The sequence below is a fragment of the Cibotium barometz genome, chromosome 47, assembly GCF_041138505.1.
Source record: "Cibotium barometz isolate CiBa-2024 chromosome 47, ASM4113850v1, whole genome shotgun sequence".
In the NCBI taxonomy this organism is placed as follows: domain Eukaryota; kingdom Viridiplantae; phylum Streptophyta; class Polypodiopsida; order Cyatheales; family Cibotiaceae; genus Cibotium; species Cibotium barometz.
The window spans coordinates 45042726-45114814 of NC_141092.1; the positions used below are offsets into that span (position 1 = coordinate 45042726).

At 42.6% G+C, this 72089-nt stretch overlaps 1 protein-coding gene and 1 pseudogene across 4 annotated transcripts; one reads left to right on the plus strand and one right to left on the minus strand.

Annotated features, from left to right (window-relative positions):
• Positions 1-5924: 5924 nt before the first annotated feature.
• On the minus strand, positions 5925-22160 carry LOC147611740 (uncharacterized; annotated as a pseudogene).
• Positions 22161-30613: 8453 nt separating this feature from the next.
• Positions 30614-53519, plus strand: LOC147611741 (uncharacterized). 4 transcript variants are annotated; one of them, XM_086784785.1, is made up of 6 exons: positions 30614-30835; positions 30920-31201; positions 31414-31848; positions 32116-32670; positions 32822-32884; positions 52979-53519. In XM_086784785.1, exons 1-5 carry the CDS (start codon positions 30755-30757, stop codon positions 32852-32854), a joined length of 1386 nt encoding a protein of 461 aa, XP_086640911.1. In that variant the 5' UTR covers positions 30614-30754; the 3' UTR covers positions 32855-32884; positions 52979-53519. The 4 variants fall into 4 exon arrangements, with proteins under 4 accessions (XP_086640911.1, XP_086640909.1, XP_086640910.1 ...); XM_086784783.1 differs by having other exon boundaries at positions 30615-31201; XM_086784784.1 differs by lacking the exon at positions 32822-32884 and having other exon boundaries at positions 30615-30835.
• Positions 53520-72089: the final 18570 nt, after the last annotated feature.

A 72089-nucleotide genomic window follows, 5' to 3' on the forward strand; every position in this document is an offset into this window, starting at 1 on the left:
TTATTTAATTCTTGCATGGGGCCGCATCTCGAAAAGGAAAAGGTCCACACAGTGGGCCAAAAAGATTAGATCTAGAACTTTTGAGCTCATAACAATTGATAGCATGAAGCTATGATGATACAGATTTCGGCTCAAGCCTTATTTTGGAAGTTTACCCAAAACCTATAGTTTATTTTGTCTTAGTTCAAAATATTAATAAAATGAACCACGTGTTATGTATGCTTCATTTGGTGGGAGTAGTTATTCACATATATGCATTTAGTCAATCTTTGGTTCGATGTGGTGATGTCCTAGATTACGAATTTACAACCGTAATCATAAACAAACATGCATCACCATCATCATCTTGATTTATAGATTTTCTAGTTGTGATCGTGTTATTTGCGCCTTCAATGTTTATTTCTACTTTCTTAGAATTGCTTTCTTGCTTTCGCAACCTCTGTGCTTAATTTCCATTTGTGGTTGTGTTATTACTTTAAGCTTTCACTTTTTATTTTTACTTTCTTATAATTTCTCTCTTGCTTTTGCAACCTCTGTGTTCCCACAACCATTTTATTCTTTGAGTTTTCCTTGTCTTCCTGCTCCTCGCGGGGGGGGGGGGGGGGGGGCACTATATAAACTCGTATACATCTCATGCATTGAAGGCCTAAATATAAAATCCTTTATCTGTGAATTTCCCATGATTAGAATGCATCATTTTCCTATACAAACTGTAACCTTTGTGATTGATATGCACCCTTTTGTAAATATGTTTTTTATAAAAAACATGAATTAAAAAAGTCATGTTGAACTCAAGTGATAGTTCACATATTTTCCAAGTGAACCCCCGAGTCATGCTCTCATTGTGGTTGAATTCGAGAAACTCTTTGCTATCCTGGATGTGAATACCAATTCCACTAGGCTATGGCTCGAAAGGGTTGTTTATCTGTGATTGTCTAAACATTACCTGTTATAATAGTTATTTAATATGTTCACCACAAGACAACATACATATTCATACGTACAGAGTTCACATATTTTTGGGGATAATATGCTTTGGGCCATACTTAGAGAGTTGGTGATGTTCACCACAAGACAACATACATATCCAAGAGGGTGTTTGGCATTTACCTTCTGGTGGATGCAGGGATGGGAATGCTTGGGCAACAGTTCCGTGCTGTAAAAACCTTAACCCCGGATTTGGTAAGACAAAAATAGCCCCATATTTGCATTTCTTGTATCAAGGGGTGCCAAATCTCCATGTCCCCTGTCACTACTGCGACCAAAAAATAGGAAATATCTCGAACGATCTGGCACTTCAGCAAACCATCAAAGCCCTTCAACAAGATTTGAAGGATGCTGAGGCAATTCAGGATAATATGTAAGAAGATGTACATTAACTCTGGGCTAAGCACTCACAATATATTTAGCATCTTTTTCTGTTTCATGAACCAATTGGTGGAGAGGGGGTTATCTAGGTAGGAGAGGGAGCCTGTGTGTACACACACACACACACATAGAGAGAGCATGCCATTGTACAGAGTAAAAGAGCTTGCTGATGAAAACCTCGCTCTCAAAATGTCAAATCACCCAAGTGGAGAAAAGTTAAGCAAAAATGATTGAAAATTAAAACACTATGATGCTGAAAAGGTTCTTGAAACTTCTTAGAAAGATAACTCAATCTAGTGAAGATCTCCATGATTCTATAGAGAAGCTTGATGAATTGGAAGAATTCATGCAAGAGTATCTCTAGAAGCATAATCAAATTTATTCAGATGTTTACTGAGATGCACGTGATAGAAGCACAAATCCAAATGACATAATTGGATTGGGCTTTACAGGTATATCACATCAAGAAATTTTACCATATGAATATATTATTTCTTACCCGTAATTTCCATCTCACACCTCAATGGATTCAACTTTTGTATGTGGATTGGACAACCCTCTAGGTTGCCACTAGGTGTGTAGTTTAGGAAATAACCCTTAATAGTTATATTGGACAACCCACTAGGTGTGTAGTTTAGGAAATAACCCTTAATAGTTATATTAGACAACCCACTGGGTTTTGCCAATCGGTGGGTGTGTAGTTTAGAAAAGAACTCTTCGTAGTTATATTTCAATTTATACTTTAAGTTACCTTAGTCATAGTACTTTCAATTTATCTTTAGATATCAACAATTATATAAAATTGAATGGGTATTAGCTTTTTGTATCCTAACATATGTAACTATGTAAGTGCAAAGTGTGATCTAATATAGACATTCAAAGACAATGTAGCTCAATATTCAATGATCTGCATCTTCGTCTTTTTTTAAAGCATGATTATTTATCAGTGATTAAACATTGCCTATTAACAATTATTTAGTAGGTTAACCTCATCGTGTCGAGCATCCAACCTCACTGTATTGGGCTTGTTCGATCCATGGCAAAATAGCCTTCTAAGCATGTTGCATCCCATTATTTTATATACATGAGTCACATGCGTGCGCACATGCGCACACACACTCAATAATTGTACTCTAAATAATGGGTGATGTTACAAAATCACAAATTGTTTATACCTTCACAAGCTACAACACTTTAGTACGAGCTCACTTGAGAGGCTATAGAAACAATATTACGTGTTTCTCCCACTGACTCAATTATAATATATTAAACATCCATACACACCCTCTCTATAAGTAAAATATATAGGTCATATATGTTTACCTATACACATTCTCTTCAAGTGTTGGGCAAGATTGAGTTCTTTTACTAAATAAATCATTCAAACTCATATGAATTTGGAGGCAACAACATTAGATGGTCACCATCATATAAGTATGCATGTACAATTGAGTGACTACAAGCTTCAAATTACCACTTAGAATTGTCTTCATTTTAACATTAACAATTGCCTTCAAATTACCACTTAGAATTGTCTTCATTTTAACATTAACAATTGCCTTCAAATTACCACTTAGAATTGCCTTCATTTTAACATTAACAATTGCCTTCAAATTACCACTTAGAATTGCCTTCATTTTAACAATGTTCACCATCATATAAGTATGCATGTACAATTGAGTGACTACAAGCTTCAAATTACCACTTCAAACTAGCTTCATTTTAACATTAACAATAAACTATTTTTTAACTCTTCTTTTCCAAGGTTATTTCCACCGTTAATTATGCTTAATAGGCCACATCATCACCAAATTTGGGGACTTATTGAATATGCAAAATTTCCCATCATGCTATCTATCATTGGAAAGGTCTCGAAGAGTAGAGTCCAAATGTCTAAACTCCGCTCACTTTTGAGTTGATTTGTAAAAAAAAATTACTATAAGCACATTTTTGTAGAGAGAGAATGTGTGCAAATCCTTAAAGGGCCCAATTTGAGTCCAAATTACCCCTAAAGCCTCATAGAGTTCAAGACATGACAATGAGTTTGGGGGTCCATACAAGTGTGTCGTATCCTTATCTACATCCATATTGTATTAAGAATGAAATACATTCTTAATATAGTAAGTAGTACCATAAAATGACTACCTCACGTGAATGCTTTTACTAGCTCATGTGATACATCTTACACTATAGCCATACTAGAAACTTATTTACATTTTATACTATAACCACACTTGAATATAATAAGAATGCAATAATATAGTACCCTCTCACACAAATGCTTTAACTAGCTCATGTGATACATTTGACACTATAGCCAGACTAGAGCTAACTAGTGATTAAATAACATAAGTGTATTTATCATGAACTCGGGTTATAGAGTATTAAACTCTTATCAATTATGATTAGCTTAATTAGCCTTGGATTAACTTAGATTAAGAGGATTAGCCTAGGTTTAGAGAGAGAAGAGAGAGTAAAAGACGTGTATTCTTCATGATTATCAAAAAGTACCAAAAATATGGTATATGTGACCTATATACATGACCCCATTTCACACTATCATAAGTGTTTTCCATGGGCATGGTCAATTGGCCTTGGGCCCATTGTTCATATGAGACCATTCCACTTTGTTGTTACAAACCATCCCCACCCAAAAGGTTTCATCCTCGAAACCATTGATATGTACAATTACAATTCTCAGGAGTATATGTCAATGGACTCATGTCAACTTGAAGCTCATGCTCACACCATGTATGGGAGATCAAAATCACATGTATATGGTTGTAAACTGCTCAATAAGCCCTTAAAACAAGCCATAACTTCTTCGCCATAATTGCATAAGAACCTTGGGTAGCTTCCAATCATTATGTATCCAATTTCCAAGGGTATAGGGTTGTCCACAATGAATTTATAGTAATTTCCAGCAAGTTAATTCACTGTTCATGACCCTCATTGGACTTCCAAAATGCATCCAACAACCCTTCAAATCCTTCCAATGTAGAGGTGGGTTGCCAAGAAGCTTCTTCCTTAGGTAGCCCTCGCCATTTGACCAAATACTCCACTAATGTATGGTTGCAAAGGACTCTTTCTCTTGTACCCAAAATCGCTTCTGCTGGCACATACTCAATCATTCCCTCCTCATTCACTAGAGGCAATTCATCTTGCACAAATACCTCCGGCCCAAGGTAAGCCTTGAGATGTGATACATAAAATACATCATGAATTTTTGAGGTTGATGGAAGTGCCAATTGATAAGCAAATTCACCAACATGCCTCACCACCTTGTATGGTCCATAGTAGCCGATGAGCTAACTTGGTATTTGTTGTGCCCTTGAGAGAACCATATCTTGTCTTGGGAATCCTCAAGAATACCCAATCACCTTCCATGAACTCCAATGACTTCCGACGAGGATTAGCATAATGCCTCATCCTTTCTTGAGCTTATGGATAATAGAGTGAAGACTTTTTGTGCACTATCATAAAGCCTTTCATGAGGTGATTAATCACCTCGTTAACAAAGTGTGGTCACACTTAAGCGACACCTTGTTGACAAAGTGTGATCCCTGGTCACTAACAATCTCTAAAGGGTATCCAAATCTAGAAATGACCTCCTTATATAGAAATTTAGCAATGGTACAAGCATCGGCCTTCCTAGTAACCCTACTTTTTGTGAAGTAATCTATGGCTACTAGGTTGTAATCCATCTTGTAGTGCAAGGTGCTTATTAACAAGGTAAAACAAGATGTGGTGATGATCCACGAAGAATATAAATTTGTTGGCTCTAAAAGATAGTGTATGTACATTTTTTTCACGGCATAAACCACGGCCAACCCTTCTCTCTATATGGTGGTATGATTTATTTCTACATCATTAAGCTTCCTACTACTGGAAAAACAAATAGGGTAGTCCAATTTGTGCTCCCCTGGTTATACTAGCACACACCCAATGGTGAAATTTGGGGACCTCTGCAAAAATTATGAAAATCAAAAGCTTGTTAATATTAGAGCCTAACATAGAAAAACAGTCACTGGAACTGTGATAAAGATTCTGATTTGTCTCTATCTAGATTTCCAAGAGCTTTTGAGAAATTGTTGATGCTAATCTTTTGCTTCTTTTGATGTGTTACAATGTGGCCTCGCCTCTTTCCTTGTTTAGGATTTTTTTTTTTACGTAAAGATTAATAAATAACGTTCTCGCAGATACTTAGGCTAATTAACTTACCGACAAATAATTAATTGTTTGACAATAGACAAATTCAGTGATGCAACGAACATACGTCAATATATATCATCAACAAATATATGTACATGTGTCTAGAGTGTGTGGTGATCAATCCTCACATATACAAAACAGATCCCTAAGTATGATCACTACATGAGCCATCACTATACGAGTCACTAGTATCGGACTCGTGATCACCATCACCATCACCATTGCCACCACCCGTGCCCCCACCCGCCGCAACACCACCATCACCAGCGCCACCACCCGCGCCCCCACCCGCGCCCCCACCCGCGATCATGCCACCGCTCCTCTCAGCCTCTCGGCGTCGCCCCTCAAGCCACCTCTGTCATGTCGTCCTTGCCATATTGCTCTTGCATTAGTTACTGAAATCAAATAAGAACATATTACAGTTAACATGAAAATAAACTACAAAACAAAACACTGATACCCACAAGTGGATTTGGCTTGTCAACAAGTGTCGCCTGCAAAGCGCGATAGCCGTAGTATGTGGCGTACTCCATCTCCTACGTCGTAGGTGCACGACCATAGTCTTTGGTCTGCATTAAGATAGAACCAAAGACTTATTGATTTCTTCATTCAATAATATTACCTTTGAAAGTTAAAATTTGAACGATCTCTATACTCACAAATGTGGCCATAAATCCATCTCATCCCATCCGGCCTAGTCTAGATGTGTGACCAGCTTGCAGTCTCTTTCGTGCTGCCGTCTATGTAAATTTGATTAAACAAAATAACATAGATTAGAGAATAGTTAGAATTAATCTAACAAAGTTCATATTAATTCTAATATATGTTAGCAAAGGCACACACCTTCTGTGCTGAGGAAAAGTGATGCGTAGGCGTCTCTCCTTGCGGAAGTATTGCCATGTCTCCATGCACATATCAGCCCTCCTCTTGTTTGTCTCCACCATACAGTAGCGTCTATTTATTTTTCATATCACAATAAGCATTAGAAATACCATAGAACTTGTTAGATTTCAATGTTTTGTTTCTTTTATTGATTTTTTAACTTCGATCATTTAATAAATGACTCATGTTTTTATGGTACTTGAAAATCAGATTCAGACCAATCAGAGGGTACACCGCCACCTCCTACTGGTGGTGGTTGGGGTGCACAGAGTTCCAATATTGCACATGAACCCATTTACGATGATTTCGACTACGATGAGTCTATTATATGCTGGTGCGCTCGTTGTTGTGGCACATATCGGAGGCCACAATGGGAGTGCTTTGAGCGACATCGACCTATGGTATGTGACTATTCTCCCTTAGTTTTATTATTGGTTATTTTACAAATCAAAGGCTCATATATAATGCAACCATATTATATATGTAGGTATATTCACTTTTGACGAGGATGACTTCACTATTAGTGGTGCACATGTCCCTCGCACACGGCACGGATAGGTCATTTGTCATTTGTTTGCAGCTCGAGGTTTCTCGACATCCTCTACCTCCTGCTTTGGAGGCTGAGACGGGTGGAGATCATCCGCCGTTGCCTACTCATTTTCATTCTCTAGTACTACAGACGTATTATCGAAGACGATACAGAGGATGGCAGAGAGGATCACTTCCTTTAGATGGAGTGGTTTTTAGCTTCTGGGGCAATCGCTACATGATTGCTCCATCTACCATCAGTGGAGCAGGACGAGGCCTCTTATTGCACAGGATTTGCATGTGCCCCTCGTTCTGGCATCAGCTTACTCTCGCTACATTATTCAGAGCATGAGTACTTATGGGTTATGTCTCAATGCAGTCTCTCTTTCTGATAGAGGGATTACACATGCAGAAGGACAAAGACTCTATGTTGACGGAAGACCTTACTCTCAAGGAAACATAGCAGGTTTAATCAATAGTAGTCGAGGGATGAGTTCAAGAACCAATTGCACATTTGTGGAGTGTGAGAATAGTCATGAACCAAGACATATGAGTAGGGATGTAGAAAGATACATAGTTGTCAATGCTATTAGATCATTACGTGCTGGTGATGAATTGCTGATCAATTATGGATGGCGTAGAACTCCATGAGCACCCTTAACAGATGAGGGTTGAGAGCTTCATTGTATACAATTCCTAATGTTATTTTGACCTCTTGTACCCTAATTCTACACTTTAATTTGCACCACGTTCTCTATTATCTCTAATTTAATTTGATAATCGTCTTTTATTGTCTCTAACTATTTTGTATCTGTGATAATTATTAAATTCCATGCACGTCTCTCTTTTCTTTTATATAGAAGCATGCTATTGATACAATCTTCTCTGCCTTCAAATATGTAGATTCCGGATTGTGACATCGACAATATCACAAATCAATGTTCACATGACGTATCTCACATGTCAATAGAGTGCATGAGGATCCTACACAGGAGTGATCCTAATGCATATGCAAGACTAAAGAAACAATATTCTCAGGACTTTAATGGGCGTGATGATATCTTTGATTAAGGATTGGTATCAAAATAATAGTGCGAGCGATATTCCTAATAATAACGAGAAGTATCTTCAAGAAGAAGCTCTAAAGCGTATCTACGCAGGAAGCCAACTGACACGACTCAATGCAGGCTTACTTATTCTTAATCTTCAAAACCGTTTTAGATGGAGTAATCTATCCATTTCAGCACTTTTGAAGTATGTAACAATCTAACATATTTTTTTGTTACATTCTAAACATGGCTGCTTCTTATTGATCATATTTTTAATGAACTTGCAGGCTACTCTCTCAAAAGTTCTTACCGACAAGCAATTCCCTTCCTGCATCACATGATGAGGTGAAGAAGATGATTAAGTAGTTTTGGACTTTGACTATTCTTCTATACATGCATGTCCCAACGATTGTATTTTATATAAAGGTCAGTACGAGGACGGTGTGACGTGTCCAAAATATCAAACGCTTGGTTATAAAGAGGAGAAAGGTAAGGTCCCTAGAAAGGTATTGAGACATTTTTCCCTGGCTCCACGTATAAAACATATGTTCCAAAGTCCCGAATTAGCTAAGCTTATGACATGGGGAGCGGAGCACAAGAGCAAAGATGGAGTAATGCAAATTCCATCAAATAGTCCTACATTTGAGCATATTGATTTGCGATGGCCAGATTTTGCAAAAGAACCACACAATTTAAAGATGGGTGTAGCATTAGATGGCGTGAATCCATTTTCAATGAGATCAAGTAAATGGTCTACATAGCCAGTGGTAGTTATTAACTATAATCTACCCCGTATCTCAGCATTAAGAAAGAGCATTTAATGCTCTCACTCTTAATTCTGAGAAAACGACAAGTTAAAGATCTAAATGTTTATTTGGCCCCTCTCATCGACGATCTTCAAGATTTGTGGAGAGGGATTGATGTCATGGATGTGTCCAGAAGCATCGATCAAAGACAGTTCATTGTTCGTGGAATTTTAGCATGGACTATCCACGACTTTCCAGGATATGGTTTTTGCTTAGGTAAATGGTTTAAATATATATATTATCTCATACGTTTGTACGATGTTCATTGCGCTAATCATCTTTGTTATGTTTTCCATGCAGGGATATGTACCAAGGGTTATAAAGCTTGTCCAATTTGTGGTGATTGGTTGAGATCGACTTATAGCAAAAACCTCAACAAAAATATATATCTTCGACATAGATGATTTTTATCTAAAGATCATTATCTACGAGACAAAAGGCAAGCCATACATTTTAATAGAAAGGTAGAAGAAGGGAGATGTCCAATACCAATGACACCGAAGGATTAGGATCTAAAGTGAACTGTTGGACCCGCTCTATCGATCCGGAGTCGGAGATCATAAGCGACGATGATGATGACGCTATAAAGAAGCGAGCGAGAGGAAGACATGCTCTAGCTCAAAGTCCTTTGATATGGTATACTTTGGAATATTGGAAGGATTTGAGGATATGTCATCTTCTTGATCCTATGCACATATTCAAGAACGTTGGTCATTCGTTATGGCAACACCTCGTTGGCTTGAAAGACACAGTGGCAGCAAGAAATGACTTAAAGGATCAAAACTCAAAGCCCAATCTATGGCCACTTTATGATGAAACTCAACGTGAGACAACCTACGAGCCTGCCCCATGGGTGCTTAAGATAGAAGAGTTGGAGACTATCAACAGGAAGATTCAGTCGATTCGTATGCCTACAGGATATGGAGCATCTTGTCGAAACATGTTCACTCTAGATGACAAGAGCTTGTCTGGTTTAAAAACACATGATTGGCACAATTTTGTGAAGGTAAATCTATCCAGATCTTTGTACGTATTTATTTTCTTGCATGTTTTGTTGATCGGATTAATCATGTATGCAGCATGTTCTACCCCTTGTTATTGATGGATTACTACAAGAAGAGTCTGAGATGTAATATATCACCTTGGATCGCTTGCAAAGCGGTCATTAATTTTTAGTATAAAATTTTATTTGATATCTTCTTAATTCACAAAAATATCTCTAATATCTTCTTTCTTTTACTGATAGATGGATTACATCTAAAGAGATTGCCAAAGGGTCAATTCCACAAAAGAAGCGTGAATGTATAGAGCTTCTTTGTTTAATGGAAAAGGAATTTCCAACCTCCTTTTTTGATATCCAGGTTCATCTTCTAATCCATCTAGTGGACGAGATAGAGCTCGCTCTGGTGTTGTGAGCACTCGATGGATGTTTTGGGTTGAGAGATTTATGGGAGTATTAAAAGGTTATGTACGTAAAAAAGCAAGACCAGAGGGTTCTATGGTGGTGGAGGGATGGATGCTTGAAGAATGCATGTATTACGTTTGTGAATACCTTGAGAAAACCGATTCTGAAGCTCCATGCGTATGGACAAATGAGTCGTCTTCTACCATGTCAGACGAGGTATTGTCCGGTAAGGGAGTCCCTTTTCGACTTAAGGTCCAAGATAAATTGGATATTTCTACTTTCATTGTCTGTAATAGCGAATGCATGCAACAATTTGTTGATGAGTACGAGAAGGAACTTCCAAGCAAACGAGTTGGCAGACGTAAAAAGAGGAGATCCAGATGTCAAACCAATGTAAATAAGGACGGGGATGTACCTACTTTCATGGATTGGTTATACACCCGTATGCAACGAGCGATTAGTGATCATGAGCCAATCTCAACGGAACAAAGAGAGTTTATGATCGGGTGTGAAAGACAGGTAACTTGTTGGGTTTTGAAAACTCTGAACTAAACAAATGAATCTCATTTTTATTTATAATTTATTTATTGGTCTAGGCTCGAATGTATACCAACATGTGGGCTTATGGACAACATCTTCGGATAAAATCTATTGACGACTTACGTCTAACTCAAGATTCTTGCGTTGTTGCCTCTTTCAAGCAATTATCACGTGCAAGTTCAAGAGACACAAATCTTATCGACAGTGAACTTGGTTACGTGGGAACCATAGTCGGCATTTATGAAGTATCGTATCGTATCTTCAAGCAAGTAAATGACATCTCTCTTCATGCAACAATGACATGTAGATTTCTTGAAGCTATACATAATTCTAAAGTTTTGATTCGTGTATTTTGACAGGTGGTTTTGAAGGTGGATTGCCACAATGAAAAGAGAACCATCCAGATTTTGGTCCGTCGGGACTCCTCGAAGTTATTGCGTGCAACAAAAGAGCCTTACATTCTGCCAACTCATGTTGAGTAAGCATTCTTTTACAGGTGCTCATCCATGGTGGTAAGTTGTGCATGTCCAACCTAGAGGTCGACACTTGTTTGATAGCGCTGACTCTGAGAAAGCAGATCAGGATGAATTGATTACGTCCTCGAATCTAGACACATCAATGTCAGAGGTGTGTAGAATTCTTCTTTTCAATCATGATGACATTGTAGATGATAAGAACGATAACAATCCAGACTCTGACACTACAGACACCAAAGAGGAAGAAACAATGGATGTCGAGCCTACGGAGGAAATGAACATCAACATAGATTTAACGATGGAGGAGTTCGAAGAAGTCAACAAGGATAATGAAGATGAAATTTTAATGACGGCTAATCTCAGAGATGACGATGAGGACTATTTGTTAGATATTCGTAAAGCCACTATACGGGCGTTACCACGAGAGGGGACGGCCTCTGGCTCACCACCCAGCCATAGAGGAAGAATGAGGATTGCCCCTCATCCCCCCCAGGCTATATAGTGTGTGGCCTGCCGTCCACACTAGCCTGGCCGCCCATGACTCCGCATGGGCGTCCTCTCCCACTGAACCCCGGACATGGCCATCCGGTTTGCCGTCGGTCACAGGCATTACAGTCTAGGTGACATTACCCCCCCTTAAGAAGAGTTTTTGTCCTCGAAAACAAACTGGGGAAACCTTTTGGAAATTGCACTACAGCGTTCCCAGGTAGCTACCTCCTCATCCCTATCTATCCATTTAACAAGTACCTCCTGGTACACTTTATGTCGGGTTTGTCTGTCACAATACTGTAGAATCTTTTCAGGTTCATGTGGTATCTTTGGTGGCTCTATCAAGTCCACCAAAATCTCTGGAGAAACTGCGTTCTCTAACCCGTGAACTGATTTCTTCAGTTTACTGACATGGAAGACAGGATGGACTTGAGAACTCTCCGGTAACTCAAGTTTATATGCTACGTCCCCAATCTTCTTAAGGATTTTAAAAGGACCACAATATCTCGGAGAAAGTTTATCACACTTTCCCGTTTTCATGGTTTCTGACTGCGCAGGAACCTTGAAGAATACAGTCACCTTCTGCAAAGGTCACCTTTCTACGTCCTTTATCCGCATAAGCTTTAGCGCGATCCTGAGCGCTACGAATGCTCTCACGTGCGGCTCTGAGCATATCATTCATATCTTCAAGGAAATCCTTGACAGATTGAATCTTCTCCTTTTCTAGGCCTACAGCCATCGGAGATCTCGGCTCGAATCCATACATTAACATGAATGGTGTAAATCCAGTCGTTGAGTGTTTGGAGCTGTTATAGGCAAACTCCAATAAGGGCAAGTACTCTTCCCAATTAGATTGCTTCTTACTAACATAAGAACGCAACATATCCTCTAGAATTTGGTTAACTCTTTCAGTTTGACCATCAGACTCCGGATGATCTGCCGTACTCATACTCAAAGTAGTATCCAACTTTTTGAAGACTTCCCTCCAAAAATGACTGTTGAACTTTCTATCTCTATCCAACACTATATCTGCGGGCAAGCCATATAGTTTGTAGAGATGTTCAATAAAGAGTTTTGCCAACTCTGGCGTTTTTACCATTTTCTTGGTGGCAATAAACTTTGCCATTTTAGTTAACCTGTTCACTACCACCCACAGCGAGTCATTCCCTCGACTCGTTTGGGTAAACCGGTATTGAAATCCATGGAAATTTTTTCCCATTTCCCTTGAGGAATGCTTAAAGGATGGAGCAAGCCCCCAACCTTTAGCCTTTTATGCTTATTGACCTGACACATATTGCATTACAGCACATAAGTCTGGACGTCCTTGAACAAACTAGGCCAATAAAATTGTCGTTTGACTAGTGCATAGGTCTTTTGTATCCCGGGATGACTAGCACTTGGACTATCATGACTTTCTCTAAGAATGCATGCTCGAAAGTCACCAATAGTTGGTACACACACCCTACCCTTGTAGAGTAAGTACCCATCGTCAATGGAGTAGTTAGCATGCTTCTCCCCCCGACGAAGTTTAGCATCATCCTTTGAAACCGTGTCGGAAAACAAAGGTGATGAAGGGCCTACGTCTGAGCTCTCCGGCTCAAAACTATACCACGAAGACTCGGCTAGCCTCTCCGGACTAACTCTCGCTTCGCTACCCACCGCACCTACGGCCAGTCTCTCCGGACTAGCATTACTTGCTGACGAGGAAGGTGGGCGCGGCTGTGACAAAGTGCGTATGCGTACAGCACGCCAAACCTCTGTAAAGACAGGATCATGCTCACACAAGCCACGGAGTGATTCCAAGAACTCATTCTTGAAAACCATAAAGCTTAACTCATTAATTTGTGGCATGCGGCTAAGCGCATCCGCCACAACATTATATTTACCCCTTTGGTAGCGAATCTGAAGGTCAAACTCCTGTAGGAGCTCCGCCCACCGAGCTTTCCGACCTTTCAACTTGTTTTGACTCGAAAGCCATGTCAGGCTTTCATGATCCGTACGTACTTCAAAAGTGGCACCATATAAATAGTGTCTCCACTTTTAAGTGCATGTACGATGGCCAGTAACTCCCGCTCGTAAGCCGAGTTACGCTGAGCCCTATCTAATTTCTTGCTCTCAAATGCAACAGGGCATCCCCTTTGCAAAAGCACGGCTCCAATGGCCTCACCACTAACGTCTGTCTCCAAGACAAACGGCTCAGTAGGGTCAACTATAGTCAAAACAGGTGCAGCTGCTATGGCTACCATAAGTTTTTCGAAGCTTCTTTTGTTGGTCTCCCTCCCAACATATATTCTTTGTTTTTGTGCGCAATTGATCCGTCAACAACGGGACTGCGATCTTCGCGTAGTCCTTTACATACTGTCGGTAAAACCCCGACATGCCAAGAAAAAATCTGAAGTTATCGAGATTTTTTGGGGCTAGCCACTTGAGAATAGCTTCCACTTTCTCAGGTTCCATCCGCGTACCATGGGCGGATATAATGTGGCCCAAATAGTGAATTTCTCTTCAAAAAATTCACATTTGCTCTCCGCAAATAGCTTGTGTTGTCGCAATAACTGGAACACTAATCGCAAATGTGCCAAGTGTTCTTTACACAAGAATATCATCTAGGAAAACTACTACGAATTTTCCTAAGTATGGACGTAACACACTGTCCATCAGCGTTGTTAGGTATTTTTTGGTAATATTTTCTTGGCATGTGTACACACTCATGCATGGCATTTACAAATAAAGGGTGTCCATCTCCAAGGGCTAAAGGGGGTATAAGGCCACATGTGGACGGATCTAACAAAAATATGCAATGTGTACAGTTAGTTGTTGGTTTACCTTGATAAATGGGAAATAAAAGGGGTGTGAGATGAGAATCAGTTTCACAAGGTAGGTTTTAGCACTATCATATGTGGACAAGGTTGTTGACAAATAATGTGAGCATGCAGAGCACTATTTTTTTAAAGCTGGACAGGGACCCGTTAGAGGAGGTCAGCTACAGTATCGGTCCTTGGCATTTCATGGGAAACAAAGGTATTTGTGGTCCACAAGATGTTATTAAAATGGTGCAAAGTCTTCCTTGAATGCAAGAGTCACCATGGGATTTAATACAAGGCTTGCTAAAGATAGAAGGTGGCCTTGGATTGCTTCAAAGGATTCTTCAACTAGCCTCAATTTTCAAAGGAGCGCCGCGTGGAGGTGGGGGTGAGCTCTCTCGCAACCTGACATGCCTTGGAGTATTATGAATAGTATAATGTTTTTTTTTGGTTGAACGGGCAGCGCACGCCATGTGTATAAGAGGAGGTGCGAAGTTGTAGTTTTCGGAGAGTGTGTGATAGTGAGAGCTCGATTCTCTGATGCTCTCAGATAGCCTGCGTAGCTGTAGTTTCAGTTGTGTGGGAGAGCTCGCCATTCTAACGCTCAGAGAGCCTGCGCAGCCATGTGTGTATAAGAGATAGCCTGCGTAGCAGCGTAGCCAGTGTGTTAGGGAGAGCTCGCAGCTCTAATGCTCTCAGAGAGCTGCGCAGCCCATATGTATAAGTGTGATAGGGAGAGCTCGCAGCTCTAATGCTTCAGAGAGCCTGCATAGCCAGTGTGAGTAAGGGGAGAAGCGCAGACATGTATACAAGAGAAGCTGCGCAGTACTTTGTATGGTTGTGTGTAGGAGGGGAGGAGAAGCTGCAACACCACTTGTATGAATGAAGAGAAGGTGCCACGCATAAAGAATGCGGCTCTCTGTCATGATGACAGCCCATGCAATGTAAGTGACGGCTGGCCAGTTTTTTTTGTTCTCTTTTTTGTGAAATAACTCATATATATATGAGGAATCACCAATTTGTGGCTTTGGAAAACCCATGTATATGATAACCAGCTCTCTGATTTTGTGGAAAGCTCATGTGTATGAGAAAGACAGCCCTCTGGTTTTGCTTGAGAGAATATGTATGTATGGTGGTACGCTTCTTCAACAGACAGAGTGAAGACCATAAAGTGATTGTGTCTCCTAGTCACACACTGCTTGCCAGGTTGGGAGAATTGAAGTTCCTTACTGATGTTGTCTTTTCTTGGGAAACTGAAGTTTTGCAGAAAGCTCATACTTGATGGAATGTAACCTTGTTTATGTCAAGTGGTTCCCTCACCATTTCTCTGTGGTGATCATTTTGCTTATGGCTGTGAGCCTATTTCATAATAAGGGTGCACCCCTATATGCATATGAATCAATTGAGTAAAGGGTGGCAGATGTTGATGTGCCCATCTCCCCTTGCATGTCTTGATCAAATGTATGTAGGCTTCCTCCAGTTGCTTAGAAAATTGAATGAGGGTAGAGACAAAGTTCATGCTTAAGATGTTAAATGTTGTGTCAGCTCACTGAGTAGTTGACTGGTGCCCTTTTTTCTTGATGTTGGTGTGTAATCCGAACTGTGGAAAGGCATTGCTATAGAGGTGTTCCGTGTCTCTCCGCCTCCCTTCACAGCGTCATAAAAGTCGCTGGAGCATTGGTTAGCCCAAACGGCATAACCAAAAACTCAAAGTGACCGAATCGTGTCCTGAATGCTGTCTTCGCAACATCCTCGACCTTAATTCTAACCTGATGATACCCAGATCTCAGGTCTATCTTAGAGAAATATTTCGACCCATAGAGTTGATCAAACAACTCGTCCATACGTGGCATAGGGTACTTATTCTTAATCGTGACTTGATTAAGAGCCCGATAATCTATGCACATGCACATAGAACCGTCTTTCTTCTTTACCAGAAGAATCGGTGATGTGCAAGGACTCGAACTAGGGCGAATAAACCCTTTCTCTAAGTATTCGGTCAACTGCTTTTCCACCTCCTATGCCTCGGAGTGGCTCAACCTATAAGCAGGCTTGCTTATTGGTTTGGACCGAGGCATAACTTCGATGCCATGGTCTACTTCCCTTGATGGTGGTAAACCATCTGGAAGCTCTGTAGGAAAGACATCTTGAAATTCCTGCAATAAACTTTTCAAAGCATCTACGTACTTTGTTTTTAGTCTCTTTTGCCTTGGACTTTGTTGTTTCATCATCACATGCATGCCAAACAGGGTTTTCAGAAAACAGTGGGTCTCTTCCAAGGCTTTGTTTTCCATGTTTATCTACGCAAACATTACTTTCAGTTTTAGCTACGGAAACAGAATTTACAAGAGGGTAACAAGCGTATACTTGTGCTACCTGGCCGCTGCGGATCGCGTGGCATAACTCGAGCGATGATATAAGTGGTGAAAAGGGGACACTACGGTCTCCCTGTAGGGTGATGATATTACCCCCAGGACTCAAACTGTAATGTGTTGTGTAAATAACTCCGAACTAGGCTAGGACCGAGGCTATACAGCCACTCCCTGCCTAAGTAAACATCTGCTCTAGCCAAATGCATGACCTGGAAGTCAAGCACGGCCTCATAGTCCTGCATGATCAAAGGGACTCCCAAGACCACGGTATTCCATACCTTTTTATAACCATTGGCCAAACCAACGGTATACTCATGATCACTTGCAGTCTCTTTTAATTTCAACTTCTTGACCAATGAATAGTTCAAAAAGTTATGGACAGCCCCATCGTCTATAAAGACAGTGACTCTACGGCCACCTATGGTGCCATACATGCGCACCATGTCATGCGGACCAGGCTGCCACATAGCTGGTGTCACTGAACAAGCGTGACGCTCGTCACAATGACTCACTGTAACCTCTCTGAACTCTCCGGCACTGAGAGGTAGTGTCTGCACCGTGTGCAACTGCCTAGAGGATTTACCATCGCCTTAGGCGCCTTGCCCCACCACTAGTGCTTGCTTTTAGCTTTGGGCAATCAGCCTTGTTGTGCCCCACTTCATTGCAATGGAAGCAACGATTTTCCTTTTGTGCTTGCAAGTACTGCTCCTTTTTGTGGGTTTCAGAACTTTGTTTTTTCTTGAAGGGTCTTGGTTTTTTAGACCAACGACCTCCTGACTTCCCTCCGTCCTCTCCCCTGTTTTTTCACTAACGGAAACCCTTTCTTTTAAACTCGACCCCTTTTTTTCTTTATCCACTGATCTCCCTGCCCCATCTCGCGCACCACGGCGCTTGATGTCATCATAGATTTGCGCATACTTGATGGCCTAAGAGAGGTCCTTAGGCTGCAAGGGCTCTACATACTCAAGATAATCATTTGTTAGGCCTCGTTTGAAGCCCCTCAATGTTTGGAATGCATCGATTCTCTTCAACTTGAGTATGAGCTCTCTGTAGTCATGGGTGAGGGTCTCGTGTTCTATCGAACACTTGTCCCATGCATCCCAACTTCTCTCTTCTCCTAGCAAAAACTCCTTTCGAAACATTGTTTCGAAAGCTGCCCAAGTGGTAGGGCGAGTGGTAAGACTCATCCACCACTTGTATGCCTTGCCAGACAATAAGAAACTAGCTTCTACGGGCTGCACATGACTAGGCTGCTTACGCAGCTCATGAATGTCCGACCATTTCGCTAAGAACATATTAACAGAATCCTTGTTACGCTCTCGTTCCTCGCCGCCAAAACAAGGCAACTTAAAATCTTTAAGTAATTCGGAGGCTGCCTCTACGGCCTCGGAGGCACTGCGGCCTGTCCTCCCGGGACCACGAGTGAGGCTGTGCTCACACGTGTCGCAGGCGGGCATCTATCACGAGGAAGAGGAGAAGATGTCGAAATAGCGGACAACACGTCTAGGCGTGTGAAGATGCCCTGCAGCATCGTGACAACGTCATCCTGGACCCTCTGTAAGGTTGTCAATTACGTGTTAACATATCTAAACATCCCACTAGAGCGCTGCGTCTCCGTGAGGATGTCGGCAGGGTCAGTAAGGTACTGGTCAAAGTCGTGGTCTGCCAAGAGGTCATCGTCCCCCTCGGCGACGTCAGTGTCCATATAATCCAGCTCATCGACCGGAGCGGGGTCAGCCAAGTCGGCGGCCTCTACGGGCATGCCAAGGTCAAGGGCAAGGTCACGAGACATGGAAGGCGCCTGCGGGTCGTCACGAGACGTGCCCGGAGAGCGCCCCTCCGAACGGGAGATGGCCTGGCGTCTACGGCCAGCCAACTCGGTCGGGGTAGGCCCGCGACCGAAGAGAGAAGTCCTGAAAAACCTACCGGACTAGTGGGTGGGGACACACTGGGAGACGGGCAGACATTTTATTTACTTGCAATGTAAACAATGCAATAAACTAGAACCACGAAGGTTGACGGCACGAGCAAGTAGTAAACTGAAAAACAAACACACTTGAAAAAACAAGGTAAGAACGTGTTTGTACAAGTTTAGTTACTTGACGCTACGGTCGAGGAGACGGCTTTTGTTTTGCAAACAATTTACAAGGCACAATGGCCTTCGACCACTTGCTCTAGGCACTACGGCCTAGGAATTTCCAGTCGCTATACGGCCGTATGTTTTCTCCTCTAGTAGGTGCACACGTGCAGTGCACACGTGCTGGATGAAATTTCCTCTAGGCGCTATGGCCATAGAAGTGTTCACTAGGCACAATGGCCATAGAACGGCTCTCTCTCGAAGGACTCGGCACTATGGCCGTGGGATTTGTCTTTCTCTTAACACGCGGCACTACGGCCGTGTGCGGTGGGTCTCTTTCGTGGAAAACATACACTACGACCACACGACACGACGGCCGTGTTGGGTTTGTTTCGTGGGGTGTACCGTTGTTTTGTGTTTTTTTTAAATAATAATAATAACGGGCCGGGCCGGCCCTTGCCGCTTCGGGCGTGGCCGCCCGCTCGTGGGGAGTGTCCACAACGCCGCCTGGCCGCCCACTGGCATGGCCGCCCGCCGCCGCTGGGTTGGCCGCCGGCCTGTTGGCCAACCCGCTGGGCTGGCCGCCCGCCGCCGCTGGCATGGTCGCCTGGGCTGGCCGCCTAAGGCTGGGCTAGCCGCCGTGGGGCTCTTCGCCCCCCCCACTTGACGGCACTGCACGCCACAAACCCATTACTTACTGCAGCGTTGCCACAACCGAGCAAGTCGCCCCCCTCTCAAACGAAAAAAAAATGCTTCGCACACAAGCTTTGCCGTAGGGCTGGTCTTCGCCCATTAGCGACAGGCCTAGGCTGGTCTTCGTCCCCCCACGCAGAGTCATTATTAGCGACGGGCCTGGGCTGGTCTTCGCCCCCCCACCCCCACTCACAGTACAGAGGCGACTTCTCTCTACATTGAGATTAAAATGGCGCAGAAACAAACTTCAATTTCGAAAGGAAACAAACGAAATAGCTTACCTGCGTTTTTGCTTGTGTGACGGGGAGAGAGAGAGAGAGAGAGAGAGAGAGAGAGAGAGTTCTTTCCTTCCATTCTGTCTTTGCCGCCTCCCTCCACACACTCCATTGGAGATGAGGATAAGGAGATGAATGGTTGAAAACCATTGAGTGGGCTCCGGTCACCTCCGGTCACGCGTGGACTCTGACGACCCCATCGAACCACGCTCTGATACCAGTGTTAGATATCCGTAAAGCCACTACGGGCGTTACAACAAGAGGGGACGGACCACCCAGCCCCATAGAGGAAGAATGAGGATTGCCCCTCATCCCCCAGGCTATATAGTGTGTGGCCTGCCGTCCACACTAGCCTGGCCGCCCATGACTCCGCATGGGCGTCCTCTCCCCCAGGCTATATAGTGTGTGGCCTTCCGTCCACACTAGCCTGGCCGCCCATGACTCCGCATGGGCGTCCTCCGTCGGTCACAGGCATTACAGCCTACGTGACACTATTAGTCTACGTGTCAACTCACGGATCAACCTATGTTCGGTAAGATTTAATCTCAAAACAATTCATTGTGAAGTCATGATTTTTATTCTTTTGAAAACTTACAAACAAGGGTGGGTGGTGGGAGTCTCGTGGTGATAGCCTCATATGGCTAGTGTCGAGGTTCGATTCCCCTCAGTGTACAGGGTAATTTCAGCTTCAAGTTCACTGAAAGAAAGTTCGTATCGGGATTCGATTCCCCTCCTCTACCAAGGCTTCTATCTCGCGTTTCAACCCCAGTATCAGCATCTCAACCTTCAGTACCCGCAATCAAGCATTGTTCCTTGGATCGACTTGGCCTAGCAGTAGACCATCGAAGCCAGCAATCTTCTAGCATTTCATGGCAGTAGTTCTAGCAGCACCCTCAGTGAGTACCCGCAGTGAGTACCCGCAGTACTCTTAGTCGCAGCACCCCCCATGCTGCCCATTTGCTGCTCCAACTCTGCTCTCTCTCTCTCTCTCTCTCTATGACACTATGGTCACCCCAGCTTTGATGTATGGTCACCCTAGCTTTGATGTATGCGGCAACAGTATGGGCCCCATGCTTGTCAGCCGCCTCATGAACGCAGATTGAGAGACCACAGATATGTATGATCTCACGCTTGTTCCGCAGCAAACCATCAGTACCGTTGTTCTACCTGACATTGGTATCAGAGCTCTCTGGTGGTAACTTTTTGGTCTCATAGGTCATTTTGGCCTTTTGAAGATGTAAATATAGCATTTCATTTTGTTTCATTTCTCTCTCTCTCTACTTTTACTGTGCATTGTCGCGTCGATGACTCATGAGCTTGCACATTTGCTTCAGCAACCACTTCCGACTCCATCCTATCCCAAACTTCATCTCCAGTGTGTTGATGACATATTTCTTGTCATCCTCAAGTTGATCGCTGCATTACAAAATAAAGTCAGTCTCAGTAAGTCTTACTGCCATGGTATGTGAACTCGCTGTAGATAAGACATGCAAAGGTCTCTCATCCGACGTCTGAAGGCGATGCCGGCTCCGACCTGAAGGATACCCCCGTCAGGCGTGATGTCACATGTGACACCCAAAGTGCCAGTGCACGTGTGCAACGGCACTAGTGGGGGCACTGGTGGTGTGCTACTCTGCCGTGACGCCTACATGTAATACAAACATACGATATATTGAGATGTGAGTTCTTAAAAAGTACTTGATATTTAATCCATAATCGCCATAAAAGATATACCTACGGGACGAACGGCCACTAGCCTGTGAATTAGGTGTCACCTGAGTACCAGGAGGTACATCAGGAGTAAGCTGTTGACTCTCGTGATGTGATGTACTTGGGATAGGAGTCCTAAGCAAACAAAGACATCAAAAGGATATATATATTAAGAATTCTATATGTAAAAAAAGGATGACATTACTATTTTATCAATCGAGAAGCTTACCGATGCGCTGTAGTGTGTGCATGAGAAGAAGTCTCCACTCCTGCATGTGGCTGGGAGGATGTGCCCTCTCCAGGTCGTACGGGCATACTGAATCTCACAAGAATCTCGATGGTGCCATCTAAACCCGCATCATCCATCTCCACATAATCTGCCATGGCCTCTGACAGTGTATCTCCAGAAAGTCCAGTGCCTCATAGCAAAGTCTTGATGATCGCCAGCTTCACTTTAGAGGTGTGGTCACTCATCGTATCTATATATTTAAAACAACTATATGTCAGACTAGAGATACATTGTTAGAGGAGAGCTCAATCTATCTAATCAGAAACATTGACTAAATAACTCCAAGCAAGATGTGTCCACATCTCGAAGTTTCTGTACAAGGGGATGTCACGTGCATCCCGCACTTGGATGCCACGTAGACATTTCTGTACAGAAGGTGCAGGACTTGGGATGGTGAACTGGTCCCATGTGAGCCTAGTCCGGGATGCAGCATTCATTAGGATTTTTGGAGCATTTTATGCTAATTTTGCTCAGTCGTGGGAATATGCTGCTAGCTGCCTGCTCTTATGCTGGCCGACTCCCCCTGAAGGGTAGTATAAATAGTAGAGGTCCACAATCCCATCATTCATCTCATTTTTCACCAAGTGCTCAAGCAAACCAAGGGGCCAAGACAGCCAAGGGCTTGCTAACGCAAAGAGGTGAAGGATTTAGGTCAAGGGCAGGATTTTCCAGCCAAGAAAGGTCAAGTTTTATGTATTTGTTTTCAAATTTACATCATTTATTGAAGCAGGTGGGCAAGCGATGCCCAAAGTTGTCTTTCAGGAGCTTCGGACCATTCCCCATCCGAAAAAAGATTAATGAGGTGTCTATGCAGTTAAAGCTACCTCCAAGTTGGACTATGCACGATGTATTTCATGTCAATTGGTTAAAGCCATATGCAGGTCAACCCCCTTCAGAGCTCAAAGACGAAGCGGAACCAGACATTGTGGATGAAGCAGAAGTAATGGTTCCAGAACAGATCCTTCTGCACCGTTTCAAGCATCGCTCAGGCCGAAGACTACACCAGCTCCTCACGAAGTTTCAGGACCGAGGAACTCATGAAGCGGTATGGCTTGACAAAGAATTTTTTGAAGACTATCTGGCGTTATTGACGGATTATCTAGAGGCTATGCAGCTTCCGTCAAGTTAAGCAGAAGGGGATGTCACGTGCATCCCGCACTTGGATGCCACGTAGACATTTCTGTACAGAAGGTGCAGGACGACCTGGGATGGTTAACTGGTCCCATGTGAGCCCAGTCCGGGACGAGTCAGCCAAGGATTCATCTCAGCCGTCCGAGGTCAGGTGTGCATTGTCCTGCACATGAGTCCAAGGTCAGATGTGCACTGTCCTGCACATGAAACAGTGCCAGTCCGCGCTGTGAGTCTCCCTCTAGAATGATGTCAGTGGTTCTGTGTATCAGGTATGGTACCGGATGCCAGATCACTGAGTAGAGTATATTTAGGATAAGGGGCCAACCCATAGGGCTACCCCGGAGCTTAGTATGGGCATGGGAATGGTGTGAAACCATCCCCATGTGGGCCAATAAGGCCTAGCCTGGGACCCACCAGCCATGGAAGGGCTGTGGGACAGCCCTAAGGCAAGAATAAGGCCATTTTCAAGAGGTTACAGCCTTCATAGGGCTATAGGGCAAGTATGGGGTAGCCCATACAGGCTGCCCAGTCCATGGATTGTGGGCAAAGGCTATGCCCAGCCTTCTAGAAGTAAGCGCCAGCCTCCCCAGCTTGCTAGGGAATTTACGCAGCATTTATTAGGATTTATTGAGCATTTTATGCTGATTTTGCTCAGTCCTCGTGGGAATATGCTGCTGGCCGCCTGCTCTTATGTTGGCCGACTCCCCCCCCTGAAGGGTAGTATAAATAGTAGAGGTCCACAATCCCATCATTCATCTCATTTTTCACCAAGTGCTCAAGCAAACCAAGGAGCCAAGACAGCCAAGGGCTTGCTAATGCAAAGGGGTGAAGGATTCAGGTCAAGGGCAGGATTTTCCAGCCAAGAAAGGTCAAGTTTTCTGTATTTGTTTTCAGATTTACATCATTCTAATAAAGCAAATACACCATCCGTGGTGGGGGCCCTACAGAGGGTAATTGGGAGGGTAATTGGGACCCAATACTGTGTCCTCTCCATCTCCCCCTTCTCTCTCTATTTTCTGCACATCTCCTTTCAGTTTGTGCGTTAATTTTCGCAAAAAGAGTGCTGATTTCTGAGTTTTGAAGTATCGATCCTTCTCCGAAGCTTCCGCATACTACAGAGGCATTAAAAATTAATCGGTGCATGAGGAACGTCAAGGGAATCAAAGATAAAAAGAATAACATTGCTTTTTGGGGCTTAGTCAAAGAGTGGGGTCTATCCATTTTGGCTATTCAAGTGCATAATTTATACGGGTCTAAAATTTTGAGGAAAGATGAATTTAAGGATTGGGTAGTGATGTTGTATGGGGGTGTGAATGGAGGGTATAGTGGAGTTATGACTATTGTTAAAAGCAGTTTGAAACCTAACATCATAGCTATGGTAGAATTTTGGTTGTAGAAATACTTCTAGAAGGGGAGAGAGTTTGGGTAATAAATGCTTATGGGGCTCATAATCATAAAGTCAGAAGTGGGATGTGGGAATGGATAGTTAACCTAAATATTCAGGGTCATTGCATCCTTATGGGGTATTTTAACATGGTTGAGAAACATAGGGATAGGTGTGGGGGTAGAATTGTTTTGATGGGATAGTAGAAGATCAAGTGGGAGGGTCTGAGAGGGAGAATGGGTTTAAGGGATGGGTGGGATATGGGTGGGTTAATAGCCAAAAAATGGGTAGAGTTTTTGAGTTAATATCCCTCAGTCTCAAAGATGATTACTCAAAAATGAAGCCAAATTTCTACAACAAATTAGCAATAGATTGGATAGGGCTAGATGGATGGAGAGAAATATTAAGATAGAGGAATGCTGGGATGCCCTTTTAAAGATGGGAAGAGAGAAATCACCTGGGTGGGATGGTTTATCTGTAGAATCCTTCATTGCCTTCTGACCATCCTTAAAGGAATTTGTTTTGAAAATCTGTAGGACAAGCAATTTGGATAAGGACTTGAAGGAAAGGTTGGTGAAAATCATTCCCAAACAAAATGTTTATGATAGATTTAATCACTAGAGGGTAACTGTTATATACAAAATTCTGGCCAAAACCATTGCCATCAGGTTCACTCTTGCACTTTAAGTCATCATATCTAACAACATGGCTTTATCAAGGGAAGGTATATATATGACAATATATATACTGTTATGTTGGGGATATATTTGCCTAGTGTTAGATTCAGGCTTGGTTTGTCTTACATGGAAGGATAACTTGTTATACATGTCTGGGGGGATGAAGTGCAAAAGGGATGGATCTCTACAGTTGTTGATCGGTCTTATTGATGGGACTAAACTGGATAGTGGATCAACTAAGACTCTGTACAAAGCATTGAGAAAGAGTGAGGAGTATGTTATTTATTGTAATAAAATCTGGAGAGTGAGGAGTATGTTAAACTTGAAAACAAGAGGGAAGTGATCAGAAATGAGAATAGACTTATCAAGAGAGCAATCAAAAACAAAAGACAAATTAGACAGAGAGAAATTGAAGCCCTTTTTCGAGGGGATGTTGTCAAGCTAGAAGATACACCTCGAACCTATAACCTCTTGGTTAGGGTGGGTCATTATGAGCTGAGCCACTCTTTAAGTGAAATGTACATCAAATTTTATAAACCTTCAAACAATGAATAAGGAGAGTATAACCTTAAGCATATAGAAAGTGACAGTCAAACTTAAAGATACTCAGCAAACTATTTTAAAACCTATAAGAGTATTAATACGAAATCCTTATATATGTCTAGATTGTATGTGCTCCAAAATGCATAAAATGAAGGAGAGATCAACCGAACACAACCTTTGAATCGACACCCTAGACTCATATGATGTAGAGAAAAAATGCCTTGCAAATATATGTAGCCCCTAAGTTATTTAAGACTTCAATTGACCAAGATGGAATGAAAATGATGTCCAAACAAAACACAAATTGTAACCTTGTCAAGTATAAATTTTTTAGCCGTCGTTTAAGCGATGCATATCAGTATGCAAACGTCGCCAAAACAGTCATTTTAGATATTTGCTTAAACGACGACTCCAAAAAATGTCGTATTAGTGACGAAAATTTTTTTAAAAATTTTTAGACGTTGCATAAGCGATAATACGTCGCTTAAGCGACGTATTCATCACATCGTATAAGCGACGCTAGATAATTTAAACCCCCTCGCTAGACCCCCCAATGGCTTGTAGTGTGGCTCCATCTTTTTCCATGATTAGTATGGTACTTCTCTTTATCTCTTGTTGGTTTTATCCTAGCATATCTAGTTTAATGGGTTTATTGCCCATCTTTCTTTGAGTAGCTTTGAGCTCTTTCTAGCACTTTAGCACCTACCATGAGTTTCCCCAATTATAACACATAATCAACAACTTTGACTTTCTACTTTTCTTTTAGTTTTGAGTGTTTCTTACTCAAAATAGAGATCCAAAAATGTAAAAACTATTAAAGAATTATAAACTTAATTAATACCTATAAAACCTTTCCCAACTACCTACTTGCAATCATAATATCTTCAAAATAGAGTGGAATTAGCCGCATTTTATCTCTTACATTTTTGTAGATAATAAGAAAACCTAATACTTTTCTTTATACATCATCCTAAAATTATGATGATATCAAAAGTTATAACTAAATCAAAACAACCCCACACTATTTTAATACAATTTTGTATATTTACTTTTTATTACAACTCTGAAAAACTAGTCACACATTTGCCTACTACATACTTTTGTATACACTTTTTATTTTAATATAATTTTCTATACTTACTTTCTATTACAACTCTCGAGAACTAGTCACTAGTTTACATAGTTTTGTACACTTACTTTTTAATTTAATACAGTTTTGTATACTTACTTTTTCTCAAACTAGTCACTAGTCTACTACATAACATTATGCGAAATGAATATGATGACCTCTTTTGAGAGTCATATTGAACTCTTTTCTTGCTAATAATTCACTCACACGCTTATATCTTCTCCATTTTTGTTTCCTTCATCTTCTCCTGTTTCCTTAGTAGAAACTTAAACTTTCTCCCATAAAAAAGAAATCACGGGATGGCAAGGTGTATGGGAGAGAAAGAATAAAAATCGGATGGACTAAGCAAATATCATGATTAAGTATAATCTCCCCAGGATTCCTTTTGAAAGGAATTAACCGATTGTTTGGAAGAAGCACCTTATAGTTCACATTTGAGGCATTAACTCGCCTTATGATAATAAGAGCATGGAGGAATTAAAGAAGTACCAACAACAAAGTGATAACCTTTCAAATCTAGGAATTAAAAACTTACACATTAAGAATATTCCTTTAAAAGCAGTCTATAACTAGGGTCTACAAATAGGGAGGGGAGAAAACAGGTTATGAAACTTGCACCCTTATTGTACCATCTACCATAGTGTGTTTATAAGTCTTAAATTTGGATTCTCCTTTCAAAGTTTAGAGTTAAAACTTTTTAAGTTGGTGAAGTTTGAAAGATCTTAGTTGTAAAAACCTTCATTTCTAGCAATTACCCAAGGTTTTTCACCATTTTAGGGAAATATTTTTTTTAAAAGCACATTGCATAAGTTGAAAACAAATTATGGATATGCATATTCTAGAAATTATATAATAATTTTAATATAATTAAAAAGGTAAAATAAATTATTACATTTAATAAAATTTTAAAAGGTGAATACAATTCAAGTGTTAAACTAGGACAAAAGTAACTATTTATTAAAACTAGAAACAAAGAATGAGAAGAAATTAGATTTGTAAATTAACCTTAGAGTGGGCCAAAAAATAAAATTAATGCAAATATGAGTGTGTGTGTGTGTGTGTTTGTGTGTGAGAGAGAGAGAGAGAGAGAGAGAGAGAGAGAGAGAGAGAGAGAGAGAGAGAGAGAGAGAGAGAGAGAGAGAGAGAGAGAGAGAGAGAGAGAGAGAGAGACTTTTATCCGTGATAACCCTTCCACTTGGCACCATCAGATCACTAAGGTCGACTTTTGTCCCTAATAATTGGTAGGTCTTGTAGTCTCAAGCATGATACATATCTTTATGGGATATGATTTGATGATTACTTGAAGCTCGCTACTAGTAGTGATGATGTTGAAGTAACTGTTACCAATTTATCATGGCCATTGAAAGGAAAGAACTGTACATAAGTTTAATTGCTGTATTCACTCGTAGGAGTGCGTATTCAAAACCAATTGTAATTTTTTATTTGGAACTTCTCATAAATCCATTTGTTTATTGAACCCAAAAAAATTATATAAGAGGACACATTTGAAAGTCAAGCACTTAATGTGACATTTTTTACTTTTGGCTGACATGATGTAGGGAATGGTTTAATTTGATGGTCAAGTATTAAGAACTTGTACATGTAAAAAAATGATAATCTATTGAGGATGGGCCATGGGGTGGCTTTAGTGAGGTAGGTACAATTAGGCAAAAAGAGAGAATGATGCCGAGGTGATGTGATGTGTTTCAAATGGTTGTCATATTGTCCTCTCTAGTCAAGGAGCACTTTCTCACTCATAATGTGTTTGAAATGGTTGTCATAATGTCCTCTCTAGTCAAGGAGAACTTGCTCATAATGTGAGTGCCTTAAGCTACAAGTGGCCTACAAATGGATGGTTGACTTGTTTTCCACCTTTCACATCTCCTTCTTCATGTTTTTTTTTTCATGGTATCTATTATGTAGAAGTGCACAAATAAAATCTCATTACGTATTCCTTAAAGTTATTAAAGTTTCAAAATTCATCCATTAATGGATTATTTATGCAAATACAACATTTTAGTATTGTAACTAAGATAACCCAAACCTCACATCAAATTACTTTGGTGTAATAATTCATTATGACTTCTGACATCTCATTCTTTAGATTCCCACAATAATGATAACATGCTATCATAGTCAAAAGCTCATTATGCATTGAAAAAGTTTCCACCCAAAAAAATTATCAAATAATGCTCTCTACTTACATGAATAGACTCCTATCCCATATCATTTTTTGATTCTCACATGCCCCAATATCAAGCATGGAAATGTTTTATGACATGCTATGAAACCTTAAGCCACAATGACTAGATACCAATGCCAAAAAGCTTAATATTATGGAAGAGACCAATGACTTATCAATCTTTATGATAGAGTATTTTATTCTTTCAAAATCTAGATGTAAATGAGTGAAACATAGTTTCACACATTGAGGAAGTAAAGACAAAGCCTTATACAAGGACTTGCTTCAAGTGAGGTCATGCATAATATAGCTTGTTTCTTTAAGTTGCAAATTCATGTGGAATGTAGCTTAAATGCTATGATGGTAAGAGTGGTTTGGAGCTTTAGTAATGCATATTAAATGTTGTGTTGGTAGAGAACTTTTAGACACTAAGAGAACTTTTATAAGGGCTTCTTAAATAACTTAAAAGGGAGATTTTTTTATGATGAGCCCTTATCTTTCACATATATTTGCAAGTTTAGCTTTGCTTTGAAGAAGGTAGCTATGGTTATTGCTCCATGTTGAGGGTGCCACTAAAAACACTTATTTTAGCCTTTTAAAACTTAGAGGTATTCCTTATAGTAGAGAGAACACCTCTTCACCTTTGTGTTCCAAAATATTTACATGGCGTTTTTGTATTCCATGAGATCAATCTTTTGACAAGAGAATGTGCCTACCATACTACCAAGTTTGCACGAAGACTTTAAGCTGCTTGAAATTTTGGCATACGTCGAAGTGATTTGGTCAAGTGTTGAGTGGTTTTCATGTAAGCACGTAGGATGGAAGTTTTTTTTGGGTGGGACGTGGATGGGGTTATTATATTGTGTCCCTCAAAACCTTTTCCTTACCTCTTTCAAGTATGACCATTTGGATGGAGACATCTTTTCTCCTTGTTTATATGGTTATGGTACTTCAATTATAATAGCCCTTCTTCTTGAAAAGAGGCTATTGCTTCAGTGTTGCAATGCCACTTGCCTAAAAACGAAAATAGTTTTGAATTCAAATATTTTGAGACAAAGAAGGAAAGATGGAAGTAGATACAAGAGTTGGAAAAGCTTATGGTCATGCTTGCGAAAGGAGGTTTACAAGCTAGTGCAGGTCTCGGGAGGTATTTCTTGCATACCTCCACGTTTTCTTCCTAAGTTTTAACCACTTTCATCATGTATTTTGAAGCCTACCTAGGTAATGGGAACCTGGGCTGATCTCTAATCTCTGACACGCTACCTTGCGCGATGAAAATAAAAAATCTATAATTTTTGGAATGTCCACCACCACAAAACAAAAAATCTATAATTTTTGGAATGGCCACCACCACAAATTACATTTTTGGTGTATTTTTTGACGTGCAAGTGTGCAGAGCTCAAAAGCTATGAGTATAACAAAGCTTGTGTCCCTTTTCAAATGGAATATAAAAAAAAAGCTGGGGTTGTTTTAAATTTAAATGTTTGAAAGGTTGGTTATGTGGAGGGAAAGGTGCGCTTTCATGCGCGGAAAGGGGGATAAAGATAGTTACAATGATAATGACGGAGGTTCTTTTAAGATAATCTCGTCGCCTTCCTTTCCTGCTTTGCTTTTCTCTGCCGGCCTGTCCTTCACAGAGCTTTCATTGCCATCGCCAGACCTTCAAATTCGATGTCCAAGACTAAGCCTGCAGGCCTCTGAGGAAATGTTAGGCCCTGGCAACTTCTGCAACCATGCCCCGCCATGACTCTCAGCGATCGCAAGCTCATCATCGGCGATGGCGCCAGCGTAAAACTGCCACAGTTGCGATCGCGGTCTCTGTCCTGACTTTAACAGTTTGCGCATGGCTTGCCCTGGTCTTCTCCTCGCGAAACCCTAACTGTTGGCACGCCATACAGGAGTGGCAGGGCGGCCCTGTGGCCTTCCCATGGGAACAGGATTCGCTGCCGCCTGCGCCCTTGCAGTGGGCCTGGCCGCGCGGAGGCAATGGCAGCAGCAGCTCTGCAGCGGCGGACCTGTCCCTGCGCAACATTGTGTTCGGCATCGCAGGATCCGCGCAGCTATGGCCCAAGCGCAAGGAGTATGTGAAGTTGTGGTGGAGGCCAGATGAGATGCTAGGGTTTGTTTGGCTGGAAGAGAAGGCAGAGGTTGCAGAAGAGGAGTCTGAGCTTCTCCCACAGGTTTTTATATATTTTCTCACATATTTAACATAAAAAAGTGGGAAAAAGTGAAACTCCAACAAATTGCTAGAGCTTAGTATATATAATTTAAATCAGAAGCATGAAAGGATAAAGTAATGAATTATAAGATGGTATCAATGTCTCTGAGTACAGGGGAAGGCCCCTGCAAACAAAGCTTATCATGGCTACATCAATCTGGTATATGTGCACAGGTTCTTATCTCAGAAGACATCAGCAGATTCAGGTATACTCACTCAACAGGCCACCCTTCAGGAGTTCGCATCGCTCGCATCATCCAAGAGATTTTCAAGCTCGGCATACCCAACGTGCGTTGGTTTGTTCTAGGAGATGATGACACAGTCTTCTCGCCAGATAATCTCCTGCGTGTGCTAAAAAAATATGATTACAATGAAATGTACTATATAGGAAACCCTTCCGAGAGCCATTCCTCGAATACATATTTTAGCCATGGCATGGCATTTGGTGGTGGAGGCATTGCCATCAGTTATCCGCTGGCAGAGACCCTCTCTAAGATGCTTGATGAATGCTTGGAGAGGTATCCTTCGCTCTTTGGGAGCGACGATCGTCTTCATGCGTGCATCACGGAGCTTGGTGTACCCCTCACCAAAGAAGCTGGCTTTCATCAGGTACAACAAAGTTAATTTTTGTAGTGCCATCTTGGAACAATGCATGCAGTGTGGGGGTTTCTTAAGCAGAACAGTATATAAAAAAGCATGTTTTGCTGTACTATGGCATGTTTGCCTTTGTGAGTATGCAAAGATTCTGCCTGTCTCCAATGCGTGCACAAAAAGATAGGTGAAGTTACCCCTCCTACATGTGCATTCAAACAGCTGGTTAGAGAAGATCTTTGGTTGAAGCAGTGTAGCTCACAAACAATTTGAATCGCTTTGCAGTTTGATGTTCATGGCAATGCATTTGGCCTCCTGGCAGCTCATCCGACATCACCTTTCATATCCATGCACCATTTGGATGAGGTAGATCCAGTTTTTCCAAAACTCGATGCACTGGGTGCCATGCAACGTCTTGCTAATGCCATGCGGACAGAACCTAGCAGCTTTTTGCAACAGTGCATCTGCTATGATCGAGCTCAAAAGTTGTCTATCTCCATTTCATTGGGCTACGTTGTACAAGTGTTTCCCAATATTCTCCTTCCTCGGGATCTTGAAAGGCCTGAGATTACCTTCAAGGCCTGGAATTTGAAAGAGAGCAGAGGTGATTTTGATCTGGACACAAGGAAGTCTTTAAGGTCCATCTGCCGTAGGCCGTTTGTCTTTTTCTTAGAAGATATACATGTGGAAGAGAATGAAGTAGTCGTGAGCATGTACAAGCGAGATACAAGTGTCGATGAGACGAAACGGCACTCATTTTGCTTCTCCAGAGTTCTACCTCCTGAACAAGTGGAGCAGGTTCAAGTTTCAAGCAAGCCATTGGGCGATCGCTGGTTTTCAGTGAGATTCTCTTTCCAAATCAAAAGCTTGTTCTTTTATGTAATATATATTGAGTTTTTTCATTTCTTTTCCCTTTTCTGAGGCTCAAGTTTTGGATTGTTTGCAAATTGCAACCATTTTCTTGAATCGACGAGCTGTTTGGTATGTGTAGATTCAAAATATTTCTTATCCTGTGGCTCAGTGATGGGTAGATTACCAAGATATGATATAAAACGTACTCACTCTCTCTCTCTCTCCCTTTCTAGAACTAATGGGCTTTTCCCTGTTAATTAGTCTTGAGATTTCCGATCGTGTTGTGAAGTTACCTTGGTACTTCTTTGGCCTTAGTCAAAACTGTAAATTTCTGCTCCTGAACCTATTTTGGTTTCCAAAGTTCTTCGAATTCATGAAGTCTTTCCTTGAGTAATACATTCCCCTTCTGCAGTTGATCAATCTGTTGCTGAAGGTTTGCTGTCCATTTGTTTTGATGGTAGCAGGGGGTTTTCCTAGTTGATAGTAGAAATTTTACAAAGGAAATCTCCCCCCCTTCTCCAAGCTGGACCCACAAATATAAGGACCACTATCCCCACCCTGATATCAACTCACAAGATGCTGCCCACCATAATGCTACTTGCCCCACAAAATACTAGGGCTGCTATCCCCACCCGAATATCAACTCACAAGACGTGGCCCACCATAATGCTGTTCTCCCAAGTGTAAACAGACCAAACAAGCCCTAATAGGTAAGGTTTGGTTAACTTATGTGTAGCCGAAAGCAGGCCTTGGAAGCTGTCCGAGGGAAAAAGGGAAGGGGCAGGGATCCACTTGTTGCAGAACTTTAGAGTTGGAGAGACATTTACTCTCATTGGAGGGACACTGCATGGAAGCTGCCAGTGAGCTTGAAGGACTAGCTTCATGGTGCAACTGAGAGTTAGGGAGTGAAGAACTTGAACAGAAGCTAGCTTCATGCATTGCAGTTTTTTGTGTGTTAAGGCCCTCATGGCTGATATATTGATCCCCTTGGTAGGGCAACGATGAGGCAGAACCCTAGTCCATAGAGAGAGAGAGAGAGAGAGAGAGAGAGAGAGAGAGTCATGTGCACACGTGGACATGGCTTCTCTCCAAGCTAATCCCTCTTTTGTGCAGTAGATAAATTTTATGTTAGGGTACTACCAAGGCTGAGGATTTACACAAAAGAAGCCCTATTTGGTCAGGACAGCAGTTGGCAGGGTAAACAAGACCAGGCAGATGAAGTCGGGATGATCATATTTTGGGGATGTTTTCTTTGCTGCTGGCCAACAGCAGCTCGGCCAGTTCATGGTCATGTGAAGAGCCGATATAAGGCTAGGCCAGCATTCAGTCCTTTCATATGACACCCTTTTGGGGCAGGTCAAGAATGAGTCCTAGAGGTCTTTAGGTTCTCCATTTGGAAGGGCAAAGGCCACAGATTTGTAGAGTCATACTCGACATAATATACTGAAAACACAGCTATCTCTCTGTCAAATCCCCACGGATCTCCTCGTGATCGTTCTTGGTACGCGACTCAAATCCTGCAAACAAACAAACAAACAACAAGGGGGTGCAGGCCTGACTCACCTCCCAACCATGACCTGTGGGCGAGCCCACAGTCTTGGCTGTCCCCACCGAGCCACGAGCTGAGCTAACTAAGTTGATGTACCAACCAATCTCCTCTTCGCAACGTCCCATATCGCCACGAAGCTACCCTCGCGGGCCTCGAGATTGTTGCCGGCCTCGGCTGCGTAAAGCAGGTGCACGTCTGCACTAGATCCAGGCTCCAAGACCCAGGGTTAGTTCCGTACGTCGTACGATTTCAGTCGTACGTACCTGTTGTACGGTATGGTACCGTACGGATTCGTACGATACCGTACGTTTTTTTTTTTGGCGCAGTGGTGTTATTGCGTGGAGCAATTTCAGTCTTCTAGAGAGCCATTCATTGCCCTTTGCAGTGTTGTTGTTGCGTGGAGCAATTTCAGTCTTCTAGAGAGCCATTCATTGCCCTTTGCAGCCTATAGGGAGCTGTTTGTCAGGAGCATGTGCACTTGCCATTGCCATATTAGGCAAGTGATCATATTGCCTGATGAGGAGGCAATCTTCATGGAGCTCTATAGTGAGCTTGTGGCAGCAGATACTCGCAGCACCAGGAGTCAGCATGGACGGGGCTGAGCAGTTGGAGTTCATAGGCCTCCTCCTTCGGTATCGGCAAAGGGTGGCCTTCGCACATATGTGAGACGGGGATCCTCGAGCTCCAATCCCCGCCTTCATGATGATATTCCATTGCCCCCTCATGATGATACCCCACGGCCTAGAGAGTCCTTGTTTGATGATGATGGCAACCTACTTAGCGAGAATGATCCCCAGAGTGTCTCGTCCACCTTCGAAGAGTCCTCTTCAGAGAACTCTCTTGATGGACACTCTAGTAGTGATCATGTTGATGATCATGCAGATGTTGGTGATGATGTAGACTTTTGATATGTTATAGCTCTCTAGGCATTGGGCATCTATCTCCTTCTAGCCCATAGATGATGTATTGTAGTATGTAGTATCATGTATGTACGCATGTTGGCGGTCACCCATGCCATGAGTTTTTGGCCTATCCTTTTGTAGCAATTTTGTACTCTAATGGCATGATGACATTATGTTCATGGTTCTACTATTTTGTAACTTCTTGTCTACAATTTTTAAGTTTAGGAAGTATTTCTTAAAAAAAAACGTACTAATAGCGTACCGTACCTCAAAAAATTTTAAGGTACCAATTAGTACCGTATTTTATCGTACCGTACCGTACCGTACCTTTCGTACTAACTAACCATGCCAAGACCATAGAGCTCTCACAAACTCGCGAGACTCTCTATATCCCAATAACTAACCTTGGCCACCCTTTTATAGGCTCTTGGCCGGTCATCGGGCGTCCACACTTGGGCGCTCGCCCATCCATATTTGGGTGCCCGCCCGTTAGTATATTCCTAACTCAGCTCGTCAATTAGCCTGCCTAGCTCCAAGCTTCCCCAAGCCTCGAAACTAGTCTTGCGTGCGTGTAGCACACGGTAGATACACAGTGTGCACATGACATACTTTCCTTCCTCTAAGAGCTCACTCCTGAGCTCACTAAAAAGCTAGGGTAATCTCTCTGAAGAGTAGTCAATGTCTCCCATGTAGCGTCCTCCTCAACACGATCCTTCCACTTGATCTTGTATTCCGTGATATGCGTATTATGCAATCTTCTTTCACGAAATCCAAGAATCTTTTCAGGTTCGTGCGGAACAAATGTCATATCCTCGACATCTATGATTTCTTGAGGAGTAACTAATTGATCTGTTCCACCCAATACTTCCTTAAGTCTACTGACATGAAATACAGGATGAACTTTCACATGAGAAGGCAAATCCAATTCATATGCAATTGAACCAATCCGTCGTGTAATACGAAATGGTCCATAGTATCTAGGGGATAATTTCGGAGATCGACCTGTCCGTAAAGTCTCGGAATCTTTCGGAACTCGCAAATACACCATCGTTCCTTCAGAGAACTCTCTGGGTGAACGATGTCTATTAGAATAAAACTTGTCTCGGTCTTGAGCACTTCTAATAGATTCCTTCGCAACTTGTAACATTTTCTGCATATCTTGCAAAAAATTACGTGCTACATCATGCTGAAGTCCTGAGAATCCTACTGTAACAAGTGATCTAGGTTGAAAACCATACATAAGCATGAAAGGACTAAAACCTGTACTCGTATGCTTAGTACTGTTATATGCAAAGTCTAACATAGGAAGATAATCCTCCCATGAACTCTGTGTTTTGGATACACATGCTCGAAGCATATCCTCCAAAATCTGATTCACTCTTTCAGTCTGGTCATCAGATTGAGGATGATCAGAGAAACTCAAATTCAAAGTTGTTTCTAACTTCTCAAAAACAAGTTTCCAAAAATCACTCGTAAACTTAGAGTCCCTATCACTGACTATGTCTTGCGGTAACTTGTACAGTCTAAACAATTGCTCGATAAACTGCCGTGCTAATTGCGTAGCTGTAATAGTCTTTCGGGTTGGTAAAAATCTAGCCATTTTTGTCAACAATCTACCACAACCCAAATAGAATCGTGGCCTTGATGTATTCTTGGCAATTCGGTAATAAAATCCATGGAAATACTTTTCCATTTATTACCTGGGATTTGCAAAGGATGCAACAACCCAGCTTGTCTAAAGCGTTCAGCTTTATTTGCCTGACAAATTTGACACTTGAGAACATAATCTTCTACATACCCTTTCATCTTTGGCCAATAAAAAGTGTGTTTCACTAATGATAACGTCATGTGTACCCCAGGGTGTCCAGCAGAAGGGGCGTCGTGACACTCCTTAAGAATCTTGGACCTAATGTCCGGGATATGTGGTACACAAATTTTGTCATTATAGAATAGTAAACCATTCCGAATCATCCGTTGGCCTCCTGCAGCCTGAATGGTAGACTGCCCAGTCATCGAGTCTTGGTCAATCAATGAGCTCCCGTCCTGGATCTTCTGCCAAAATGGACCAAAATAACTATCAGTCCTGCAAAGCCCTTCAATGATTGAAATAAGTCAGTAGAAATCTCGGTGAACGACAAAGTATTCATCTCTCGAATTCGACTAAGTGCATCTGTAACACTATTCATGGACCCTTTCCGATAACGGATCTCAAAATCAAAATCTTGCATTAACTCAACCCAACGAGCTTTCCTTCTTGTCAAATCATCCGCATCACACACATACTTGATTGACTGATGATCAGTCAATACCACAAACTTGGAGCCATATAAATAATGTCTCCAAACCTTGAGAGCATGAATCACAACATAAAGCTCCTTCTCAAGGATTGGCCAACGAGATTGAGTGTGGTCTAGCTTTTTACTTTCAAAAGCAATCGGTCTACCATCTTGAAATAGAGCAGCCCCGATAGCATAGTCACTGGCATTAGTTTCAAGAACATAAGGCTGACTAGGATCAGGCAATGCTAAGATAGGTGCTTCCTTGACTTTATCTTTCAAAAGTCTGAAGGCCATATCCAAATTGTTATTCCAAGTGATAGGCTGATTTGACTTACGTCCACGACCTTTCAATAAGTCGATCATCGGTAGTGTGAGCTGAGAGTACTCCCGTACAGGTTTCCGAAGAAAAACTATAAAATCGAGAAAAGAACGAAGTTGTTTCACTGTTCGCGGTATAGGCCAGTCCAGAACCTTCTGAACTCGGTCATAGTCAATGCTCAATCCATCTCTAGTGATCTTGTGTCCTAAGTAAATGATGTCGGTCATAAAGAACTCACATTTACTTAACTTTGCATATAGTCGATTCTGTCTTAAAATAGATAAGACAATCGTGAGGTGTCTGACATGATCCTCAAGAGTACGACTATATATCAAAATATCATCCAGGAACACCACCACAAATTTTTCCAAATGTTCACGAAAAAGATCGTTCTCATCATTTGCTGGAAGTGGCTGGAGCATTGGTTAACCCAAAAAGTAATACGAGAAACTCGTAATGGCCATACCTAGTCCGAAAGGCGATTCTTTCGACATGTCTTTCAAGAATGTGGTGATAGCCAGTACGTAAATCTATCTTCGTGAAATATTTCGCTCTTGCTAGCCGGTCAATCAGGTCATCTGATCTAGGGAGAGGATAATGGTTCTTAATGGTCAGCTTGTTCAATCTCTTGTAATCTATACACATCCTCCAGGTATTGTCCTTCTTTCTCCTAAGCAACACAGATGTACCCCAAGGTGATTTACTTGGACGGATCTAGCCCATCCTCAAATAATCTTCAAGTTGTTTAGCCAACTCATCTTCCTCAGCTTGGCTCATCTTGTAAGGTGGAATACTGACAGGATGAGCACCAGGGATCAAGTCAATACGATGATCTACTGCCCGTTCAGGTGGTAAACCCGATGGCAGTTCCTTAGGAAATACGTCTTGAAACGAATCAAGTATCTTCTGTAATTCTTTGCTTTCAAACACACTTAATTCATACACAATGGAAAGTGGTATACAAAGAAGAATCCATTATATTTCCAAAATCAATTGTATTTACAAGAGGTCCCTGAGAGGGATGAATACAATCACCTAAAATACTATACTTGGTGTTCTTATGCTGAAAAGAAAAAATATGACTAGACCAATCTATCTGGACTTGAAGAGTCTTAAACCATTGAATCTCTAATAACAAGTCTACATTTTCTAGATGCATAACATAGCATTCCAGAGTATCTTTGTAGTCCTGAATCTGGATTGGAAGCATCTCCACCTTTCGATCCCATACTTGCCTTCCCGCAGGTAGGCGTATCTCATAGGTATGATCGTTGGGTGTCGTATCAAGACTCAATTTCTGCACAAGTTTGTAGTTAACAAAGTTGTGTGAGCTGCCAAGGTCTAGAAGAATGTGAATCTTATGGCCATTCACTTTTCCATAAACTCGGAGAAGATCATGCAAGCCAAATACTTTAGAATTGAAGAGACAATCAAAACCAGTACTAGGGCGAGAAAGTACAGTAATTGACGTACCTGTCAAAGACAACTGGTTAGCTGCCTGTGTTTGTCTTGGTACCCTTTTGCTTTGGGCACTCGTTACGCATGTGTCCTTTTTCTTCGCAGATAAAACGACGTCCTTCTTTCTTGAGCTTTAAAGCCCTAAGAAGTCGTTTCTTCTTCGCTGGTGTCGAACTGGAATTCTTTGAAGGTTGGTCCGAAGACTTATCTTCAGTCGTGTTAGCCATAGGTGCGGAGAACTTTCTTTTATGCTTGTTCCCCTGCTCGGTAACGGGTTTCGACTTGGAAGAGACCATTGTATCATCATAGATACGAGCTGAATGAATGGCTTTGTCCAATGTTTTACATTTGTTATTTTTAACTTGTAATCGGTACGAGTCTGGTAAACCAGCTACGAAAAACCCCAAAAGAGTAGTGGGATCCATCTTTGTAGCTTTCATCTGTAAGTCTCTAAACTTTTGGAGGTAGACCTCATAAGTGAGGTGCTGCGAGGTCATGGTCAAAGCTGAAAACCGGGCAACAACATCATAATCATCCTCTTTCTTGAGGAATTCTTTCTTGAAGACGTCTTCGAATTGTGCCCAAGTCGTTGGCTTAGGGTTGAGTTCCTTCCACCAAAGCAAAGCTTTGTAGGACAGGAAACCTGCTGCTAACTGTATCTTCTTTCCGTCATCGTATGGATGAAACTGAAAGTGAACTTGCCACTTGTGTAGCCAAGTGTCCACGATCTCCTTGGTGCGTTGCTTTTGCTCGCCCCCGAACGGTTCCGGAGTAATGTTGGGGCCTAAAGCTGAAGCCAAGGTATCCATACCCGAGGAAGTAGAGAGGGTAGTGGTATGAGAATCAATGTGTGACCTGTGCATACCATGATCCTCTGTCTCCTGCCTCAGCCAATTGTCTAGATGCCTCAAAAGCTCTGTATGATAATCTGTCTTGTGGCATCTCTCTGAATCTGTCTAGCAGGCATATAGTCTGAAATATGGCCTCTACCATCATAGGAGGCGTAGCAAACTCTGCTCGGATAATGTCATGAGGTACTGACGGTTTGCTGCGTATCATGCGTGCCATCATGAGGGCCTGTGGTCTCTCTATCTGTGTCCACCAATGGGTAGCAAGGCCTGGCGCCCATACTGTTGCTCCATACATCAATGCCGGTGTGACTAATGTGTCAAATAGCCACTCCTTCGTCCGGGGCTCTTGAAAATGCGCCTGGTGGCACTGTCTCTCTAGCATAGCCAATGCTGCATATCCCCGTGTCAATCTAGCTCTGGCTGTTGAACCCATGGTGAAGCGTGTGGCTGCTGTGCAGAGAAGGTAACCCCTAGGTACACGTATGATGTCACCACCTCCACCTGGCATCCTGCGAGAGTGAATGTCAGCCGACTCCTGCCCTGTCTCGATGTATGAAAGACCATAACCTTGGTTTTCCCAAGGTTCACAGTAAGACCTCTCTGTGTGCAGAAATCATCGAGTGCATGTAGATGTTGCTGTAGACTACCTGGAGACTCAGACACTAATACAATATCATCAGCATAGAGCATAATATGTACTGAGGTACCTGCTAAATCAACTCCATCTCCGCCTCCCCGTGTAATGAAGTCAGCCACCTCATCAATGTATAACCCAAATAGTGTGGGGGAAAGTGGGCATCCTTGCTTCACACCAATGGTGCTAGCAATAGTCTCGGACATACCTCCTGGACATCTGACTCGCCCAAAAACTTGCTCGTATAATGCATAGATGCCCCATGTCATATCTGCTGGTATGCCAAGAGACTGCAGGCGCTGAAAGAGCCTCTCTCGTGGTATTGTGTCAAATGCCTTGCGGAAATCCACAAAGCAGCAATAGAGCTTTCTCTTCCTCACTCTGGCTTGATCAATCATACATCTCAAAGTGAATACATGGTCAGTGGTAGAGAAAGCTCTCCTGAAGCTTGCTTGCCTTGATGAGCGTAAAGTTGCTCGCTTAGCATATAAGCTAAGCTCTTGCTCCAGCAATGCACCATAGAGTTTGGCCAGCACGTGGCCAACCATAACCGTCCTGTAGTTGCTCGGATCGAGCATATCCCTTGTTTTATGAATCGGCACAATGGTGTGTATCGTCCACTCCGCAGACAAACCCTCTACTAGTGTCCTGTTAAACAGGTGTGCAAGAAAACGAGCTAAAGAATCTACTGCATATATGAGATGCTCACCCTGCAGGCCCATATGGTCGGCGGCCCGTCCATGCCGTAGGCGGGAGATAGCTTCCTGTACCATGGAGTGGGTAAAGAAGCTAGCTGTGGTAGGTCGAGGCTCCTGTAGACAGGGCTATCTCTACTCATGAAGAAATGAAAGATCTCTAGCTCCTGTATCTCTGCGAAGGCCCGCCTTTTGCGGCGAGTAAGTCTCCTCATCTCTCTCCTCGACTCTTGCTCTGTGATGGCTCCCAAGGCTCTCTGTATGCGGAGCCGTGAGTATAGGGCTCTGCACTCGTCATCATACCATCTGTTCTGGGGCATAGTCCCAGGTCTCGCAGGCTCTCCTGAGTGTACACGATGTGGGAAGCTCTGTAATGCAGCCGTGTGTAGGAGTGATGCCAGCTGGGCTATAATGGTATCCATAGATGCCAGGGGATCCATGAGTAGGAGCCCATCCTCTACTCTGCCAGTGTATATGTCTGCCATGTCATGTGTGAAGTAGATGGTAGTGTGTGGCGTCTGTATGTGGGGGGCTGGTGATACTGGTGATCCGGCTAGTGAAAATGCCAAGTATGTATGATCTGCCCCAATAGGACGAGGTGGAATGGAGAATGAGATGACAAGCTGTGATGCCTCCAAAGACCCCATAATGTAGTCTACCACCGTGCCTCCGGTCCGTGTATGACTCCCATGTGGGAAGCATGTCAGCCCTCTTGATCCCGGCCACCGTAGCATGCCGTTATAAATAACGAGATGATGCCTTGCTCCCAACTCTAGTAAGTGGTCCCCATAATGTCCTTTGTCTGGTCCAGTGTCCTCTGATGCCCGACTAGCCCCTATCTCCTCTGGAGCCACAGGGTGGAGGATCTCCATGTCATCATAGTCATACACCTCACACTGTCTGCTCTGTGTGTGGGCATTGAAGTCGCCCATAAGAAATACTTCCCCTAGTGTAGAATAATGCATAATCTCCTCTGACAGACAAGTGTATGGCGAGGCTTCTGTCTCCTCCTCCTGTGGCATGTCCTCTGTAATGACATAGGAGGATCCTGATGGAGAAAAGTAACATAGGGCTATGTATATAACCTTGTCCTGTGAGAGCTGTAAGCTGATCCACATGTATCTGGCCTCTGGATCCTGTGCTACCACTCGCAGTCTCCCCTGTAGCTCTCGTCTGAATAGGACTGCTACTCCCCCCGACCCTCTCGAGGTACCCTGGCGTGTGGTCCTCCTGTATGTTGACTCCCACTGGAATCCCTCTACTCGAGGTAGCCTCTCTCTGGGCTCTGATGTGTCTCTGTCAGAAGTATGATGTCTCTCCCCACCATAACATGCTCTAGTCGTCCAGGCTGCACTCATAGTGAACCATTACAGTTCCATACTGCTATGTGTATCTCTGTCAGTGGCCTGGTCTGTGTCCCATAGGCCCCAGACCGCTAATCCATGGGCCGACCATCAATGATGACCCGACCATCTCGATAGAAGGCCTTCTTGCCTTCTCTCCTCGCGTGTAAGACTCGTGGCATGCAAGTTCTCCTATGCTCAAGCTGCATCCTCGTGAGATCATCATCCAAGAAAATAGGAGCTCCCTCTAAACCCCGTAGTATGACCCTCTTCCTCATGAAGGTGACCCTCTCCGTCTCTCCTGCAAACTGTAGGATGAGGGCTCGCTTGCGTGTTGAGTCTTTTCCGGCTCTCCATGCTTTGGTGAAGGGGAGAGGGTGCTCTTCCTTGTAGCCGAGCTTCATGCATAGAAGCTGTCCATCTTTCTCGGGAATGGAGTCGGGTGTCTCGGCTATACCTGTGACTCGAATGTTGAGGTGGCAAGCATGCCTCATCTTCTCCTTCTCAATGGTGGTGTGAATGATTTGGTGTTCTTCCCTTTGAGTCTCCTCCCTCACTTCTTTACGGATGTTCTTCTTCACCACCTCGACCCATCTTGACTGCTTGGCTTCGAGCTTTCCCTCCATGTCCTTTGTGATCTCCTTGGAGATCTCTTCTTTGATGGCCGTGAGAGTGTTGTCATTGATCTCCCCTTCTTCCTTCTCAGCATTCTTGATAGCTACCATTTCCACTTTCAATGTACTCACCTCCTCCTTGAGTGCCGTGTTCTCTTGTTCGAGGTTTGTGACCCGTGCTTCGAGAGCTATGATGTGCCTGTGTAGTTTGTTTTCCACCTCATTGAGGTTGGAATCGGATGTCTTCTTGTTCTCCTTGATTAGTGCCTTCATTGCCATCTCGAGGGCCTCGAGTTTCTCTTGGAGACTCGGGGCCATTCCTCCAGATCACTCTGCAGTCCTTCCACAGGCAGGGAGGAGAGAGAGAGAGAGAGAGAGAGCGAATTATGTTGCTGCCTTGGGGGCCTGAGCAAGGGTGGGTGGGTCGGTGGGTGGGTCGGTGGGTGGGTGGGGGACTGGGGGGGTGGGTGGGGAAACGGCGGGAGAGAGAGAGAGAGAGTTATGTTGCTGCCTTGGGGGCCTGAGCAAGGGTGCGTGGGGGAACAGGTGGGTGGGTGGGTGGGGAAACGGCGGGCATAGGTGAACTGGAGAGGCGAAATGGCGAGGGGGCAGACCAGAGGCGAGATGGCGGTGGGCAGACCAGAGGCGAAATGGCGGGCAGAGGCGAAAGGGGGCAGACCAGAGGCGAAATGGCAGGCAGAGGCGAACAGAGGCGAGGGGGCAGACCAGAGGCGAAATGGCGGGCAGAGGCGAAATGGAGAGGCGAAATGGCGAGGGGGCAGAGAGAGAGAGAGAGAGAGAGAGAGAGAGAGAGAGAGAGAGAGAGAGAGAGAGAGAGAGAGAGAGAGAGAGTTATGTTGCTGCCTTGGGGGCCTGAGCAAGGGTGCGTGGGGGAAGAGGTGAGTGGGTGGGGAAACGGCGGGCATAGGTGAACTGGAGAGGCAAAATGGCGAGGGGGCAGACCAGAGGCGAGATGGCGGTGGGCAGACCAGAGGCGAAATGGCGGGCAGAGGCGAACTGGAGAGGCGAAAGGGGGCAGACCAGAGGCGAAATGGCAGGCAGAGGCGAACAGAGGCGAGGGGGCAGACCAGAGGCGAAATGGAGAGGCGAATGGAGAGAGAGAGAGAGAGAGAGAGAGAGAGAGAGAGAGATTAACGGTTTCAAAAGACCGAGGTGGTCTATGAGACCAAAAAGTTAGTACAATGGATCCATGATGAATACTGAACCATGGAAAAGAAAAAATTGTGTGAAACTAGCTACATAAGCAAAAGTATCCATGTGATGCTACATGGTGACAATGTGTGATCATATAATCATACCATCCTCCTCCAAAACAGAATGCAAGGGAGCCATTGAACAAAACATCCATAATGGCTAAGTACAAACTCAGCTCCATAGAGGGGAGCAAGAATCAAGAAAACTGAAAAAAGGGAAGGATGCTCTTTGCCTCCAGCTGGCCGCTTTGGGAGGAGAAGGCTACCTCATACAATGGTGTTTGGGGGGGGGAACACACGGGTGGTCTATAGTGCCAAGTGGGCTCACCACCATTGTCAGCGAGAAAAGGACCATGATGCCAAGTTTGCAGGAAGGCCTCGCGGAGCTTCCGCATGCGACTCAATGTCCATGGAGGGTATGAATGATATCGATGCTCCATATGGACTCCACAGGAGTGCCCTTGATAGCCTTGCAACCCCGAGCTCTCTAAATATGCGATGCAACAATATTGTTGCAAATCTCCCATCTTGAAGTCCAAAGATCAGAAGCAAGAGCTGGAAGTGAGACTGCAGAGATGCAGTAATGAGAGACCTATAAGGTGAGACCCTCCCCATCCTCCTCATATGCCATAGCGGCCTCAACCTCAACCTCAGTGGCCCAAGCAACTGTGCCCCAAGTAACTATGTGCTCGGCGGGGTGTGCGTGTCCGTTGTGAAAATGCAGAGAATCCGTTGCCAGACCTGCCGAGCCTTTGGGCAATCCCAAAGGCAATGTCGTTGGAACTCCCGAAGATGGCCACACCTCCAACAAGCTATTGGTCTACCTCCGATGGCCAACCAAGTGCCAACTGTCAGGCTCTGATGTGTCAATTGCGAAAGAAACAGCCTCTTCCAAAAATCAGAGAGAAACCGAGGAGGGATGCCTTGAGGTTGCCAGTGCCGTGTTGGCTGTTGGAATGCCCTTGAGCTCGGGCATTTGAATCCTCTAGACCAACTGTGCAATGTGTGCAAAGAAAGGGGTGTTGGGAGCCTCCTCTCTATCAAAGGGGTCGTGCCATGTCAACTCCCTTGGATCCCATTCAAGTTGTGTGAGAGGGCGACCCTCCCATAGCCACAACTACCAAAAGCCCTCTTTGGCCACCTTGGCCAGAAGAGGGTCAATGTGCCAACTATGCTCATGGAATCCTATCATCCTCACCCTTTGCAAGGTGCATCACTAAAATCCTCCAAGGGGGCTATGCTCTGTCGTGTCTTCCATGCGGTCCGATGGAGAAGGTGAGGAGGGTGGAGCTCGCATCAACGCCATGGACAGCCAAGGGTATGTCATGGTTGGCGAATACACCCAACCTTACCAAGGTTGGGGTCGGGGACCGAGGGAAGCCACTCGGGGGGATGGAAGAATCGATGTCGAGGCTAAGTTTTTCCTTGCCCTTGCTTTGTATACCAGTGAGGCTTCTCTCGTGGGCCTCCGAGGGAAGTTGTTTGAAAAGAAGCCAATTATCGAGTGCTCGCGTTGGGCGCATATTCAATGCTCCCCATGAAACGTGAGGGCGGGCCCCCAACATATGACCATTGGGTAAATGGACCAAGGGGTTCCATTCAAGGGCTTCAGAGGTGCTCCTATTATAAAAGTGGTCCCAAGCTTGGAGGAGGTTCCATATCAAGGGCTTTAGAGGTGCTCTAATAAAAGGGGTTCCATATCAAGGGCTTCAAAGGTGCTCCCCTGATAAAAGTGGAGCGAATTGTTGAAGGGCCAGCCTAAGGTGGTTCCAAGCTTTGAGGAGGTTGGCTACAAATCTGTCCTCAAATGTTGGGCTAAACCCATGAGTCCGTACCCATGATTGTTGCTCGAGATCTAGTGAAAAGCCTCAATTGGCCTCGAAGTCAGGGCAGGTGATGAGCCAACCCAGAACCCACACGACTTGCCGAGTTGCTCTGTGCGCCCGATGCACAACAGAAGATCTCAATCGCATCAGCGAGTCTATAGATTCCTGCCATCCCCGAATAAGTATGCCGTTGTCTTGTGCAAACTTTGAGTCAAGTAGCTCGTTCTGTGAGCGGATGGGGAGACGTAGACCTTGTCGCCTTGTCTCCTGTGCGGTGAGAAAACTGCTTATGGCATTAGCAACAAACAAGAAGAGAAAAGGAGCCAGTGAGCAGCCTTGCCATACCGAGCGAGAGAGTGGGAATCTGTCACCTTTGGCTCCCTGAATGAGAACATGGCTGTGCGAAGCCGAATAGAGCCGGAAACATCTTGAATCCACTCCTCTGGAAATCCCATCCGGCACATTGTCCCCTCCAAGAAGCCTCAATCCACCCTGTCATAGGCTTTCAAAATCAAGAAGGAGAACTATCAAATCTTGCTGCCTCAACCTGGCTGAAGCGGTCGCCTCCCAAAAAGTGAAGATGTTGACCAGAATGATCCTTTCTTGATTAAAACGTGTCTGTGTGCCATGAATCAAATCATGGAGAAAAGGTTGCAGTCTCCGGTTGCTGATGGATTTGGCTAAGATTTCGTATGCGGTCCCAAGGAGGGTGATGGGTCTCCACCATTGCCGAATCCCACCACCCTCCTTAGGAATTGCTGTTGGGTAGAGCTTGTAGAGCCTCCGTGAGCTCCTCAGAAGTAAAGGGGGTCAGCAAGAAAGTCTGGAGAGCGGGGGAACCACCTCACTCGTATGTCGCCAAACCTGCTCACGTGCATCCATCACCTGTGAGTAGGGTACAAAAGAAATCCGTGGCAATGGCTCGCACCTGGGGAGGATCATCAACTATGGATCCATCATGGCCTTGCAATCTGCAGATACCATCCCTTCGCCTGTGTGGGCTTGAAACCTCAAAGGAATCTCTGGTGATCCTATCTGCCGCTTGGGTCCAAAAGGAAGCTCTAGCATGGTACTTGTACTCCACCCTCCGGTGCCCAATCGAGCTAAGCTTTGCAGGGGCTGTAGCCAATTGGGCCTCAATCCACGGGCTTTAGCCGGGGTACTCTTCCGAAGCTGTTGCAGGGAGGCAAGGCTCCGACAAATGCTCCTCTCTTGCTCTTTGAAGCCAGGCAGTTTGCCCTGGTGCGGCCTCTTGCAACAAACTGCTGATCTCTCTAAGGCCTGTGTCCAAAGCCCTTGCGGCTGAACCAGTGAGGAAATCTAGACACTCGCAAATCTCCTTAATCTTGCTGCAAATTTTGGAATCCTGAATTAGACTGTTTGGGATCCGGGAGCTCAAGTGTTTGTCCTATCTCCATGGGTCCTCCAGGGAGAGAATGACGGGTGCTTGATTGGAGAAAGTAGTAGGTGCTAGAATGCCAACCATACCACCTCGTTCGCAAGCCCACTCATCCACATAAAACCGGTGGAAAGGTTGGGGCTTGTACTCGTCTTGTTGGATCTCGAGAAGCATAGTCTCCCAGGGCTGCGTTCGAACTCTGGTAAATGCCAAGGGCCATGACCCCTCAAGGCCAGAATCAGCCGAGGACTCTGTGCTTGAAACTGTGGCCGTGTGCCACCTTCGAGTCTGGCTTCCGTTGTCTTTAACATTTTTAATCACCACCCATGCACCAGAAGTCGGCCTGTAGGAGGGATTGATGGACCATGCTCTTTAAAGTGGCTCTGCTTGTTGCGGAGTTCGGTGCATAGGGTTTCAGGAAGCCCACTCTGTCCTCTCCAATCCTAGTGATCACCCACTAAGCTCTCCTAGTGACAATAGTGCCTGAATCAATCATTGCGAGTAACAGCTGCTCGCTGATGGAAATGCATACCCCACTCTAGATCTCGGAGGGGCTAAAAGGGTGGGATTGAAAGGTGCGACTCCTGCGCTAGAGAATCTTCCCGCAACAGTGGCGGGTTCGACCCTCAGATAGATGATGCTTCTGGAGGAAGGGAATGGCAATAGGTCCTCCAACTACGGCACTGTGAAGCTCCTCTTTGAAACGTCCCTTGTCCTCCCAAACCACCTTGAATGTTCCATGAGACAATCTGCATAACTAGGAGAGGTGGGAGGCGGAACTGCCCTCCACTCAAAAGAGTCTTGGGCGTGGGTTTGGAAGCAGAGTAATCACAATCTGTCTTGGGGCAAAGCCTCGCCAGCTGGGCACGAATCTTGCCCTCCATGTGGAGCCATTTTTTCAGTTACATCCCTTTTTCAGTTACATCCCCGCAATGGCAGATCTGCTTGAGATGGCTGAGAGACATGTGAAGATCCCTACACTCCCCACGTTCCTTGTGGACCGTCAGTTGGACGGGAACAACTACGGCATATGGAAGGTTATGATGGAATTTGTTTTGGAGTCTTACGACCTTGCTGATTTTATCGTTGTTGGGGTTCCACGACGGGAGGTAGAGGAAGTGGAGTAACCGTCGATTCGTAAGTACCGGGAGGCACAAGCACAATTGTGGGATCATGTCAATGCCAGGGTCCGTTCATTTATCTTCCTCAACTGCACACCGCAGGTAATCAATCATGTAAAGCATATGACGTTGGCCAGAGGTATATGGCAGCATTTGGCTTCGGGTATCGCCATGAAGAGGATTTCCTTGGAAGTACAGATGCGGGTTATGAGCCTTGAAAAGTTGTCGACGATGCGGGAGCATTAGGCTCTTCAGCAGAAAGTTCTTCAAGCTGGGAAGGAGATATCATCGGAGGACATGGCCATAACGTTGCTGTCGCATTTGCCCTATCCGTACTCAGCATTTTACTCGTCTTTGATTACCAGTGGCAGGCTCAGCACCATCACGTGGGAGGAGCTTGTGTCCATGGTCTTGGACCAAGAGGGAAGATTCTCGAACCCTCCACAAGGCGGAGGTTCGGAGGCCTTTACTGGCCAACGGTCGCAAGGCCGTAACAAGGGCAAAGGGAAGGCTTCATCGGAGAAGTCTTCTGAGAAGAAGTCCAACGCTGACCGCGAGAAATTGAAGGCAGAGAGGACTTGTAATGACTGTGGCGAGAAAGGCCACTATTGGAGGTAGTGTTCCAAGCGGAACACCGAGAAGGGTGAAGATTCCTCGGCAGCAATCATGAAGACTCCGGCTTTTGTGCCGCTGGAGGTGATGGACACCGATGTTTCATTTTCTTCAGGCAGGGAGGAGGTTGGAGGACTTGCCGCTACGGATACTCGAGAGTGGATTCTAGACAATGGTGCTTCCAAGCACATGACTTCTTCTTGTTCAGATTTATACGATTGTTGGAAGGTTGGCGATTTCGAGCTTGTGATCTATGGCTAGAAGGTGCCTTGGATTATCCCATAAGTGGAAGCATGGGAAGTTGAAGAGCCATATATAGGCTAGAGTGGCACCTTGTCATAGTCATCTCCTCCGGCCAGTGTTTTGGGAGGCAGCTCACCGGGAGATGGGAGCCCGATGAAGGGATGCTGCAGTGCCCGTTGGGGGTGTTCGTGGTGCTCGATGGTGATGCATCTCCTACGTGCGTTAGTATTCCGCTGCGCATTCTGACATGGTATCAGAGCTCGGGCGCGTGTGGTCCTGGGCGACTGGGCAGCTCAGGCGTGTGGTCTTGGGCGACCCCCTCACGTCTCGGTGGCTTGCGAAGCTCGAATCGAGGGAGGGTGTTGGAAGGTTGGCGATTTCGAGCTTGTGATCTATGGCTAGAAGGTACCTTGGATTATCCCATAAGTGGAAGCATGGGAAGTTGAAGAGCCATATATAGGCTAGAGTGGCACCTTGTCATAGTCATCTCCTTCGGTCGGTGTTTTGGGAGGTAGCTCACTGGGAGATGGGAGCCCGATGGAGGGATGTTGCAGTGCCCGTTGGGGGTGTTCGTGGTGCTCGATGGTGATGCGTCTCCTACGTGCGTTAGTCTTCCGTTGCGCATTCTGACAAGGATCTTTGCAGGTATTCTGGTCACATTCTTAGTGGGGATACATCCACTATCCCAGTTCACAGTGAGGGCAAGTTGGAGATGGTTCTCGATGGCAAAGGGGGGAAGCATTCCTCCCAGGTGTTGTATGTTCCGTCACTTGGTTTTCATCTGTTGTCAGTGCATCAGGTTTGCAAGACTCGCGTACGGGTGGAGTTTGAGCATTTTGTTGCTCTTCGAGACAAGGCAACATGTCAGGTAGTTTGGGAAGGCGGCGTGGAGAATGGAGTTTACATGCTTTCAGCACTCTCTCTCGCAGGTCCTCAGTTTTGTGATGAGTGGCAGCCTGGTAATGGCCACTTAAGTGTGGATACGCTGCAAGTGCAAGCTTTCCGGGACCAGATGGAGGATAGCTTTCCAGTTGATAGCAGCAGTTGGCAAGAACTTTCCAGTATTGATGTTGGTAGTTCTTGTGTTCGTCAGTCAAAGGAAACTTTATAGGTAACCTATGCTTTGATGTCTCGTAGTATTCGGGATAACGAAACTCCTGTAGATGAGGATGTTCTTTCCATGGGGACCTCTTGGAAAGCCAGGGAGGTGGTAGTTGATCCTCCAGGCTTTGTGGTTCCGGATTCAGGGAGGTGGTCGACATGTTTCAGAAGGCCTTGAGTGGTCTTCAACAGGTTTCCAGGACTTGGCTTCCCATCGTAACAGGTGTTGATCCTTGTGAGCAGTGTGATGCCTCTTTGACTCAGAAGCAGAATGATTCATTGATTTGGTTGATGGATACTAGATTGGACGGGAGCTTCTTGATGAGGCTGTTGAGCTCATGGTTGTAGATGACTCTTTGGGAGGCAGGTGGTTTCATTAGCATGCGAAGGATCTTGGTCTCTTTTACATAGGAGGGGGAAGTGACTCAGTTTGGGGAGGAGATTCAGACACGAGGAGTACTACTTCATGCCCAGGAGCAGTTCTATGGAGCAATAAGAGGCAGTCATCTTTTTCCTTGTCGACGACAGAGGCAGAGTACCGCTTGTGGTGCGGCTTGTGAGGTGGTGAGGTTGGTGAGGTTGCAGAGGTTACTTGGCAGGATTGGGTTTCCATTGCTGGAATCCTTGGTTATCCAGAGGCACTTTGTTCTTGAAAAGATCGTTGTTGATGACATCTTGGTAGAGTTCTATTCGACGGAGGACAGTATGGTGGACCTCTTCACGAAGTCGATATCTCAGGATTTGCTCAGGCGGCACCCCAGCCCCTTGTGGTTGGTTTCACAGCCAGGAGCTGAGAGGGGGTGTTAGAAGTCATCTCTTGTTTTACCTAGACACCAGGGCCTTTGTTGTGGGTGTGCCTGCCCTTGTAGGTGTTTTCTCATTTTTCCTCACTCCCCGTATTTTTCCCCCATTTTTCCCATTTTTCTATGGCTTGGGGGGGCAGTCCTGTGCTGGCAGGTGCATATATCTTGGCCGACTGTACCCGACTGTGTGTGGACACCTTTCCGGTGCTGGCCGACAGTGGACAGTTCTGGCTGACTGGTCTATGTGGCAGGTCGTGGAGTTTTGTGCCTGTTGGCTGCCTTTGGAGCAGGCCGACTGCTGCCTGGGGTCCATATAAAATGGACCCCCACATCCCTTGCCATTTTATCTTGTATTCGGGATCTTCTTTGTGTATATAGAGCAGAGTTACATGCCTCTCTCTCTCTCTCCTTCTCTTGTGCTGTTTTTCTGCACTGTTCTTGCTCAGGTGTTTCCAGATTTGGTCATCATCTCCGTTGCGTATTCTGACAAGAACTGCCATCGAAACATGAAGAAATACGAAGAGAAGCACCTCCAGATTGGAGGATACCAGCTCCCCTACCGGGTCCTTGTGGCGAGAGCCACCCATCTGTATCCGTGCCAGTGGCCACAGGTGAGTGAGCACGTTGGTAATGGTCCTTTTTATAGGATAGACGCCTTATACAAAGTGTGCATATGCTGCTACCACACCTGCCACATGTCAAGGCATGATGCTGAGTGTCCCTAAGAGGGGTCATTTTTACATGTCATTGCTTACATACGATCCTTCTAAGGGGCTCTTCCCACATATAAATGAATCTAAACACTAGCGATGGTTCACACACTAGAACCGCTTTAGTCAAAGCCTAGAATACTAAGTTATTAAGTGCCAGTGTACACAAACACCTAGCATGTGTTTACCCCCATATTAATCTTACTTTTTGAGGGAGCCGAAATGGGGAAGCACTTGTTAGCAAGGGTGATGCTAGTAAGCGAGAGGATTAAAGATAGGAGGGAAAGAAGGGAGAGGATAAATTCTAACATGAACCTTGAATGGGGAATGATTGGTGTGGTGGAAACAGGAAATGGAAAAAGCTGAAAAGGTTGCACGTTTCAGAACTAGGGAGCCCTTCAACATCTCTAAAAAACCGATGTTTTTTTCATCAAAGAAGAAAACGATTTCTTTTTAAAGCTATACTGTGTAGTAAATGCATTGCTGCTGATAAGTCAATTGTCAGAACATATTTGTTGAGCTACCTTTGGTCCTGTACTTGACATGCCTTGTATAACCTTTTGTACACCATGTATAACTTTGCCATAGAATTGATTCATGGTATCTTTTGCTGGTTGGTGTAGGTTCCAAGAAGGCAGTGTTGTAAACTGATTGGAGTCAAAGATAAGGTGCTGTCAATAACCGTGACACCTTGTCAACATGGAAAACCCTATAGTGGGTAGCTTTAGAAATAAAGCACAACTACCAAGTTTTTCATCAAAATGCTCAGTTCTGTGCAGCATTGCTCTTGTAGAAGATTGTTGGGTGAAATCACCAAGATAGATATAACTATCATACATATCATGTGCCATTGTATCATGGCAGAATATATCTGAGGATTCATGTGATCTTTAAAAGTTTTTGTAGAGCTTCAAAAGATTCTGAAGCTCTACAAGTTACCGAACGAGGGATAGTGAGAGACTAGTGGTTAAGTTATATGCTTGGGGAAGCCAACTTTCAGGCACTGTTTGACTCAGTCAGTTTAAGTGTCTTACAGATTTTGCACAGGCATGCTAGTGTACAATGATTTTTTGGTCGTCTCATAGAAGGGGTGTAATCTAGGCCCCCTACACATGTTCCCTTCATCACTTTTCTATTAATATAGCATTGATACACTAGCAAGAACTTATTGAAGCAGCTGGGATGCCGTGCACTAGTTGTTTAATGTGTAATGCTACTTCCTGTGTTTCATCTCTTGCACTTGTTACTATTTTGACCACAACTGCTCCTAAGCGTCAAGGCTTTGCGCCTTGAAGAAGATTAATTTGACCTTATGGTATGCAGTCAATGTTTGTAAACCATTACAGTAGTTCGAGAAAACATCGACTGCCGCAACTTTATTTCTTTGAAGTTTCTCAGTTGTAAACCATTACAGTAGTCCGAGAAAACATCGACTGCCGCATTTTTATTTCTTTGAAGTTTCTCTTTTGCATTTTAAGCGAGGCATTGGACCTTTTTCCTTAATTTATTCCTACCTTTGGGCTCGCTTTCTGGCCTATTTGCAAAGCTTATGGTTCAGTTGAGAAAGAGTACGAAAACTCCAAGATATACATCGTCGTGTATTTGAGAGAGAGAGACAAGGAGATTGAGATTTTATTTACCTCTACACAAGACCCAATGGGTCTATCAGACCAACATGTGTTACAAAAGCTACAAAAGCTCCATGTGTAGACTGAACATGGGTACAAGAAGTGTCGAAAATGAAATGAAAAGAAGACTTGCATCTGATGTGGGCCTCCCATGTTCATGTGGTATCGAAAATCTCGGTGTAACATGGCCAAAGATACTCGGGGAATGTGGCTTGAGTCTCCTTTTCCAATGATAGTACCATCCTCCAAACATCCTTGTGGAGTCGTCTCTCCATGGCAGTAGAATAAGACTCAGATTTGCAGCTGATAGGCCATAGGCTTGGGTCCTTGGATGTGGGGGTGTTTGGCTTACTACTCTGAGAGAGAGAGAGAGAGAGAGAGAGAGAGAGAGAGAGAGATCAACATCTTCTAGGGAACTCCATGTTTAAGGTATGGAGTTTCTAGACTATAAATTAATGGTGTGAGGAAGGTCTTTGCAGTGCCTTGATAATGGAGCTTCTCCTTGATGGATAAGTGTAAGAATTCAATTTTGATAGCTTCATGTTCGTTATCCACACCTTCATTAGAGGTTAAGAGTATAGAACTCTTAAGTGAAATCTCTCTTTGTAGAATCTTTATGAGAGAGAGAGAGAGAGAGAGAGAGAGAGAGAGAGAGTTTTCTATTGATGTCTACAAAATACCAAAGGGTCTATGGGACCCATAGCGCTATAATGTGTCTATGAAATGACAGAATCATGGAGGGGAGCAAAGTGCCTCCTCAACATCTATGACTATATAGCGACTCTCCACATCCACGGCTTGTGGGGTAGCACTCTTGTACCTTTAGAGGATATCTTGGATTTGAAGTTGTTGGGTGTAGCATTTGCTCGAGCAGCTAGTGGGTCTTGGCCGTTCTTAGTGTGCGTTGTTTGGTCCGTTGTGTAGGGGCATTCATGTTCGGCCTATCTTGTGGTCATCGACAAGGACCTTCATCTTGGGTTGGATGGAAGGAACTCGTGATGGTGGGCTATGAGATATTTGAGGTTTGCCTTTGTGCTTCTCTTGTATAGTTGATCGTTGTGTTGGCAAAACTTAACTAGTTAGAGTCCCAAGTAGCATGTGCACTAGACAATTTGAAAAGATAGTGCTCCTTTGTCTTGATGCCTATCAAACGTAATCTGCAAATCCTATTCTTTGGTGGTGCCATTCGCGAGCCCAATCTTCACCCTCAAGTGATCTCATTTTGTCCATCATAATTTTCATGAAATGTGACATGTATCTCTAAAGATAGCCAAGCGTTTGATGAAGCCATCCCTTGTAAGCCTGTCACCCACATGTGTTTGTGAGAAAAACTAACCATGTGCATGGAACCTTGTATCAAGAATCTAGAAGATAAATATAACTTAGTACAATAGGCTTCATGATTAAACATGAGTTCTTATTCGGGAGGAACCCATGAATGGACATGCTTCCATCCCTAAGCAGGGAAGTATGATTGCACATGCTTCCATCCCTTAGAGGGGAAGTATGATTGGCCATGAACATACTTCCATCCCTAAGTGGAGAAGTGTGATTATACATGCTTTATAAAGCATGATGGATTATGTACTCTTATCTTTAAGGGGGAGAGTATAGATGGATTCAAAGTGTATTGAATGGATGGTATTCACCTTAGGTACATGCACCTTAAGTTGCTTGTTGAACTTGCATTGAATATTGTTTTGGGAATGCGTGAACACGTAGGCATTGATCCTTAAGCATCAAATGCTTGCATGTTATTGGTTGTTGATCTAGTTGCTTGTATTTTGCAGGAGATTAAGTGTTCTTGTTACCTAAATTTCAACAAATTTTAAAGATATACTAACATTTTTAGGATCGAAATTTGAATTAAGGGATTTCCCTTCATGTTTTGGAAAAACGGAGGTCGGAATCAGAATCAAAATGGTCGAAAACTCCCAAAGCAAAAAAAAACTGATGATGTGGCATCTACTCGCTCGTGCTAGCTCATTAACTTTCCCTTCAATTGAACATGCAAACTCGTTTTAGAAGTTTAGTTATCAGCATCTCTTTCTATTTCTTGAAGGGGGAAAGTTACTTGTGAAGAACCATGACTTCCTATTTTAAAAAAGAAGAGTAGACTATCTCTTTCTATTTTGAGGAGAGAATTATTAAGAAAGTTTCTCATGCACACTCATGCTTTCTATTTTCAAAAAGGAGATGCACTTTTAGAAACCATCTCTTTCTATTTTCAAAAAGGAGATGCACTTTTAGAAACCATCTCTTTCTATTTTCAAGAGGGAGATGCACTTTTAGACTATCTCGTTCTATTTTTGCACTTTTAGAAACCATCCCTTTCTATTTTCAAGAGGGAGATGCACTATTTAGAATATCTCTTTCTATTTTTTGAAAAGGGGAAAGAACTTTGCTATAAAAAGAGGCTAGCTATCCTCGTGAGAGGAGAGGCAAGAACTTCATAATCATTTTGTGAGAGAGAGAGACAACATTTAGAGCTTGAGAGCAAGAAGACAAGGAGGCTAAAGCTACCCTATCGAGTGTTGAGATTCTTTTGCAAAAGAGAAGACCATTATTTTGTAGTGGAGGTGTTGCCCAAGTGTACGCGGGAAAGTGTTTCAAAGCACTACACTCGTGTGCATCTAAAACACAAGGGAAGACAACCGGTTGTGTGACCCATTGGAAGGCCATTGGGGTGGCACATAGACAGGTGAATTTCTCCAACTCTTGTGCATGTATGGTAAGCCACCACGTACAAACTAAGAGATTCCAAAACATTTGTTTTTCAATCTTTTTTGATGGTGATACCATGCTGACTTTAATAAGCCAATACACTTTGTAAATTTTTTGGAGGAATAATCTATATTCATGTGAAGGGGCCCAGCCGTTCCGAGTCTATGTTGTGTCGGCTTTCTCTCTCTTCCATTCTTCTATCTCTCTCAAGTGATTGTTGAAAATTTTGAGTGGTTTGCTTCAAAATTCAACAATGATTAAAGTTGGATAAGTGTGATTAGCAGTGAATAGTTTGTTACGCAATCGCGGTGAGTTTCAAAGCCTCATAAAATGTTCTTGGCAAAATTGCATCTTTGTTGGAAGTTGCAATGGATTGAGCCATGTGACATGGGTTTCCAATCTGAAGAGGTTGGCACGTATAAGTCGATTAATATCCTCGTAAGTGAGAGGTAATAGTGGTGTATCCAAATTTAAGTGGAATGGGAGCAAGCGATACATATGAAACCCATGTGAGAGAAACCACTCTATAACTATGGCATACAAAACCCTACCATGTCCCTTCTCGTTGGTTTGTCGCCTAGATGACTCAAGGTGAGGGAGCTTGTTATGCCCAAGGTATCGATGCGGTATATGAAGGTCACTGTTTGAAAAAGGGCATCGACTACCCCCCTGGTATCAGTGCGGTATATGCAGGTCTCTGTTCAAAAAAGGGCATCGACTACCAAGGGGGGCTACTCCATACTTTGCAAGAATAATGGGGCATTGAATGCTTACTCCGAATCATATGTGAAAACATCATGATTTGCAATCTCTGTATTTGTCCCCCAAAGGAGGGTCTATTCATCATAACACGTTCCACTAGTGTCAAAAAGCCACTTCTTAGTGCTAGGCTCTTGAAAGTGAGCTTGGAAAAATTGCCGCTCTAATCAAGCTAAAGTCGCATACTCTCTCTCGTAAGTACCCATCATAATAGTGGTTTGGGCACAGTGTAGTAGGGTCCAGTTAAAGTGACTCCCAAGTATTTTGTTCAAGTCTAGAGCTTACCTTAGCATTGTTAAAACATGTGTCGTTGGGCCTTGCCTTAGAGCCACAATTGCAACTTCATGAAGTGGGTGTGCTAGCTCGTCCATCACATCCTCACTCCATTGTTACACCAGGATGCTCCTTGCCAATCGGGTGAAGGGAGAGCCCTCTTCACCTAGATGGAGGCAAATTGAGGTCTGTCCTCTTGCGTGGTTCTATCACAAAAGGCGAGGGAAGAAGAAGTTAATGCAAGAGGAAAACCTACAAACAACCCTATCTAGCATGCAACCATCAAAAGCAAGCAAGGTTCAATAGCATATAAGCAGGCAAGAATAGAGAAGAAGAGGAGTTCACAAGCATTCTATTGCAAGGGAATGATTGTGTATAGCTTATTATAAAAAATGACTTATATGCACATGACTAGTTTTAAACTAAAATGATTTAAAAAATGGTCCGGCTTCTATTATTAGTCTTTAGTAAGTATGTAAGTGAATTCCTTAGACTTTCCCTACTATTTGACATTAAGCACAAGGTAAAGTCACTTTATATGTTCCAGCACCATCTTATAAAAGATAAGTGTCCATGCGAGTAGGTAAGATGGCAAAGCGCCTTATAGTAGGTGAAGTGGGGTGAGACCATATTAATCTATGGAGTGGTTAATATTCCTTAATGGTGACTGCGTCCTCGTATCACGTAAGTCGGCGGTGGTGAAGTTACTACTGGGGTGCAAAGGTGTGGATGGTCCAGGATACGTCATGAAGTTGGCATGTGAGGTTAAGTGGTATGGTTCAAGACTGGTGGCAAATGTATGACATTGTTATTCACTCCAAAGGTTAACATGGTTTCACCCGCTTGACCTACCGTAAAGCGCTTTGCCATCTTACCTGCTTGACATGCACTTATCTTTTGTAAGACAACACTGGAACATATAAAGCGGCCTTACCTTCTTGTGTTTAATAAAGTCTATGGACTTTGTGTGCATAGTTGCTTAATACTAGTAATAGAGGCCGAACCATTTTTAAGCTTCGCTGGCCTAACGTGAAAACTAGTCATTTGTATATAAGTCATTTTTACTAGTGAGCAATACATAATCATTCCCTTTCAATAGTTTACTTGTGAGCAATCCTTCTTTCCTCTTATTTCTTGTATGCTATCAGATTCATGTATGCTTGCTTAAATTCATGTATACTATTGGATTCATGTACGCTTGCTCGAATAGGTTTGCTTGTAGGTTTTCCTCTTCCATTAGCTTCTCCCCTTGCGTTTTGTGAGAGAGAACCATTGCTAAGGACCTTCTTTTTTGGCCTCCATCTAGGCATAGAGAGCTCTCCCTTCACCCCATTAGGAAAGGAGTATTTCAGTGTGACAAAACAGAGTGAGGATGCCAACGGCGCAGGGATGAGCTACATAGGGAAGTTGCATTTGCAGCTCGAAGGCAAGACTCAACCACACATGCTTCGGCAATGCTAAGGTAAACTCTTGACTTGAACATATTTGGCGTCACTTTCGGCGGGGAATAGCCCAAGACTCAGCTTTGTTTATGCGTCCATTCCAAGCTATATAAGCCCAATGTTGATTAGGAGGTCACACTCCAAAAAACATTCGGTTTCGGAGCCATTGTATGTGTTTGTTTGTTTTGTTTGATTTTCCTTTGAAGTTTATTTGCATTAAGGCATTCTAGTTTCATCTACTAGAAGGGCAAAACCTTGGTTATGTGGAGATTTGCATGAAATTAGAGTCCAAGAGACTTAGATTTCATTAGTTTGATCCAAGGAATAGCTTAGCAATCGTGTTTAGGAGTGGAATCCACTTTAAAAACATGAGCATTGAGCTGTATTAGGGTGGAATAGCATGGGATTGTCAATTTTGTTCATCCATTTCATGATTTTTAATAACCTTTTTATACATTGTTGAATTGGTAGCTTAGAAGCATGTAAATCCATCAAAAGACAATAAAAAAACATTTGACTACTATATAACAATCATTCACTAGGATTATGATCATTAATCACACTCTTTAGGTTTAAAAACCACCAAAAAGCAAGCTGAACTAGCTCGTTGGGGACCTGAGCCTAGAGTCCTGTGTAAAATGACATGAGTTTGGACACATGAGCCTAGAGATGTGAATGTGAGCTTGGACATGTGAGATGTGTGCTTCGACACGTGACCTGTGAGTTTGGACACGTGAGCCTAGAGATGTAAGTTTAGAGGTAGGTATACCTAACAATGTACCATCCAATTATTACTATCATAAAGATTCGTATGGATATACCTACTCATGTTTTTGGAAGATTTTTTTGTCATGCAAAGTGTATCAGTTATAAATCCTAAAAAAATCCATGTTCTTCATAATTATTAAAAAAATTCTCTTATTATTGTGCACATCAAATTTGTCATAGGTCCAGTTCCTAAATTTTCGTGTCAAGGTAGGCTTATTTCATATAAGCAAAGTATGTGAGTCGAGTTCATATGAAAATGACATGAGCCGACATACATGAGATTCAGACGTGAAGGACGTGTGCCTATATATGTGAACTTGAATACGTGAAGGATTTAATTTATATACATGAACCTGGATATGTGACTCTACAGATGTGAGTATACATACATGAGCCTAGAGACATGAGCTTAGAGGCGTGAATCTATAACGATGAGCCTAGAGACGTGAGTCTAGAGGCGTGAACTTGCAGACATGATCTTGTAGACATGAGTCTAGAGATGTGAATCTAGATATGTAAGCCTAGTAACAAAAAAAAAAACGTGTTTAAAATCTTTTTAAATCCTACACCGTAAATAATAATGACCTATGATGCGAACCCAATCTAGATTAATTGTTGTGGAAATGATAATATAGTCAGCTGTAGCGTATCAAACTACACTTCCTCAAACCCACCAAGCCTTCAATCCCAACAAATGAACTGCACTCAGCAGAGTGCTCCCTTGTTAAGAAGGCTATACTCCTTCGGATCCACCTTAAGCAAGGCTCTGTGGGAAGAAATGAGCCAATGAAACATAGACGTGAGTAGAGGAATAACAGAACACCTGGAAACATGAGCCGTCACAATCCTATGAGCTTCACATCCACCAAATGACTATGTAAATAGCGCCTTAAATTTATGAAGAAGGTAGTCAACTGCCTTATTTTTGGGCAAATCTACAGTGAAGGAGTGGCAATGGGGTGAGGGTGATGACCAAAATTGATAAAACTAGAGATCCCATTTAGTACTTAGGAAAGTTTGATCAACTTTGCGAGCCACGGGAAGGATTAATGATCTCACCATGATTTTTCTCATTCAAAAATTTTTATAGTTTTGCAAGCTTTTCTTAGGAACACAATATGACTATCTCACACTTAACTTTCATGGCCTCTCCATATATGTGTTACACATGATTTCCATGCATACAAGAATATGTAAAAAAAAATAGTTCTTCAATTTAGAGGTACTTTCTTTATATTTATATAATGTCTCATTTAAGCCATTTTGACTATAAATATGATCATATTTTGATAAATAAGATGAAAGTTATGGCCATTTGAAGTGAGTTGTCTAGTGCAAACTATAGACAGGCTCCAAATAGCTCACTTCACATGGCCAAATCTTTCACATTATTTATTTGGAATATGGTAATTATTTGTAGTCAAAACGATTTGAATGATGAGTAACCTAAATATCTTCCCTAAATCTTAAAAGTAGACACTCAAAATTTTAAAATATTTTTAAGCATATTAGTAAAATGTATGTATTAAATTCATGTTATATGTGGTAAAGAGTATGTTACTGAGAAATATTACATGTTTTCTAAGTAAATTTAAAAAAGGATTCCTTAATGGTAAGATTAGAGAAATAAATGCATAATGGATGTTTCTTCATGAGAAAAAGAATTGGTTTTTACATAGTGCATAAAAATGTCGCAAAATTTTCAAAACTACCAAAAAATCTCACAAGGAAAAAGCTCACAAAAAATTAGACCCTCAACAACATACCTCATATCCACATGACCTATCCCATCAAGCCATCATAATAAGATATTAATGCTCCCCTTCACTCATTTGAGAAACCCTTCACAACCCAAAATCTCTAGGTTGATTTGTGAACACAATCCCCCTGGGCAACCATCCTCTTCCTTTGTTTCATTTTCTTCCACTTACACTAAGGGTTCACCTACTAACACTCCATTTGACTTTAATTTTTTCCTCTCTCCACCTACTTCCCTTGTTCACATTGATGTGCGTGACACCACCACAAGTATAGAGATTCCACTTACATCCACCTAATCCCCTTGTTCACAATGATGTGTATGGCACCAAAGTATCTTTCATCATCCATGTTTGATCCACCATCACCCAAGGCAGATGTTGTTAAAGTCCCTCCAAGATGGATAAGAACAAGAGCTCAAAACTATAGCTATACTTAATCCATTCATTGTGTCGAGGAGGTCCATCTGCCTTCACTCTCGAGGCCTTAGTGTGATTGCCCTCCTCACACAAGAGCTGGATTTGACAAGCCTAATGTTGATTTATAGGTGATTATAGATGCAGACATGGGTATCCAACCTCTTTAGCGATTTCCTTTTTTTAAAAGGTCAAATGTGTTGGGAGGCCTATTGCCCAGGCACCCCATGGGAAGAGGATTGATCCCAACCTACATGCTTCTCATCTGGAAGTATCATTGGTACAAATACATGGAGATAAGCACACTGCTCCAGCCTATCTCCTAAATCATCTCATGCTACCAAATTCCCTCCTCTTCCCCTTCTCATTAACTTCTTACACATATTCTTTTTGATGAGCATTATCAATGTGCTGTTTTCAAGATCCCACTTGATCATGATATTGCTTGTATGTGGCAAATGTTAATATAGATTAAAAATCAAATATAGAATCAATATCTTTCTTATATTTCTAAAGTAATTATTAAATTAACTTTCTAGGTATGTAATTTCAAAGTTTTGGCATCACATTTGGATTATCCATCTTATTCTGATCATTTAGAACTAAATATATACATGCATACAAGAATATGTAAAAAAAATAGTTCTTCAATTTAGAGGTACTTTCTTTATATTTATATAATGTCTCATGTCAGCCATTTTGACTATAAATATGATCATATTTTGATAAATAAGATGAAAGTTATGGCCATTTGTGTAAATTATAGACAGGCTCCAAATAGCTCACTTCACATGGCCAAATCTTTCACATTATTTATTTGGAATATGGTCATTATTTGTAGTCAAAACGACTTGAATGATGAGTAACCTAAATATCTTCCCTAAATCTTAAAAGTAGACACTCAAAATTTTAAAATATTTTTAAGCATATTAATAAAATGTATGTATTAAATTCATGAGATTAGAGAAATAAATGCATAATGGATGTTTCTGCATGAGAAAAAGAATTGGTTTTTACATAGTGCATAAAAATGTCGCAAAATTTACAAAACTACCAAAAAATCTCATAAAGGAAAAAGCTCACAAAAAATTAGACCCTCAACACCATACCTCATATCCACATGACCTATCCCATCAAGCCATCATAATAAGATATTAAAGCTCCCCTTCACTCATTTGAGCAACCCTTCACAACCCAAAATCTCTAGGTTGATTTGTGAACACGATCCCCCTGGGCAACCATCCTCTTCCTTTGTTTCATTTTCTTCCACTTACACTAAGGGTTCACCTACTAACACTCCATTTGACATTAATTTTTTCCTCTCTCCACCTACTTCCCTTTTTCACATTGATGTGCGTGACACCACCACAAGTATAGAGATTCCACTTACATCCACCTAATCCCCCTGTTCACAATGATGTGTATGGCACCAAAGTATCTTTCATCATCCATGTTTGATCCACCATCACCCAAGGCAGATGTTGTTAAAGTCCCTCCAAGATGGATAAGAACAAGAGCTCAAAACTATAGCTATTCTTAATCCATTCATTGTGTCGAGGAGCTCCATCTGCCTTCACTCTCGAGGCCTTAGTGTGATTGCCCTCCTCAAACAAGAGCTGGATTTGACAAGCCTAATGTTGATTTATAGGTGATTATAGATGCAGACATGGGTATCCAACCTCTTTAGCGATTTCCTTTTTTAAAAGGTCAAATGTGTTGGGAGGCCTATTGCCCAGGCACCCCATGGGAAGAGGATTGATCCCAACCTACATGCCTCTCATCTGGAAGTACATTGGTACAAATACATGGAGATAAGCACACTGCTCCAGCCTATCTCCTAAATCATCTCATGCTACCAAATTCCCTCCTCTTCCCCTTCTCATTAACTTCTTACACATATTCTTTTTGATGAGCATTATCAATGTGCTGTTTTCAAGATCCCCCTTGATCATGATATTGCTTGTATGGCAAATGTTAATATAGATCAAAAATCAAATATAGAATCAATACCTTTCCTATATTTCTAAAGTAATTATTAAATTAACTTTCTAGGTATGTAATTTCAAAGTTTTGGCATCACATTTGGATTATCCATCTTATTCTGATCATTTAGAATTAAATATATACATGCATACAAGAATATGTAAAAAAAATAGTTCTTCAATTTAGAGGTACTTTCTTTATATTTATATAATGTCTCATTTCAGCCATTTTTGACTATAAATATGATCATATTTTGATAAATAAGATGAAAGTTATGGCCATTTGAGGTGAGTTATTTGGAGCTTGTCTAGTGTAAATTATAGACAGGCTCCAAATAGCTCACTTCACATGGCCAAATCTTTCACATTATTTATTTGGAATATGGTCATTATTTGTAGTCAAAACGACTTGAATGATGAGTAACCTAAATATCTTCCCTAAATCTTAAAAGTAGACACTCAAAATTTTAAAATATTTTTAAGCATATTAGTAAAATGTATGTATTAAATTCATGTTATATGTGGTAAAGAGTATGTTACTGAGAAATATTACATGTTTTCTAAGTAAATTTAAAAAAGGATTCCTTAATGGTAAGATTAGAGAAATAAATGCATAATGGATGTTTCTTCATGAGAAAAAGAATTGTTTTTTACATAGTGCATAAAAATGTCGCAAAATTTACAAAACTACCAAACATATATATAGGCAGTGATGTGTGTGAACACACTTAGGACCGCCGAAGCAATTTTTCCCTCTTTAGAAGGTTTTTTCCCTCGGCTTATATATACGCCCATCATTCTAGGGCTAACTTATCTTTTGTACATCGACACAATCTAATATACTTTGTGTTGTGTGCATTCTTGCTTCTTCTTCTCCAAGCTTTGTGTGCTTTCCTGCAACCCTAATTCCAACAATTGGTATCAGAGCAGGCATCGGCTCCCAGGGCCACACTCCGACTCACGTTCTCCGATTGAGCTGAGCTTTCACGAGCGCTTGCAGGTCCCTATACTCTACAAATAACCCCATAGGACTTTGCGTTCTCAGAAATTGCATCTGAGGTCGTTTCGGACTCCGTTTTTGCATTTCAAGTTTTGCATAGGTGTTTTCGTCATTTTGTGCAGAAATTTCGACAGTGCAGTTTTCTGCAAAACAGGCATACGCATTCTATTGTGGACCGTGCTACATAGCACGAGTTGTTTTTTGTTCGATCTTTTCTTCATCACAGGTAGCTTTTGCATCAGTTTTAGTCAGTGGGCCATGGCTGATAACAGCAATGATGTATTTCGCATGTTTTCTGCTGATGACAAACTGGATGGAGACAGCAACTACCCACTTTGGGCATACATGATGCAGCAACTACCCACTTTGGGCATACATGATGCAGCATGTTTTGGTTGCAAAAGGAGTGTGGAACATTGTGCAGGGTATGGATGTACGTCCAGGTTCTATGGATGTAGGATCTGTTGAGGATGTTGCAGGTTCTAGCAGCTCTACTGTTGCTGCTATTTTACCCACTGTGCTGAACAAGCTCGTTGGGATGGTAAAGATGCGCAGGCTCATGCCTTGATTGCACTTTCTGTCAAACATAACATCACCCCACATATTCGTTTAGCTAAAACAGCAAAACAGGCTTGGGATATTCTAGTTGGTTTGTATGCAGGTCGTAAACGAGGCAAAAATCTCTTACCTGCGTAAAGAGCTAGAATCGAAGATTATGCAGGAAGATGATGACATGAATGTTTTTCTTGCTGAGATTAAAGATCTCAAGGAACAGTTGATTTCTGCAGGTGAGATTATTCCTGATCATTCTTTTGTGCAGACTATTTTTGATGCTTTACCTGAGTCATATCACACTTTTGCTTCTACGTGGAGACTTGTTACTGAGAGGACATACCTGATATTGTCAAGTATGATACTTTAGTCAACAAGCTCTTGCAAGAAGCGCAGTCCAGGCAGCGTGCAGTTGATCAAGCATTTATTGCTACCCAGCAGAGCAGCAGAGAAGAAGTGGTAAGGCAGCCCCTTCCACTGTTTCTTCTCCTATTAGTAGTAGGTCTGCAACTTCTTCTCCTTCCACAGGTAGCAACAATAAGTCTGAGAAGGCTCTTGATAAAGAGGTAAGAAAAAGATCAGGTGCAACTATTGTAAGGCAAATGATCATGCCATTAAGAACTGCCCTAAGCTAAAGGCTAAAGAGGCAAAGAAGAAAGAGTCAAATGCAGCCACAATAGCGGATGCTTCTACAAATGCAGATTCTGCAAATGTTGTGTAGGATACAGAATGGGCGTTTAGCGTGTATTGCCAGTATGACCCATCTATACATGATGCATGTTTGGCAGTTTCTGTTGACTCTCATGTATGGTTGCGAGAAACCCAGTCTTTCATGCTCGCATAAAGCACATTGAGGTGTATTATCACTATGTCAGGGAGAGACTCTCAGCAGCCCAAGAGAGATCAGCTTGGCCTATGTGCCAACACAGGACAACCTCACCGATCTTTTCACAAAGGTGCTTCCTCGTGAGAAGTTCAAAGCTTTCCGCAAATCTTTGGGCTTGCTCCCCTTTGTGGACTGATCTACTTTGGGCATGGCACTTCCCTATACATGTGTGCCAGCTCTCGTTCACACCATCACTCCCAGGGAGGATTTGTTGCCATATACATAGGCAGTGATGTGTGTGAACACACTTAGGACTGTCGGGACGCTTTTTCCCTCTTTAGAAGGTTTTTTTCCCCCGGCTTATATATACGCCCATCATTCTATGGCTAACTTATCTTTTGTACATTGACACAATCTAATACACTTTGTGTTGTGTGCATTCTTGCTTCTTGTTCTCCAAGCTTTGTGTGCTTTCCTGCAACCCTAATTCCAACAAAAATCTCACAAGGAAAAAGCTCACAAAAAATTAGACCCTGAACACCATACCTCATATCCATATGACCTATCCCATCAAGCCATCATAATAAGATATTAAAGCTCCCCTTCACTCATTTGAGCAACCCTTCACAACCCAAAATCTCTAGGTTGATTTGTGAACACGATCCCCCTGGGCAACCATCCTCTTCCTTTGTTTCATTTTCTTCCACTTACACTAAGGGTTCACCTACTAACACTCCATTTGACTTTAATTTTTTCCTCTCTCCACCTACTTCCCTTGTTCACATTGATGTGCGTGACACCACCACAAGTATAGAGATTCCACTTACATCCACCTAATCCCCCTGTTCACAATGATGTGTATGGCACCAAAGTATCTTTCATCATCCATGTTTGATCCACCATCACCCAAGGCAGATGTTGTTAAAGTCCCTCCAAGATGGATAAGAACAAGAGCTCAAAACTATAGCTATACTTAATCCATTCATTGTATCGAGGAGCTCCATCTACCTTCACTCTCGAGGCCTTAGTGTGATTGCCCTCCTCACACAAGAGGTGGATTTGACAAGCCTAATGTTGATTTATAGGTGATTATAGATGCAGACATGGGTATCCAACCTCTTTAGCGATTTCCTTTTTTAAAAGGTCAAATGTGTTGGGAGGTCTATTGCCCAGGCACCCCATGGGAGGTCTATTGCCCAGGCACCCCATGGGAAGAGGATTGATCCCAACCTACATGCCTCTCATCTGGAAGTATCATTAGCCTATCTCCTAAATCATCTCATGCTACCAAATTCCCTCCTCTTCCCCTTCTGATTTACTTCTTCCACCCACTACTCTTCTCTTAGTGTTGCACATCCTCACCTCATCTTCTTGAGATTGTCTTCTCCCCTCATTTCCATGCCCTTTTTACCCCCCTCCCCTCCCCTCCCCCTCCCGTGTCTTTTTCTCTCTCCTCTTTATGTTGCACATCCTTACCTCATCTACTTTAGATTGTCTCCTCCCCTCATTTCCATGCCCTTCCCACCCCCCAGAATCGAATGCATTCAAATTGGGTACAAGGAGTCTATAATGGAAAGCCTTGAAATGCATGGTGGTGCATGAAAAAGACAAGTGGGATGATCCTTAAGGTGATAAAGTTGTACATTGGATTTTATTGAAACACATGTAGATTGTTTCTCTTCTAATCGATGTTAATTTTGTTATTCTTAGTAGTAACTTCTTGTATATATACATATGTAATTAAATATTATAGAGTAACTCAAATTTTATAGAGATTAAGAAATATAAAGGCCTAAAGTAGAAGTAGTTTAGACGGTCAAAATTACAACAAACTAGACAAGAGTCTATGTTAGCCTCAAAAAACTAGTTTAGACTGTGGCCAAAATTACAACAAACTAGAAAAGTTTTATGCTTGTATAGAAAGGGTATAAAAATCCCTTCAAGATATAATTCTTAGAGTTTAAAAACATGAAAGAATAGTAATATATATGGACTTCAAGTAATGATTTAAGATACTAATAATTGATAAACAAAGAGAGAGCGTAACGAAGAAAGAGCTAAGTAGATTCTCACGCAAAGAGAAAAAGTACAAATGATTGATTTGAATTTTTTAGAACCATCTAGTTGTTCCCTTTTAGATAACTATGATATGAAGGATTATATTATCATTTAGATAGCATGGGGACGTAGTATTAAGAGACAAATATGAGTGTTAAGAGATGATTATGGCACATTGACACTAATTATCTATTTTGATATCAAGTTATACCATGATTATAATCTAATTTACCCTCTTACCTGCTGCACGGAGATAAATTTCCTATATAGTAAGAAAAAGAGTAGAACTAGCAAGGGATGTGACATGTATATACAAGTCAATTGTTTAACATTAAGACATCTTACAATCAGCATGAAAAATAAAGCATTGTTTATGTATCATAATGAAAAGTGAAGAGCTTTAGTAAGATAAGAATTTTAGTATCAAAATGAAAAGTGAAGAGCTTTAGTATGAGAAGAATTTTACAATAAGATCTTTATGATTTTTGTGTCCTTATATAAACATGACCTTTTGTTACATGTATTGAGTATATTGATTCTGAAATGCATAAGTTTATTCATTTATCTTATATGTGACTCATGATTCATGAGAAACTAGAATAAGTTTTTAGATACTTAATGATTCTAAGGTTAAAATTCAAGATATTCACAAACCTTCTTTAATCAGATTTTTAATGTTGCAACTAAATACATGGAGAGAATTGAGACAAGAAGAAAGAATATCTACGTTTATAAAAATTTACAAGTTTTATACTAATAGTATACATATATCATTTAAACAAGATAGTATCTAGTGAAGATAATAATAGTGTGAATAATGTTTTAAGAATGGGAAAGAGTGGACAAGAATGCTAAGATTTCAAAACATAGTATCTAATGAAGATAGTGTTGTTGAAATGTGTGACCTTGAATCCTAGTTTAAACAAAGAAAAAGCATAAACCTTAGGTTTGGGAGTGGAAATATTATGGTTAAATGTGCAAAAATTGTGTGAAAGACACATGGTATGTAGACACATGATTTGTATGGAGCTCACATGTATTGTGTGTATGGCACATGCATAGTTTGTATGGAGCTCACATGTATTGTGTGTATGGCACATGCATAGTTTGTATGAAGCTCACATGTATTGAGTGTATGGCACACGTATGGTGTGTATCACAATATTCATGTGTATCACACATGAATATTGTGTGCATTTATGGCACATATGGTTTGCACTTAGAGTGCATGTATCTTGTAAATTAGTAGCTCCTTGAGAGTTAAATTATGATGTAATCAGGTTCTCTTAAATTATGATGTAATCAGGTTCTCTTAAATTAGTGTAAAAATTAAGTCCATCTTAGTCAAGTTTGTTAATTATATTAAGTTGTAAACATGGAGTTTTCTATTTGCTATAATCCCCCTTTGCAAGAAAGTAACATCTAGATTAACTTAAAGTTAGCCTAATTAGCCTATATTAGAGAGAAAGCTAGAGATGTCTAGGTGACTAAGATATCAAATGATATTCCAAAGGTGTCAATATTCCAAAGGTATATAAAAGGGTACCATAATCCTAGGGCTAGTGCCTTTAATAGTCCCAAGGACCTCATACCCTAACACCATGTCATGTGTAAATGCCCCTAAGCCCCATGTGCCTAGGCCCTTCCCCCATGTGCATGTGCAAGCCTAAAATCCCAAACTATCCCCTCCTACAATGATTTCATCCTCGAAATTGAAGGGTGGTCGTGCACAAAAGACACATACAAAGGCCATATGCAAAAGCCAAAAATTGATTTGTAATGAGAATACACTCAAATGTGACTCGAATGATGTAAGGACCTCCTGAATCAAATGGGAAACCGAAAAGTTGCAAGATCAATGCTAGAGACGTAATGCTAGTTGGATCAAAAGGGTAAGTCTTATTGCCCCTGGAAAGGAGTGTGCAATGGCCGATTGGCTCAAACGTAAAGTAACCTCGCCTCATCGTCAAAAGGTGATCACCAACAAGGATGCATGGATTAAATGGAAATCCATTAGACATACCATCAAGGTCACGGCCTAGATGCCCACCAAGGTCAAAGATGAATGTGTTGTGATGGTGTGCCATAATGCTCGTAAGATGATCTCCAATATGAGAAAAAATGAATGTCCCAAAAGTGGTATCCATGTCAATGCATAGGCAACCCCTTTGTTCACCCACCAACATTGTCAAGCTTGCCAACCTAGTCCAATGGGCCAAGAGCACAGGCTTCACTCTTTTTCATAGTCAGTCAAAATATCAAAGAAAGCAGGTAATGTGGGGAAGTATGAAGAAAGTAGCACACAAAGAAAGAAGAGGTTTTGGATTTAAAGAGAGGCTTGGATTTGAAATGAGTAGCCCACACTATGTACTGGGAACTACTTTGTATTAAGATAAACACTATGTAATTGAATTTTGTTTTTCAATACAAGTAGTAAAAGTTTTCTTCTTCTTCTTTAAAAAAGTTTCCTTTTTCCCTTCTTCCTTTGTTTCTCTTCCTTAGAGAGTTTACCTTGCTTTTTGGAGTTCTCTTCCTCGAGCAATTGTTTACCCTCCTTTTTAAGCATCTCGGGACAAGATCCCATTCTCTACTCATTCTCGACACATTGACTTGGGCAGCAGCCCTCTTTGCTCATCATCACCTGACGACATCAAGACAGCAGCCCTCTTTGCTTTTCAACACCTTCCTCGTGATGGAAACACACCATCTGCCCAGAACATCAGCCCTCTCTACTCTTCAGATCTGTGTTTCTCTTGCAGTCCACTCATATGTAGATTTGCATTTGTTTGCACCCCTCAGGTACCGCAACACCCTTGTCACACGAGAGCCTACACCACTACATATCCGTTGCCCACTATAGATATCTACTACGTCGGAGTGCCATCGCATCCACCGACGTGAGGCTTTGACACTGACCACCTCATGGAGTGCCATCGTTATCCTCGATGTGAGCCTTCGTCATCGACCATGCTCCAGCTCTTTGACCTCGTCTTTGCTTCTTCACGGGTCTACTACTCAGTGTCACCTCACATAAGAGGGCCTCTTGTATAGGGTTATGTACGTCATTGTACATGATACACTCATTCATCCATTTCATGTCATGTTGATTTTCTCTGATCTCTCACACATCTGGCCGTTTCATCCTTTTTCCCTCACACAGAGTCACCTCACATCAGAGGGCCTCTTGTACAGATTACATTTATCATTGTACATATACTCATTTATATATTTCATGTTGTGTTGATTTGCTCTGATCACTCGCACATCTAGCCCTTTCATCCTTTTTCCCTCACACATGGCACCATCAAATTCTTGTGAGTCAAGAAATCCTAAAGTGGAAATAAAACCTAAGTGTAAAGCTAAGGTGAAATTCAAGAAAAAAACATCATCCAAATCCCACTACTATCACTTTGCTAAGAACGTGAGATTTTTAGAATTCTTGAAATATGCATTTGTATGGTGAGGGAACTTGGTGAAGTTGAGTGAGTTGCATTTTTGTAAGCCCTCCAACTATAAAGGGTTTTGCATACACACGAGAGGGACTTTGT

Bases quoted from the DNA above. Each gene is read 5' to 3' on its own strand.
- LOC147611741 (XM_086784782.1), top strand. From the start codon at position 30,755: ATGCCCCGCCATGACTCTCAGCGATCGCAAGCTCATCATCGGCGATGG. The intron at 31,202-31,413 runs GTTTTTATATAT...ATATGTGCACAG, and splicing joins AGTCTGAGCTTCTCCCACAG to GTTCTTATCTCAGAAGACAT. The intron at 32,671-52,978 runs GTGAGATTCTCT...TGGTTGGTGTAG, and splicing joins TGGGCGATCGCTGGTTTTCA to GTTCCAAGAAGGCAGTGTTG.